This window comes from Camelus bactrianus, chromosome 2, assembly GCF_048773025.1.
Source record: "Camelus bactrianus isolate YW-2024 breed Bactrian camel chromosome 2, ASM4877302v1, whole genome shotgun sequence".
Lineage (NCBI taxonomy): Eukaryota > Metazoa > Chordata > Mammalia > Artiodactyla > Camelidae > Camelus > Camelus bactrianus.
The window spans coordinates 89,898,340-89,962,481 of NC_133540.1; the positions used below are offsets into that span (position 1 = coordinate 89,898,340).

Genomic DNA, 64,142 nt, shown 5'->3' on the forward strand with positions numbered 1-64,142 from the left:
AAATTGTCATTATCACTATTAATTAATAAATAATATCAGCCAAGAAGACTTATTTCTTGCTCATTAAATGCCCAGCCCTGTACCAGATATTACCCATATTTAAAGAAACATTTTGTTTTAAGAAATGGCTTATTAAAGTATTCCAATTGAGGTAAAAAAATATTAAATTCATAGAAGTTAAATCTGGCATAAGTTCATAAAACTAGTTAAGTACTGAACTTAAGATTGTGAGTCACAGTGATGCTGCATTTCAGTTAAATTGCTAGGGATCTATTCATTGATTTAGGTAAGGCTATTTAATAAGACTTTAGCAGACAGAAAACTGAGAGGAGAGGGTACAATCAAATGCCCATTTCTCGATCATTAGTTTCACCTCTGTTTCCTTATTCCATACTTCCTTCTCAAGAAATACCATACATATTAACAAGTTCACTGTCTCCATTATTTGCAAATTAATTGATAGGTGGGGTAAAGATCTGAAGTCACAAAAATGGATTTGTTTATGATCTTTGAAGAGCATCTATTTTGTAGTGTAAAGTTACTTTATAACTCTCATCCAGGATACTTTAATACTTGTTGGAGTTTACCCTCATTTGCTATTTAAGGAGCTCACAGTTTAGAAAGGTATTTCACTATTGCATTTTTGCTATGTTTCTCGTATATTTAATCTCTAGTTTATACACGTAGATCCAATACTGCCTCTTTAAATATATGGCTACACTTCACTTAGAAGTGCTTATCTGTTTATGACGGTGTTTATCTGTCAGTCAGTCAGCTAGTATTTATTGAGGGCCCACAGAGTATGTGCGTGTTTGTGAATACCAAGCTTGTAGATTATTTAATTTTGAAAAATGGTACTTGTAAATCCTGGCAGACTAACACTATAATGAGGATAATATTGTTTCCCAAAACCTATTCTGTGTAAATGCTATTGTAACTGAGTCTTTTGGCCTCCAATACATTAATCACATGCACTTGGTATGTCTCCCATGAGAGTGACCTAATGCACAATTGAATTTTTGTTGTTAATACTCCTAATGTTTGGTCTGTAACGGGATCACTCCCCTGGCTAGATTTGTGCTGTGAGCTCATGAATTGCTCACTGTAGACATACTCACACTCTGGATATCAGAATGAGAATGAAATCTAGCCTAGAAGCATCTATCTGTGATTCTTTATAGCTGTGTCATTGGAGTAATCTTAGGAAACTTAGCCTCACCAGGCTTCAGTCTCCTGCTGACAGAAATGTTGATAGTAATCATTACAGTCATATTAACATGAACAGCAGATACCTGTTAAATATTTACTATGTTCCATTCGTTGCTAAGAGTTTTAGGTAGATTATTTTAAAAGAATTCTTATAAAAAACCTCTTTTACCTCTCCACCAGCATCATACCACCCACACCTAACTTACAGCATTTCAGTGGCTTCTCAATGCTTTAGGATAAACACTAAAATTCTTTTATACAGCCTGTGTGTTTCCATACCTCTGATGGTTTTTCGCTCCTGCTCCCCTTGGCTCTGTGATTGCATCAGCCACACCAGGCTTGCTTGCTTTTTTCTCATCAATTCCTTGAATATACCATATTCCCCATCTTCCTACTGAAGATAAGCTAAGGAGGAATATTTGCAACATATACGACCAAAAGCTCCATATAATTAGACCAGAAGCAGCTACTTAAATCAGTTGGGGAGAGAATATTATCTAAGTAGAAAAAAATAAGCAAATCACTATGAAGAGGCATTTCATAAACTGGGAAACACAAATTGAGATAAATATTCATGCTCAATTTCACTAGTTTTTAAAGAAATGCAAATTGAAGCAATGAGATGGGCTATTTGCCTTTGGGGGTTCCTAGCGTTGACAGAGACAGGCAGAAAAAGAGAATTCTAATATTTTTCTCATCCACTTTTTTATGTATATACTAAGATGCCAGTGATGTGTATCACGGCATAATTTATGTAGTATTAATGGGAAGATCTACACCATTCACCTAAGTGTAATATATGGGAACACAAGAAAGAATCAGTGAGTAACAGAATATTGATAAATTGTTTCACAGTATATTTGATATCACAGAGAAACCTATAAAATCAGTACAACGCCAGTATTTCACATTTTTTATTGTACTGATGAAATGTATAAAACCATATTTGCAATAAAGGTAGCAACCAGCAAGTGTCACAACAGTGTTTGGACCTAAACACTTGAGATATTCTGTCTTCTAAAGAAAAGTATCAGATTGAATGCCATGTGTTTATCACTTAACAGCAAGAGTACACGATGCAGTCGATGAGTTGATAAGCCACCTGCAACTGCTTGTCAAAAGCCTAAGTATGTACAGCTTGTAAATAGCACCAGTCAAAATAAAATTACAGAAGAGTTAAAATGTAAGCAGTGAGGAAAACAGTGCACAACTATTGTACTAAGTTGAGATTAACTCTGCCCAATTACTTTTATACTTTTATTTTGAAATAATTATCAATGCACAAGACATTACATATAGTGGAGTGGTTCTGTGTTCCATTCACTGAGTTCCTCCCTGTGATTACATCTTATGTAACAATAGAAAAATATTAAGTCCAGAAAATTGCTATTGATGCAATGTGTCTGCACCATTTTATTACATGCGCCACACAAAACACGTGTATGACATGTAGATTTTTACAACCACCACTACGATCATGGCACAGAGTCAGTCCATTGCCACAAAGATCTCCTTCATGCTTCCCTTTATAGTCACACCCTTCTCCCTCTTCTCTCTCACCTCTAACCCCTAGTAACCTCTAATCTCTTCTCCATCTCTACAATTTTATCATTTTGATCTTTCATATTTAGTTTTGTGAGCATTTGTCAACATGAATTTTAAAAGCAATAACACTTTGAGAAATATTTCAGAAATAAGCATCACGGCTCTTAAAATTTGATAAGGTGACAACATTAGGTGAATTTGCATGTGGCTTAACTAATTTTGATAATTCTAAACCAATGAGCTCATTCAAAAGATCAGAAACTGCTGACAGTGGCAACTACAGTACCAACTAGAATACATTGTCTTATTCTGTAAGCAAACCCTTTTTTAATCAACTGATATAACTTTTATAATGAATAGATTCTATTTTACCTCATCTACTAATCTATTTCCTCCAAAGACTAACCATTCATACATACAAATAAAGCATGCATTTAGCAACTACCACGCACCTAATGCTGCATTACTATTGTATGAAAAAAACATATAGCCTTGAAGAGCCTAAAATACAATGAAGTTATTTTTAAATCTTCTCTCATTACGCTTTATTTTTCTAGTCTCATTTATTAAGCACAAAGTGACTTCGGCATAATTGTTATATAACTGTTCGTTTTAAATATTGTGATGCCACGTTTTTTGAAAGAGTTGATACAATCAAAGGATGCTATGAATGTAAACAGAAGTCTCCATTTGCCTCTGTTCATTAACTAAAGCTTAGACTATTTGTGTCCTGTTTTGGACCAGAGTTCTATTCCAATTATCTTTGGATTTGTAGTTCAATTAAACCTTGATAGCCTGATCCAAGGATGCATTCAATCATCCAGCACAGAAAGCTAAACTCGTTTTTGCACATTCAGTACCAGATAATCCAGATTTTCTCTATGTTAATAGATATTTGGGCATGGAGAGAAAACTGCATCAATCTGTATTGGCTATATTAGTGCAAAGTAACCAGTGCCAGAGCTTCATTTCCTGTGTAGATTTGATGTATAAGGAAGCAAATAACTATGAAACAAATAGGCTACTCAGAGTAGAAGCAATATGTTACTTTGGAAGTGATAATTTGTATATAATAATGACCATGACATATGTGTGTTTTATTCTATGAGTACATTTACAAGATAAGTTGACATATATTGCAGGGATGTTATTGGAAATAGAATACTCAGTAAAGAAAATGGTATAATAAAATACAGAGGTGTGTTTTGTTGCCATTGTTGTTTCTTTTGTATTTATTTCCTTGGTTTTGTGTCTTTTCTTCCAAAGGTAACAATTGAAAATATGTAATTTAGATTGATAGACAAGCATTTGATATCCAGCTCTAATATTTATCACTTGTGTGGCCTTGACCAAGTATTCTCATTTATAAAATCTAATACTATTATTTCCACTTGGAATTTGTAGCAAATTAAGAAAGGTTTCTGAGAGGACAGTAACACCTACCAGTCTTTTACATCGTGCAATCTCCCTGGAATCAGCCAGACCAGAAGGGCTCAATCAACGACTCTGCTGGCAATAAGAATGAAGAGAATGAAAAAGCGTGAGACTCATCATAGCCCTCTTCACACTAGAGAAGCAGAGAAAAGGCAGAATGAGGAATCAAGGAACCAAGGCAGCCTTAGCAGAAGCAGATGCCTGTGTGGGAGGAGAGGCTATCTGTTGACTGCCAGGCACCTGCAGATAAATAAATGCTGTTATGCATTGAATTCATATGTTGAGTTTCTAATCCTCCGTTTGACTACATATGGAGATAGGATTTTTAAAGAGTTAATTAAGATTAAACGAGATGATAAGGGTGGGGTCCTAGAACTGCTATCCTTATAGGAAGAGAGACACAAGGGATGTATGTGCACAGACAAAAGGCCATCTAAGGACACAGTGAGCAGACAGCCATCTGCGTGCCTAGGAGAGAGGTCCTAGGAGAAATCAAACCTGCCTACACTTTAGTGTTGGACTTCCAGCCTCCAGAATTGTGAGAAATCGACGTTAAGCCACCCAGTCTTTGGTATTTTGTTATTCTCCCAGTAACCAAATTTGGAACAATTAGAGCAACAAAATAAATAATGATAGTATTTCATTATAACCTATTAGCATAAAATAAACATCCATGAGTCCATATTGATATAAACAAGTAATTTAGTAAATAAATAAATGAAGTAGAAGCTCCTTTTTTACATGTGTTTAGGAGGACTGAGGGAAATATAGAATTATCATTAGGTAAACACGATCGTTGTTAATTGCTGCGAGATCCACCAACAGATGAAAACGGCAGTGGGTGATAGTTTGAGGAGAAGTAGAATATTTGCAGAGCTTCAAAATATCTGTCCCAAGATATTTATCAGCTGCCAAGGGAAAATAGTAAATTTACATTAGAGAGAACAAGCAAATACCATGTTAGTTATGCGATTTCAAGTTTCCACTATTGATTATAACGCATATGAAAATCATTTTCCTCTTGTTGTAATGTAGTGAAAAGAACACGTCACTTCTGTAGTTTTCTTGCTGAAATGTAGAACCTCATTCTAATCACGAGACAATATCAGACAATAAAAAATAACTGACCATGAGTATGAAAAATATCAAGTCGTGGAAGATAGGAAAAGGCTCAGGAACTGTCACAGCTTGGAGAAGAATGAGGGGACACAACTGTGGAGCTGGAAAGGGTTGTAAGGGGAAATTGAAATTTGAATAGGTCTGTGGTTCAGCTGAGAGTAACATGCCAAAGTTAATTTCCTGGTCTTGATCATTGTACTGTGGTTTTGAAAATTATTAACATGACGGGAATCAGAGTGAAGTGTATGCGTGTACTATCTGTGCTATATTTTCAACTTTTCTGTGAGTTTTAAGTTATTTCAAAATTTTAAAAAAATTTTATTATAGAAGAATAAGTGGGTGCATTTCTGGACATTTATCTTTGAAGTTCAATAAAAGCAAATGAGGCACTTCCTTAACAACTAATCTCTCACAATTCTACTGTAAAATCATGCTATTATTTCCAATGTGAAAAAGCTATATACTCACTTGCTAGGTTTAAAGATACTAACCAAAGGCAATAATGAAAATTTCACTAGTTTTTTTAAAATTGAAAGAAAATTGAATCTCAGGCACAACATACTTATTTCGTGCTTTTTCCCATCAAAGAGAAGATTTCAATGAAACTCAAAAAAAGTAATTGTGTTACATCATTTTAGAACAAAATAATAATTATCTTTTAAAAAGAGCAAAATTCTTGCTCAGAAATTAAAAAAAATTGACACAATAAATCATTTTTGAAAAATTTATCCTACACACATTCTCATACACACATATAAACCTGTATCAATCAGAATTTTTCCAGTGGAATACTCTGCAACTTCATTAGAAGTTGATCTGTACCTTTTCATAGGGAAATGAAATAGAGACTCTGTTGTAAAGTAAAAGTAAATTTTATTTTACATTCCAACCTGTACTTAAAAATCTGTATAATTTATATTTATATCAATAGATATATGTGTTTTTAGGTGAGAGTTTTCTCAAAGAATCCCCAAGAAATTTTTGATCATAGCTACTTCTGGAGAGTGGGGCAAGGGGGTGGAGTGAGAACAGGCATATTCAGATGCCATGAGCATTTCATCTCGCACAGGAAGGAGACAGTTAAGACAACTTGAAAGTGAACAGCGAGTCACATTTTTTGACTCAGTGATATCAATGCTCTTTTCCTAGCAAATGATTAAAGTTTAGGTGCATCCCTCAAACTCAGATACAGGGCTTAGTGGAAGGACAAGTGGGAGATTTAGGCTTTTGAAATAAAAGAAGCCACCTTCTATTTACCTGAAAAGCAGAGCACAAATTAAATAAGGGTGGTCATCACGACTTAATGTGATTAGTTTTAGATCCTAGCTTAAAACAAAAGGTGTTGGAATCAAACTTCAGTAAAGCTTAAAAGAAAGCTGAAATCTGACTGGCAAAATTACTCATTCATACATCTATTCAACAAGTACTTGTTGGTACCTACTATATTGCAAGCCTTTTCTACAAACAGGGAGATAGTGAAAAATCCAAATCCCTGCTATCATGTAGTTTACATTCTTGTGGAATATGTTTTTGCTGAAAAAACAAATAAAAAACTGTGTATCATGTTAAGTGCCCCGAAGGAATAAAACAGGGCACTAGATTAAACAGTAATGGTCAGAAAAGACCTCTTGAAGGAGTGACATTTAAATTGAGAGTTAGTCATATTAAAATATGGAGAATGAGTGTTCCAAGGAGAGGAATCAGCTGGGGATAAAGGCCCTGAAAACTAGGCAGAAGGATCTCACTCGGCATGCTCAGGGAACAAGAAGGCCAGCTGCCGGGACTAGAATTTCAGTAGAGGAAAGCAAGGTGAGGAAGAGGAACAATTGAAATCCCTGCATCCTGTTCACATCCGTGACTTAATTGTAATTATATTTGAATAAAAATGCTGTATTGCTATTGAATCTTTCCTATGAATCTTTATGCTCTTTGAAAAGCATAAAGCTGAAATTACTGTGAGTATTCTATTATGCTTTGGGGATATTTTTTCCCTGTTAATCAATAATTAAGATGGTTTTGAATAATTGCAGCTCATCTCTATTCAGGTATGAAGAAAGCCTATATATAGGTATGGTTGGATATAAAGAAAGTAGTTAAAACAACCTATTATAGAATGTGGGAAACTTTGATGGAACTGGGAGGTCTGTGGCAAGATGAACTGCCAACCAAGTAGGGTGCGTTCGGCTTTGATTATAGTTCTCTTCTTGAAGGAGTGTTTTCTTATAAATTGAAATTTAGAAGAAATGTGTGTGTTGGCAAGGCTCTGGATTCATCCATCTAAAAGCTGAATACTTGAAAGATAGCCTAGGAGTAGTATCAATGTGAGTGTAGCATTTGCCAACTTAAATCTCACCATTGAATAAACAGATGGAGAGAAAAATTACTGAACGGTATAAATGTCACCTTCACTTTTTAGATACAAGCAGAGAAATGTGTGCCTGCTTGCTTAGAAGAGTCTTACTGGACAGATGTCTGCTCAGATCCAGCCTATTTATTGGAGGGCAGTCTCGGCTCTCATTTTGTATTTTAATCACTGTGTCAATTTTAAAAGGGCAGTTCTCATTATATAAACATTTGGAAGTTATAAAGCTGAAAGGTCAGGGTGTAGACAAGACAAAGATAACATGCCACTGGCTGGCATACACTTCCATGAGCAAAACTTTCCTCCCAGGAAGTTCAGTGCTCAGATGTGAAGGTTCTAGAACGTAGGAATCATTGTTTACCATTTTTCTGTTTCTCCCGCAAAATGATTTAACTTGTATGTGGAGAGTTACATCTATCTTTCTACCCAAGGATTAGGGAAGCTAGAATTTTGCAATAAAACTTTATAACAATATCACTTTGATTCAATCAGACATCTTCATGTAGAATAATAATCATAATTGCCACTGTTTATTTACCAATAATTATGTAGCAATCGTTCTCTCTGTGCTACATCATTAATTCCTACCACATCCTTGTGAGGTGGGTATTTTCATCACCAACATACAGAAATAGAAATAAGGATTTAGAGAAATTGAGCAATTTTCTCTATTATTGTAATAGATCTAACACTTGAACCCAGGCCTGTGTAACTTCAAAACTAGGATATTAAACTATATATTACACTCTCTCCTTTATAAGGATTGCTTGAGCTGAGGATTTTATTAAAGATGCAGTAAAATTTATACTGCAGGATTCAAGAAAAAACACCTGAAGCACAAAGGAAGTATCACACACCTTTGACATCACTTTATCACTTTTATCTAAAAGGAGCAATATAAACTGAAAACTTTAAAAAGTATTGACTGGCCTCTTAGTTACATATAGCATAATAAAGTTTTTTTCCTCATTCCTTTTTTTAAAAATTTAAGGAAAATAATAAATATTTAAAATACAGAAAATCTGAAACTCAAAGCATACTTGCAAAATACTATAAAATCTGGACCAAAATGCAGAAGAAAGATGAGACTTGGCCTATTTTTCTCATACTTTTCTTAAAATTAAGAAACGTTATGTCAAGTGGCCTGTACAAATACCTCTTGCGGAGAGAAACAAGAACTAGGGGTACATGTGTATCACAGTGGATAAGACCATGTTAGAGACCTTGTGTGAGACTGCAGAATGTGAAGGGAATTGGAACTGGAGGAGAAAGTGTGTTGTTCTGTCAGTAATTAATAGAACAAGTGGTCAAAAAAATTAAGCAGTATAGAGAATATTTAAATAATAATATCAACTATCTTACTTTACTTGACATTAATAAACATATATGTTCCTTTTCCAGTGTACAAAGGATGTTATCAAGATAGAACATATGCTGGGCCAAGAAAAAAATCCTCAATAAATATCAAGAAAACAAGTTTTTCAAAGTAAGTTTTCTTATCACAGCAGAATAAATTAGAAGTGGCTAACAACAGTATTCCTAGAAAAGCTGCAAACACCTGTAAATAACACACTCTTAAATAAGCTTTAGGTCAAAAAAGAAATAAGAAAGAAATTGGATAATTAGAAAAGATTTGAATTAGAAAATATCAGAATTTCGGGCTATAACTAGTCATGAAGATTTATTAGAAAGGAAGAAAGCACTAAGTCAATGGCCTAATATTTCACCTTAAGGCTCTAGAAAAAGAATAGCAAATAAAACCCAATTGAAGTAGAAGGAAAAATAAAATAAAATCAGAAAGGCAGAAATGAATGAACTAGAGAAAATAATTACAATAGAGAAAAATCAACAAAGTCATGGGTCAGTTATTAGAATTCTAAGATTAATTAAATTGATAGACTCCAAGAAAGAATGCCCCCTCAAAGGGAATGAACACAAATTGCCAGTAATAGTGATGAAAGAATAGACAAGAGTCAGATCTTGGATATAATTAAAAAAAAAAATTAAGGATGAACTGTAAGGAAACAACTTTACACAAACTTGACACTATAGTTGAGATAAACAAATTCCTTGGAAAAGCAAATTACCAGTGTTGACAGAAAAAGATATAGATAATTTAATGATCCCTAAGTCTATTAAATAAATTAAATCCATTGTTATAAATGTCCCCACAAGGAAAGCACCAGATCCAGATGGTTTTGCCAGTGCATTTTTCCACAGTTTCAAGCAAAAATAATTTACCAAAATTATTTCAGGAATTATAAGAAAGGAGCACTCATGTATGGATCCAAGGCCATCTTTACACAAAAACTGATAAGGATATTAAAAGAAAAAAAAATCACAGACTATTTTTTTTCATAATTATAGGTGAAAAAACTCAAAGCAAAACATTAGAAAATTGAATACAACAATATAGGAAAAAGAGTTTACTCAGAATATAAAGTTGACTTACTATTAGAAAATAAATAAGCAAAAAGATAAAATGTGTAGTATAATCTCAATAGATGCAAAAAAGCACTTACAAAATTCAACATTTACATACAACAATAAATAACTCCCTCAATCTTTGAAAGATTATGGAGATGTACCAAGTACCCTACTTAATAATAAATTACTGAAAGTTTTTCTCCTAAGGTTGAGAATGAGAATGGATGTTTGTTATCACCATTTTAGTGCTGCTAAAGTAGTATTGCTAGTCCTAGGTGTTGAAAAAAAGGACAAAAAAGAAATACAAGTTATACGTATTGGAATGGAAGAGTTAAAGCTGTAGTTATTCAGAGACAGCTTGGTTGGTTATATAGAAAGTCTGAAAGAATCTACAGAAAAATTTTTTGAATTAATAAATCTCTAGAAATAAATACAGTAAATATGTATAAGACCTCCACACACACACACACCCCACCAAAAAATCACAAGAATACTAGGTGAATTAAAGAAGATTTAATATATGCAAGGCTATACCATGTTCATAGTTTAGAAGATTAAGTATTGTAAAACTATCAATTGTCATTCAGTTGAGTCATAGTTGATTCAGTTTATTGAACTGAGTGAAAACTGATGAGATGATAATAAATTTTATATGGAAATGAAAAGGCCCAAGAATGGCCAAGGAGTTCTTGGAGAAGAACAAAGCTGGAAGTTGCAATGCTAGATGTCAAGATATAGTACAAAGCGTTAATAATAAGGAAAATATGGTAATGATGCAAGGAAAATGAAATAGACCAGTGAAACAGAATTGAGAGAAAAGAAAGCAGCATTTCTTTTATCATCTAGATGGCTACTTATTGCATTGCTGAAAAGATGCCTTTTCAATAAATGGTGCTGGGTAAATTGAATATTCCTATTAAAAAATGAATCATAACCACTACCTCACTTCATATGCAAAAATATAGTCAAAAGCTAAATGTTAAAGTTAAAACCATAAAGCTTTTCAGAGGAAATCACAGGACAATATCCTCATGAATTTGGAGAAATTTTTATGTCATTATTTCCTAGTGTAGGCAAATAAAAACAAAAAATATTAACCATAAAGAAAATTAGATGACATTATAATTAAGAAATTCTTTTTTATGAAAAGACATCATTAGAAGAGTAAAAACAGTAGAATATATTTGAACTATATATAGTTAACAAAATATTACTATACAGAATATATAAAGAGCATCAACAAATCAATATGAAAAATGCATACAATGGAACACAACAGAAGGGAAAATGTGCAAAATACTTGGAGATACTTTACAAAAGAGAACATCCAAATGGCCAATAAACAGACAAACTGCATTCATTTTTCAATAGCATTCAAATTACAACTATAACGTAATTTATCTTTACACCCACCAGAATGGCTAAATTAAAAGAGACTTTTTTTTTTTTAATGGAGCAACTGGAACTATCATACACTGATAGTGGAAGTATAAATTCATAAAAGAACTTTGGAAATTTGTTCGACAAAATTGACTAAAATTGAGCATGTGCATACCTTATGACTTAGCAGTTGCACTCCTAGGTACAAATCTAAGCGAAAATACATGAATCAAATGTTCACCAAAGGACACAGGCAACAATGCTTATAGCGACTTTTTTATAATGACCTCAAACTCGAAACAACCTAATGTCCATCTATCATAGGATGGATAAATAAATCGAGATATACTCATACAATGGGAAACTAAAGAACAAAAATGAACAATTTACCATTGTAAGAATAAGAAAGATGAATCTCACAAACAATATTGAACAAAATAAGCCAGTTGCAAAAGACTATGTAGTATATGATTCCATTGATACTCAGTTCAATCCAGTAAGCTACCTGGGGTCTCAGAAGTTAGGGCCATGGTTATGCTGATAGGATGGAGGAGCAGATGGAAGGGGACAGGCGTCAGCCTCAGTCCTCCAGGAAGCAGATGCTGAGATGGATTAGGACAGCAGTAGGTTTAATGAGAGGTAACACTTGAAAAACGTAAGTGAGAGGAAAGCATAGTCGAGAAGTGAAAGTCTCTACACCCGCTGCCCCCCTGACAGGCGCGAGAAAACAGAATCGAGCCAAAAAAGCCTCAGAGGGTAAAGCAGAGCTGAAGGTGTCTCAGCCAATCCGATGGAAAGCTCCGCAAAAGGCCTGCCAAACAGAGGAGCTCTATGTTGACCAGAAATGATCAGGCCCTAAAGACCCCACTGTGTTCCGCGGCCGGCTGGGCTTGCCCCGGGAGGAACGAAGGAGCTGCGGGTCCGGGAAGTGAGCTCTTGGCGCTCCACGCAGCAGAGAGCGGCTCTTTCCTCACAGACGGATGCGGGCAACACCTCCGCGGCTGCCCGGCCGGAAGGGCAGCTTCTGAGTTGCTAGCAATGTGACTTTTCTTGGCTCCACTTCAGTTTATTCTTCAAGTGAATTCACTTTGTGAAAATGATTTAAGCTGTATGCTCCCAGTTTGTGTATTTTCTGTAGTTTATTATGCTTTAATAAAAGAATTTACTAAAAGATTAGTCTAATCTCTTCATGTTTGTCATAATATTTTATTCTTACTTGGGCTATTTGTTCAGCCCTGAAAATAAGACTGGTTTTTAAAACTGTCAAGGGTTGTAAATACATCCCCTACCCCCTTCCCCTAAACACACACACGAGGAATATGTGACAGAAACCATGTGTGGCCCACAGACTAAAATACTTAACTCTCTGGTCCTCTAAGGAAAAAGTTTGCCCATTTCTGCTTCAGAGGGTTCTTCTAGAACTAATATGTCATGTGGTAAGGAAGTTAATTATCTAAAGTTCAGCATACTTTTCATTTCTTTTCTCTCAAGTATTTTATTTTATTTATTTTAAAATATGACTATAGTATATTAATTTTTGTTCTACCTATCCTTTTATCTGCAAATAAATATTCTATGTCTAGAATAAAATTCATTTTTAAAAGCCAGTCAACTTCGATATATTGGGATTATGAGTAACTTGGGAAGAAATCTTCTTAGGACTTTTCCTAGTTACATGATTTATATAAAATATGACCAGTACATGTCATGGGTTTAGAAGTCAAAATGATATCACACACTCACCCCCCACCCCCCCACACACAATGTGTTATATAGAGCTTACCTGATGATCTTGCTATATGCTGCTTTTCTACCTGGAGATTTACAAGAAACATAGCAACATGGGATGAAACAGCATAATGTGATTTATAAGAAAAATAGTTCATCATATGTTGAGCTTGGTGTGCTGTTTTCTCAGCAAAAAAGAAACAAATAAGGAGGAATAACTTGAACTCTGAAAGTTGCCACAAACCACAGGCATATCTCTCACTTTAGAAAGACATTTAAGCTCACCTGACACCATGTGATTCTTTCTTGCCAAATATCTTTCAATCATACTCAAATTGAGTTCACAGAGAATCTTTATGTTCCTAATTAAAACACCCAGAAAGATAAAAGGCTTAATAGAGCCACAATTAAGGGACCTTCCTTATGACTTTTTTGTGATCTCTTGTCTACATGAGAGTTTATCATGGACTTGACAGAACTCTAATTCTCGCTTCTTCTTCCAAACCTCTTTTCTTTACAAAGGGACATTAGAAAAAAATATTAACTACATAATCAAAAGTCATATGTTAAAATATTTTCTATTTGTCCCTGAGAAAATTAGGCATTAATACTGAGTCTCCATTCCTCTTTTGGAAAATGAAATGAAAGTTCTGAGAGGCTTTGTGTTCATTCTCTGTTCATAGGAACTTCCACACAACACAAACTTAATATCTCTCACTTCCTATAGATCACACATGACAGTTCTCTGCACGGTCTCACCAGGAAAAACCCAGGTGTCAGCTGTCTCTGCAGTTTTCATCTGTGGTTCAGGATCCTCTTTAAAGGACATGGGCTGTTGGCAGAATTTATGTCCTTGCTGTTGGTGAGTTGAGTCCTTTGTTTTCCTACTACTGTAAATGTAGGATCACTCCAGACCTAGAAGCTGCCCACATTCCCTGCCACATGGTCCCTTCATCTGCAAAGCCTGCAGTGGAAGACTCTCCCTCATATCAAATCCCTCTCTTGCTTCAAATCTCTGACTTTCTCTGTGTCTGATCTGTAGACCCATAATATTTGAAGGGTTCATGTGATTAGGTCTGGCCCACCAGATAATCTCCCTTTCTTTAAATGATGCTACATTACATAATCTAATGATGTAAGTAAAATCTATGAGATTTGCAGTCTCAGGGATAATGTACAAAAATGTACACCAGGAGTGGGGATCTTGGAGGCTGTTTTAGAATTCTGCCTACTAGGGTTGTTTTAAGGATTAAACAAGATAACATGGAAAAACTTTTATCTGAATATCTGGCCCTTAATAGGGATCTAATAAACTGATTTATTCTGAATATAATATTTAGGGGGGAGGAAAGACAAGTGAACTACTAATCAGTCATCTACTCAGTTGAACTGTAAGAAATCACCCTTTTATAAATCAGTAATATTAATAAATCAGCAATTTCACATGGTTCTATTTACTGTATCTGCTCAATAAGATATTTCACAAAACATTGAAGAAACACCTCTACACTGATTTTTAGTCAATAATCCATTCACTCACTTCTTTCATTCATTTGTTGAGCAATTTAGAGCATAAGGAAAGGAACAAGACAACCATCAGCCATCTCTCACCCTTAAGACTTTAGGATCTAGTGGGATCTGAGTCCTCATAGATTTTAACAGTGCAGTTGATATTAAACAAAGCTGCTTCTGAGAGAGCGAAAGAAGCAACACATATAGCAGTTTCATGTGTCTAACCTCACGTTGTTTATAATTCTATGACAAAAACAAATGGAAATGATAAATTTAGAAGAAGCTCTGTACTACACAGGCTCTGTGACAAATGGAGTTTACAGTCTTGGCAAGCAGCCCCCAAGGTTTTCCAGCGTTAGCTGGCATCTCACTTTGGAAATACCTTTCTTAGTTTCTCAGCAGCAGTTAAGATATGACAAACAATCCTAGTGTCTCCTTTTTTGGCTTCAAATACAATAGCATAAGCATATTTAAACATCTATTTTCTGGCTTCTAAAATCCTTTTTCACCTGAGCACTTAATTCATGGCCCTGTGCACCTTACAAGAGTCTCCCAGTGGAGAGTTTTCCAAACTTTCCTGGAAACTGAAAAGCTTCCTTTGTAACATGATTCAGAATTCTGTCCTTTCCCAATTTGTTTTGCATTATTTCCCTGGTCAGAAGGTGAGCAACTTTTGCTGCAGGTACAGCCTTCTTTCTGCCTTGTTGATGGCACCTTGGTTGAGGTATATTATGATGGAAAGACAGCTCCCAAATTATTATTAACTTCCTTGTGTTGATATAATTATAATAATAAAACATATGATAAAAGAGAGCTTAGACACAACCTCATACTTTGAATTCTTTTTTATTGTTATAATTAACATACACTATTATATTAGTTTCAGGTGTCAAACTTCTAATTCTCATTGCAATATCCTTAAGCAGTTGCCACTCAGTCTCTTCCTGAACACTGATAGAGAATTCACTAGCAGAGAAGTATTGCTCATACTTTTTATTCTTAATTTTCAAGCTGAAAAAATAGTACATTACAATTTCATCATTGCTGAACTTAAGGTCTTTTGTGTTGGTTGTGGTTTAGCAAGAAGAGACTCCCTACCCTCCCCAGATACACACAGATTAGATTAAATTCCGAATTTAATTAGCCAAGGACACAAATAATTAACAGAAGCAAGATGGACAGAACAAGTTAGAAACAGATGTAATTTATCTTTTCTGGTGACTCCAGTTCCCAAAAAAAGACAGAAACTGATAACACTTTAAACAGAGTAGAATAATGCGTGCTCTGAGAAAACAGTCTGATTTTTCTTACCACAAGACTTTTTTCATACTCAGGGTTTAACATCTGCTGTAGGTGGAATAATGACAAGCCCCCTACATCCAGAACGTGAGACTATGTTAAGTTTCCCAGACAAATGGGAATTAAGATCACAAATGCAATTAAGTTTGCTAATGAGCTGAAGTTAACATGAAGAGATTATTGTGGATCATCCGAGTGAGCCCAGTATAATCACAGGTGTCCTTTAAAGCAGAAGAGGGAGCAGAAGAGGAAGTTGGGGTGATGTGATATGAGAAGAAATCAATTAGCCTTTGCTGGATTTGAAGATGGAGACAGTGTCAACAGCCAAGGGATGTGGGTGGCCTTTGAAATCAGAAAAAGGCAAGGAAACAGATTTTCCCCTGGAACCTTGAAAGAGGAATGCAGCCCTGCAGCACCTTGGTTTTAGTCCAGTGACTGGTTTTAACAGTGACTTGGTTTTAACTCCTGTTGGACCTCTAGCCTACAGAACTATAAGATAATAAATTCATGTTATGGTAAGCCACTGAGTTTGTGGTCATTTATTACAGCAGCAAATAGAAAACCAATACACCTTAGTTAGGTTGGTTTTAGGCTCCAAAATGAGGATTTATATAAAAGTGTCTTTTTAGGAAGTGTTCCAGGAAAAATTTAGATAATTAGGGAAGAGGGATCTGGAAGGAAAGGAGACCACACAGGGAGTCATAGCAACATAAGTCCCAGGAAGACTTTGGCTCAGTTCCACAGGGGAGCTCTGGAGACAGTGTGGGTCATTTCTCAACATCATCCTCAATCAGATGGCAACAGGACTGAGTTCTCAGTTCCCCTCTGACAAGACACTGCTTACACACCGCCCATGGTGGTGAGGCTGGAGGAGTAAGCTCCCAGGAGTTCTGAGATCTCTGTGCAGGTCAGAAAGTGGAATCTAAAAGTTCGTGAGCATCTGCCTGCCAAGAAACACAGGTACTGGCTATTCAGAATAAAAGCATGACTGAGACCTCGTGTGTATAAACGCATGACTGAGACCTCGTGTATGTAAAATGGCAGAGACCTGAGGGCAGATGGGTGGAGCGCTAGCAGTGTCCTCTACAGGTGCCTGTGCCAGAATAGTTTTCTAAAAATCAGTGCGTTTCGCCCTAAATAGTATTAAGACAAATTAGACTTTTCCCTGCTTTTGTATCACATTCAGTGTCTGCAAGGCTACATACAATCCAGGACAAGAAAGCAGAATCAGCACTTCAATGATCCTGAGTGGTATCTTTGCCTTCTCAGGGATCTGCATAATTCTAATTAACCATCATTAAGTAGTCTGAGTACCTACTGCATTCTGCGAACAATCTCTGGGACCCTAAGCTATATAACACGCTTCTCAGACTCAGCTGTTATAAACAGTTTTAAATGTATATGGATTATCATATGTGTGAGAACAATCCCACTGTATATTCTGTCATCGCCTTAAAAGCATGATATTACAAAACTCCAAATTTCTAAGAATATACCCTTGCACCCCAATTTCTCTCTATTAGTTATTTATAAATAAAATCGATCACATCAGGAGAATTGGCTGCATCACTTTTCTAATGGACATCATCTTTAAAATTATGTGTTCAAAACTGATTGCTTTCCCCTGTAAATCTGCTTCTTTCCCCAACATCTCTTTCTTTACTAATGACATCATGATTATTCTGGCCTCCCAAATGATACTTATCAACTTTGACTTCTTCTTAAACCCTGAATCAAGTTTGCCATTAAGTGTTGGCTAGTTTGCTTTCTCTCTGTCCACAACTGCTGACAGTCTAAATTCAATTTTTGTTCATGTTGCTATCATAGCCTCGTATATCGAGTCCAGTCTGACGATCAAAAAATGCAAAAACTGTCATTTCCTCCCATACAACTTCCTTGGTTAAGAATCTGCAACGAGTAGTTTTCCACTGTACCAGGAAATATGCCCCAAATATTGTTTAATGTTTTCTGCATGAGGGGTCAAAAGCCCCAATCTGTCTCTTATTACTGAATATTTTTCTGCTTGATGTCACCCTGTTTGTTTCCTTTATAGCCTTTTCACACACAATTTAAAATTACATTTTTGTTTGTTTAATGATTTATTGGCTATTTCTTTAATTAAACAGTAATGAGACAGGAAGGGGGCAGGGCATAGCCATTCAAGGAATGATACAGCAATTAACATCAAAATGGTGGAAGATTAACCTTCAGTAGGCCCTGAGGCTCAAGATGGTGGGAGATTTGACTTCTAGCAGATCTTGAGCATCATTGTAATGTATTAACATGGTAAATAACATGCCCACAGGCACCATGGCAGTCCCAGAGCTAGCCACAAAAGGTCAAAGAGTGGGAAATGGCCAACTTCCTGGGAATCCCAGCCCCTTCCCCAGGCTAGTTAGACTGGTCCTTCCACTTAGTAGCATATGAAGCCACCAAGCCGATAAAAACCAGCAACACGGCTCGCTGCCACCACCCTCTATGTCTCCCCCTTCTGAGACGGCCCACACTCTGTCTATGGAGTGTGTACCTACTTTTACTCTAATCTGAGCACCCAACCCCCACACCTCGTGGCCTTTCTCTTGTCTTTTGATGTATCTCTGTAAATAAATCTACCTTTACTCAACTGTGGCTCGCTCTTGAATTCTTTCCTTCGCGAAGCCAAGGACCCACACTTGGCAGGGCACGTCCCAGGGCTCAACCAAAGCCTGGAACGTGGCCCTCCTCACGCCCTACATCCATTTTTTCTGCATCAGTAAGGTCCCCAAAGGCAAGAGTGAGGCCTTTTTATTCAGTGCATATCCTGTACCTACTATAGGCTACTGTATGTGCAAATAAAAAGTACTCAGTAAACATCTGTTGATTTAATGGGAAAGGGAAGTAAGGATAAAAGAGAGGGAAAGAAGAGGAAGGAATTATTCTCCTGGTCTCCTCACTTGACTGCCATGCCCACCTCCTTCCTTCTCCACCCCTACCTCGCGCACATACTTCAGAATAATTCTTATCTCTGTCTTTTTTTAACGCTGCATCTCTACCGTTGATACCTCCCTGCTTTCTTTCTAAATCAAATCTGTGGAGCTGGCTAGAGCTTCCTGAAGCCGCTCTAAAGTTCATAAAATCCCCATTCCAGGGCTCTCTGTGTGCCTTGAGCCTGGTGACACCTTAACCCCACTCCCCACTGCAGGACCCTTGCATACCTGCATTTCTGCAAGATAAAAGCATTTTCTCTGGATGTGTGTTTACCCTAATAAAACTAACCGCCCCAGGAAACTGCGCCTCACAATGCCCCAGGCAGATGTCCAGTCCTTATCAGAGTTGTAAATCTGGTATTCAGAGTAGTACCTGACAGATCTTACAACCAATCAGGTACCTATGCACAAATCAATCATGCAGCCCCCTACCCCTTGTGTTTACAGCCCCTTCCCCTCAATAAAAAACCCTACGTTCACCTGGTTGCTCACACAGGCACCTCTTGTCTGCGTGGCCCACTGTCGCCTGTAACAGCGTGTCTATAAAACTTTCCCTTTGTTCTAAACCCTCTAAATCCTCTTCTTTCACCACCTGTGCTCTGGCCTGCCATTTCCCCCAACAAAATCTGGTCACAGCCCACGTCCCAGCATAACTTAATTTTCCTGATTCCTGCACACTTTTCCTTTCCAACCGGAGACATTTCTCATATTTGATGTCTCTTGTAGTCATCTGGATAATTTTGAGTACTTGGTTATATCTTTTCTTATGTTGCCATCTAATCGTTTGAGTGTTTGATATTGTTTCTGCAAAGAAATAATTCCTCTACTTTTAGAGCAGGCAGAGAGCTAGATATGAGCAGAGAAAGGGGGACACAGGCCAGATGGCAGGGATTGGGCAGAAAGGAGGGGCACAAGCCAAATACAGGAAACCCCATTATGTAAGCACCAGGGGTCCCTGGGCAGAGAAAGAAAAGCAGGATCCTCTGGGCTGATAAGTGGTTACACTTTCTGGGGTGATGAGAAGCCTGGAGGCCAACAAAGAAATGTAGGAAAAGGCAGGAATCTCCAGTGTCTGAATGCAACCTTCTGCTTATTATGCACTCATTTCAATAAAATTAGCCTTGCAGATTAGAAGTACCCATCATGCACCAATGCCATGGCACTTCTGATCTGGACTAAATAAGAAAAATCTCTCCTCCCTTTGGAAAGGTGGAGTTGGGATGAAAATCAGGGAATATGACCCCAAACCTTTCCCTTCCCAATGAATATTCTACCCATTCATTTTTACACCCTATGTAACCAACTTGCCAAAAAACTCAGGGCAGCCGCTCACCTGGGACTGTTTGCTCTCCCCTCGAGAGTGTACTGTCCATCCCTTAGTAAGTCTTCCCTTAACTTTCTTAACCTCTTTGTCTTGTCTCTGAATTCTTTCTGGGATGGGGCAAGAACCTGGACACCGGCTACATCTACCAATAACACTGCCTGTCTGTTATCAGAGTCCTTCTCCACTGTTTCCCTGCTCTGCTCTGCATTGTATTAATCTGCATTTCCCGGGCTCCCTACTCTCAACTTCCCAGCAAGTTTAGCAATGGGAGAAACTCACTGAAGATTAGAAAGTGCGGACGAGAAGCCTGGATGTTTCTGTTTCCAGTAGCTATTTTTACAGGTACTGAAACTCATCCCCAGCTCCAACTCCCGCCAAGTAGCCTGGTTCCACCACTCTTCAGATACCCTGGCTTCTGGATTCTAACAAAATCATTTCCTCCTTTGTTTCTCTCTCCCTCAGGAAACTAAGACCTTCTTGCTGTGGCTAATCTCTGAGTTGCCCCAACCAAAACCAGATTAGCTTTCAGTTCTTCTATTCATGCACCAGAAACTCCCTATGTTGACTTTCTTATGTTCAAGGACTTCAAATGGATTTATTTTTTCAGAGAGGACCCTGACCTATATGCCTTCTTCAAGCGTTTTCTAGGATATAAAATTTTCCTATATCCTTCCACAGGTGGTCATATAAATGTTGCTTATGTATGTTGACTGTTCTTTTACAAGCTCTACGTGCTTGTATCAGAAACAGTCCCCTGGAAAATACTCCATTGTTCTCGATAAACAAGATTCAAACAGTGTATTTCCCCAACTCCTTGGAGAAATGTGGTTTAGTGTTCTGTGGGGGTAAATAAAGGTCCTCAAACTTTGAGGTGATTTTGACCAAGCCACAGATACCAAGGAAAGTAAGTGTGTTCTCTGTGTTTAATATTACACATAGAATATGCTTTCCACTTTCTATCCTTATTTTGTGCACTGAGTCACATCCCAATCCTCCATAGACAAAGTGTTGGCTAAGACTCTGAAGATAAGAATTAAATTGTGAGTAAAATTTATCTCTGCTTTCAAGCACAAAAAGTGTAATCTATGCATCAATTAAAAAATAAGATTCATTTAAATTATTTTACCCATTTCACCAGAAATGAAACAAAGCTATACCAGCACAAACATTTGTAAATAAATCTTTTTTTCTTGCTTCATCCCACTACTGACTGAATCACATTATCATATTTTCACTTTCTTCTACTTTTTCCAATGGACAGTAGAGTTTATGAATCTGAATACAAAACAGGGCTGTAAAACCTCAGCAGAGTAAACCTAGGCTGCAAAAGGACTGGAGAGAGGAGTGGAAAGGCACTGACCCCAGGGCTGTTCAGGACTAGAAGTGTCATCTTCGCTAAATCAGCAGAGTGCAGGGTTTCCTTCAGTCTCCTCATCTTCAACCTTCGGGGCTGGGTTGAATGACCTATTAAGATGCTTCTGCTAAAAAGAAAAAAAGAGAAAGAGACGTAAAGAAACAAAAACAGAATGGAGACTTATCTTTTGATCCCAATACAAGAGCAGTCACACATCCCTTGTGAATTGAAGGAGTCATAGAAGCAGAAATTTATAGTAGGAGACTCCAACACCATGTTCGTAATGTTTTAATCCATTCTTTTGTTATTTCCATAGACAACCGAACACTGAATAAATTGAGAAACAATCACATTTTACATGGCAAGAAGTAAGCAAATTTTGACTGGAAAATGTGATGTTCAGTTAATGCCATTGTATAATTTTAAAGCTATAAGGTATCTTGGGAAAATTGTGTATAGAATTTCTGGGTGTTCTTAAACCTACTGAAGTCTATTCACGGGACCCTTGACCAAGTTATGCCCATCATTCAATAGGTTAGAGACTTGATACTCAAAAAGAATTTAAATGGATAGTCCAAAGACACCAGGATATGTATGATGGAAACTATACTGAAACAGATCTATCAATTACTCCTTCTATTTCAAACTGCCTCTTATTTGGCTAGGAAATGTTAATAATTAGTATTATTGATATAGTAATAAAATGATTATTACCATTATTGATGTAAAAATAAATAAAAAGTACCATTTGCATCAAGTGGTAAAATGTCCAAGATACAGGATGAAAACATCGCTAATGAAAGACTTGAAGCAAATATGGGGAAGGCTAGAGAGGTGGTGGTGGGTGCTTTTCTCCTAAGGATCACGTAGATCAGGTAGCTTTCTGTCAAAGGTGCAGATCAGTAAATAGAAGTTAATTTCAAAATAAATTCTCTTTTTTGCTTAAACTGATTGAATATCATGATGGGATTCCACAACCAGCCTTCTTTAATTCCTCTTTCCTCACACACATCTCTTAACTCTCCTGGCTTCAACTCCCCTGGGAAATGCAGCAGAGAGACCCCTTGCTGATCCTTGGCTCCCACCTCTTGTCCCTTCTCCAGCATCACAAAAGCATGCCAGCCTAGGGACCCCCTAGGTTCTTGGGAGAGGGTGAAAAACAGAGTAAGTTAAGTCAGTATCTCAGTTAGCAAAGACAGATTTGGGGAAAGACCAAGAGTATTCATCATTTACCACTTCTGGATGTATTGATTTATTTCTGTGGATTCGAGTTAACCTCCGGAGTCATTTCCTTAGCCCTGCTGAGCTGTGTTCCCACCCACCTCCTTTGAGCTCTTAATGGCAAATATATTACATTTCTGTGTGTTATAGGCTCAAAAAGTCATTATATACATATTGTTTTGTTTTATACAATTGATTTTTAAATTACTTAAGAGAAGAAAAGATAAGAAATATACATTCATACTCTCTTTCACAATTAACATTTTTGCCTTTATAAGTGTTCTTTGTTTCCTTCTGTGGATTTGAAAAATATGAGATCATTTGCTTTTAGCCTGAAAAACTTCCTTTAGTGTTTCTCAAAGATGGGTCTATGAATAATACACTATTTTACTTTTGGTTTATCTTTCAAAGTCTTTTTTCTCCTTTCTGTTTTGAGTGATAGCTTTGCTGCCTGTAGGATTCTTGGTTGACAGTCTTCACTCTGAGCACATTGGGCATGTTATCCCACCGCTGTCTGACCACCACTGTTCCTGAGGAGAATTCACCTGGTAATTTTGGGGGGTTCTCTGTGTGGGATGAGTCGTTTTTCTCTTGCTGCTTTCAAGGTTTTCTCCTGGCCTTTGGCGTTCACCATGTGTACCACGACTTGCCTGTCTGTGGATCTCTGCACTTGGCCTACGAGTTTGTGAGCTTCATGGATGTGTAATGTTTTGCAACATATTTGGCAGGTTTTCAACTATTTCTTTTTTTCTCTTTTCTCTCTCTTCACATTGTGTGTATGTTGGTGTGCTCAGTACTGTCTCATATTTCTCTGAATATATATATATTTTAATTCTTTTCTTCTCTCTGTCCTTCAGATTGCATTATCTCTATCAGTCTATTTTCACTTTGCTAATTACTACTCTGACTTGTTCCAAGCTACTCTTGAGTTCTGCCAAAGAATTTTTCATTTAAGTTACTGAAAATTTCAACTGTAGTTCTTATTTCCTTTTAGTTCTTACTTTTATAATGTGTATCTCCTTATTGATACTCTATTTGTTGCAACATTGCTATTATTACCTTTCTGTATGTCTTTCATCATAGTCTCATTTTAGTTTCTTAAATATATTTATAATGCCACTCTGAAGTCTTCATCTATTAACCCTGACATCGAGTCACTCACAGACTGCTTTTTTCCCAGTGTGTGGGTCATATGTTCTCGTTTCTTTGCATGTGTCATAATTTTTTTTGTTGGAAGTGACATTAGAGATAACATATTCTGGCAATTCTGGTGCTGGCCTCTCCCTGCCAGGGTCTGTTATTGTTATGGACTGGACCATTTTTGTGAAGTAGATCACCCACCCCACCCCGACCCACCACTCTGTGAAGCCTCTGATGCGGTTTGCTGAGGCACACAGCCTTGGATAGCCCACATCAACCTCAAACGACAGTGTTTGGCAGGACTTCCTTTGACTGTCTTTTCCCCTGCCTGCACCAAGTTAGTTGCACTACTGTGATTGCCAGCTACTTGCTGTATTGTTTTCAACAATATCCTAGGGTATGAATTGTTCAGCCGACCTATCCAATGAAATTAGACCCCATGAAATTACATCCAGTGAAATTAGGCTGCTTTGAAGGGGTAGCTCCTGTCTGAGATTTGTTCTGGCCCAGGAAGTGTTCCTCCCCCTGCCTCTTTCCCCACCTCTCTGGCAAACAGCTAGCCAACACTTTTGCCTATATCCCCAATGAATCTACCAACCTCCTATCATATGTTTGTTGCCATAATCCTGCTAGTTTTGAGGACACCTTGAAGTTTAAATTTCTCTACACCCTATTGCAAATGAAATCAGTTCTTTTGGGAAAGGAGTCAGAGCTTTCTAATATGCAACCTGATTCTCCTTCCAGGCAAAACGTATTAGCCATAGCTCCGGAGCTAGGCGTGGGGTCAACAGAAAGACACACTTGCCTTGGTGCTGAGTGCTGAGTGGAAGGGGGCAAACTGTAGCCTCGGGTTTTGTCTGCTTGCCTCTCTCAACATGGAACCTCCACCCACCTGACAAGCAAGGCAAAGGACAGGCTTCGGCATTCTCAGTGAGGCTCCACCCAAGATAGCCTCTGCCCGCGAGTGGGGGCTGAGTGGGAGACAGGAGCCCCTGCCTGTCAGTCACACTTGCTCAGAACCTAGGTTCAGCAACAGACAGTCGGGATCAGGATGAGAAATGCTGTTGTGCTGCCTCTCCTAGGAAAATAGCCCTCTGACTTGGAGCTAGAAATGAGAGTGAGTCCTGCATCCTTGGTTACACAACTCTGGAGTGGAGTTTCTGTCTTGCTGAGATGGGAGAGCAAAGGAGAGAGTTGGGTCTTGGTTCAAATACCATCAACTCTTGCTGTTCTTGCCAAGTTGTAGTAGATATTCCTGAATGAATATTTTTTCATTTGCTGTGTGCTCTTAGATCCATTTCCAGAGACTTTAAATAGTTGCTTTTTATAAAAATATTTTTTATCAGTTTTGCTGGAAGCAAGTCCATAGAATTCCTTGCACTGTTATACTGGAGGCAGAGCCCCCACATTATCTTATTTATTTTTGAAAATTTTGAAATGCTTAAAAAAAATTCTGTGAATTGAATATTATTATCCTTATTTTATGAATAAAAAATTTATTCTTATTCCACATCACAATTCGTTGGTGACAGAGGATTTGAATAGCATCTTTGCAAATGAAAACTTCAAAGCACCCTCTCTTAATGTATTACACACTAATTTAACAGCAAAGAAAGGATATAGGAGAGAAATGATTACTTCTGGGAAACACAGATTTTGAAGTACAGAGACCTATTATAATAGGCATCTTAGTGAGCAGTTGTCTTGTGTTATTTTATATTCTGAATACCGAGGGATTGTCTGGTAATAGAGATTACTTAGTAAGGTTTGTTGCTGAATTAATACAAAGATGAATTGTGGGGAGAGGAATTTTCCTGGCTTTGTCCTTTCCATTTTCATTTCAGTTGATGATCATTTTAAGATAAGATACGACAATTTTATAGATTATGAGGAAAAATTCTATGTAGAAACACTGGAGGTAAATAGTCTGAAAGACAAGAGTATATGCAGAAAGATCCGCCTGCAAACAGAGTCTTAGACTCCTCCTTACAACTGTAGATCCCTCAGCCCAGCTCTGCACCCTTCAGATCAGGATCTCTGGCAATGTGGTCCAGGAATCGACTGTTCTTATCATGCATTCCCCAGATGATGCTTACACATACGAATAATCAAAAAGCATGGATCAAACAAGCCAAATACTAATAAATATAGGATTTTAAACATCCAACCTATTCCCCGAATGTCAAATATCACGCAGAATAAAGGAAGACACCTCTGAAGGAGAGTGAGGGAGATGAAGGGGTCGTCACTGATGAAGCGTTTCTTTGCCTGGATTGAGAGTTAATATGTAAAAAACTGTGTAAGTGAAACAGAATAGAAATGGAAAATAGTTTTTATTCGGGATAAATAAATTACAAACCACTTACATAATCAGAACAAATAAAAAATATGTTTAGTGTGTGAACAAGAATAATTATAGTTCCTCAATCAGTCTTGGCATATGAGACAGTAGTTTAAGTCTGATATTTTTGTTTTGATAGATGATATAAAGGGGATGAAAGGCAAAAAAAGAAAAGAAAAGAAACCTGATTTCTCCTTTTTAAATGTCAGGTAAAATGGGTAATGGTTTATTGAAGAACGTGAATTTCATCAAAGGTCATTCAAAGCAAAGCACTATAATGATTCACTTTTTACAGATACTAATTATATTTTCACTCATGCTTTTCATTATTTCAAAATAAAATTGTTCTTCATTTTTATGCCAGAACATCTTTACAAAAGTTGTTACAGATTATTTCCAATACCTTTTGCTCAGCCATTTGGCACCATCACTATCCAGGCAACAATGTTCATATGGTAATAGTTAAATTTGTTTTTCACTAGGGCTCTCTCATCCAGATTTTTCATTTCCAGGCTACACATGCTGAACCCGAGAAAATCTTTTAATTATTTTATTTGAATATGGATATTTCTAATTCAATTAGTATCAGATATGTTGCTTTTTTCTTTTTTCTTTTTCTTTTTCTTTTTCTTTTTCTTTTTCTTTTTCTTTTTTTTTTTTTTTTTTTTTTTTTTTTTTTTTTTGCTTAAAGAGTGGTCTTTACTCTACAAATACAAGATTCTTTAGATCTTATTGTTCAGGTTACGGTTAGTCAGGCAAACTTAGGCTTGAGTTTCAGCTCTGCCTCTCCTTAGCTGCGTGCCGTGAAGAGAAGGTTAACCTCTTTGAAGCTCACTTTCGTCATCTTGGCTTGGAACCACTGGATTTCCCCCGGTGAAATTTGAAACTGGCCCCCATCTGTGGAGGACAGAGAGAAACCCAAGGAAGAGGCAGAGCACTCTGGATTGGTAGGTGGTAGGTTTAATAAGCAAGGGGACTTACATGCAAAACTCATCCCTGGCACCCACAAGAAGAGTCAGTTTCCACACCCACCTGCCAGAATCTTGAAAATTTATATAGAGGCCTGAAAGGGCTTCAGTCACATACCCTGTCCAGATGGTCTTAACAACACATCACTCTCTCAAGGGTCCATCCTCGAAAACGGCTCCCACCATGGGAATGATGGGCAGAACACACATTCTGAGGATAGGGGAGGGGGTGAGGAGCCCCTGATTGCCCAGGTGCAACTTGTGGGTCAACCAGCAATCACGTCTTCTCAATGTCCACTTCCAACCCCTCATCTCTAAAATGAAATGACACTTAACTTTGCATCAGTGTCAGTATTAAAGGAGTCGATTGAAATAATGCACAGAGCAGAGAACTTGGCACACACTAATCGGTTATTATCATTGTCTAACAATTAACCCCAAAATTCTAGAAACAAACATTTCACTTTGCTTCTTATTTTATAGATTAGAAATTTGAGGAATGCTTGGCTCTGATATGGATGCACTCAGACATTGGCTGGGATACAGTCATAGGAAAGTCTGAATGGGCTGGCTGTCGAAGACGGCTCTCAAGTGCTGACCCTTGGAGTCGATTATAGGCTGATGGCTCAGCTGGGCTGTTGACTAGGGCATCTGCTTTTGTCTTCTCCAGCATACTGGTTGCAGGATAATCAGACTTATTGCATGGTTTCTGACTTCCGTCAGAGTGAGCTTTCCAAGACAGCCAGGTGGAAGCTTCGTGGTCTCTTCTGATCCAGCCTTGGAGTTATACAGCTCCCATCTACTATGTTCGGTTAATAATAAGAGTCACTAAAGCTGGTCCAGGTTCAAAAGGAAGAAGCTTTAGACCTCAGATCTTGATGGGGAGAGTTCAGTTTCTCTTCAAAACACCACGTAATCCTGCAGATTTGAGATAGGCATAGTCCATGTAATTTAGGTTAATTTTCTCTCAAGTTTTCATATTTATATTCTAAAAGTATTATATTGGACATATATATATATACACACACACACACACACACACACACACACACTTTACTTATTATACATATTTATATATAAATTCCCCCAATAGCTACATCCATTGGTAAATCCACTTACAGGTGTCAAGTATCAAAATAAATTATTAAAAGATTGGTGTATATTCTAGAGGATTAATCTTTTTAAATATAGTTGCTTAATTATAGACAAAGGCACTAACCAGAAGATGTTAAGATCTGCAGATGTTAAGATGCTAAGGGTGGTAGTAACCCAAGGGTTCTATAAAACTATATTCTGAGAAGAAAACATTATAAACAAAGAAATTTCAATTATGACTATATTCATATATTAGACTCCAAAAGAGTGAATTGAAGATACTTTGTAAGGATTCCTATCACATATCATGGATGTTCTTTTTGCTCAGCTGTTTCATAGTGTTCCCGCCATGAAATATCTCTGTTTAAAAGAGCGACTTCATATGTTAACTTTCAACTTTGATTTGTACCCTAGTGTTTCAATACGCTAATTCTCCATGGAGTTGCTATTGTTATCAGTAAACCATGGCTATTGATAACAGAGCTGGATGTTTCCTGAGGGCAAGGTCTTCACCAATGTGATAGATTTCTAGATAGTCATTTAGCTTGCTTATCTCCTATGAATTGAAAATATGAGAATGCAGATCTGGAACCTTACCTGGGATACCAAATGACTTTGTGGGCAGAACGGCTCACAGGAGCTAGGTATTATTGATCAGCCAAGCCCTAAGGTCCAGTGTACAGCAGCAACCCCAAGTATCAGTGGGGACAATGTTTTATTCAGGTTCAGAAAGAACAAGCAAACCACATAAGCAGACTCCCATGAAAACCATCTCTGCTGTACCAATGCCTTTCCTTCAAATTATACCTTCTAGAGGTTGACTGCTCTGGTATATGCTGACATTCACTTCCCAAATTTCCCTTCAGGAATAAAAGACTCATTATCCCACACACTGTAATAGCCCTCGCTGTCAGCCCTTTGGAGGTTGCCTTAGTTGAAAAGAGCCTCCTTTCCTGAGATCACCCCCCATCTTGAGTAGCCTACATTCGGTGATCACTGAAAAAGGCATACAAAGATCTGATTCTCTCGCCCGAGCTCAGGACAGATCTCAGGAGTCTTCTGGTCTTCAGTCTTGTTTGCAGGGCAAGCAGAGGTGCTCCACGGATACTGCATCACAGCTCGCATCTCTGCCCAGTCCTGCCTCACCCTTTTTCCTTCCACAGATACGTTCTCAAGAGCACACTCTGATACACCTCTTGCATGTTAAATCCTTTGAACAGACTCTGCTTCCTGGGAAACCCAATCTGAAACAATTATGATCAACTGACAGAGGAGGAAAAACTCAGATCTGGTCCACAGACGGGAATATGTAAAACCTTAGGACCAGCCAGAAAAGTACTGCTACCACCATGCTCCAGCCTTCCTCAAAGATGGCCCCAGATTGGGGTGAAGGAAATTCTCTCAGTGTTCAAAATTATGAGCAGTGCAGTCTACAGTTTACCAGGCAGAGAGGACAGTGGTTTGAGTTATGACTGTACGTTGACCCCTGTGCATGAAGGAGCAACAACCAATGATCAGAGGCAAAGAAGTCTGGAGAAGAGGCCAGTAGGTGGAACACTGGAAGTGGCCACAGAATATGCAAATATTTATGTCTCACATGAATGCCCACTGAGATGTATTCACTACAAAAGAGGCACTCAGCAACCAACTGGACAAGATGATCCATCTTGCAAGTGTCAACCACCGTATTTACTCAGCCCAGTGGTGCTGACACAGTGAGTTATGAATGATGTGTCAGGGATAGAGGCGCTAAATGGACTACCTCACATCAAGAATGAACTCGCTACTGCTGCTCTAGAGTGCCCTCACACACGCAGCAATGTGGCGTCATCCCTGAAGAGAAGAGCCAACTGTCTGATTCCAATGTCATTACACTGGAGCTCTTCCACCTTGTGCCATCTTTACTGGAATTGACACCTGGGCTTTCCTTTTAGCCTTACAGAACCTCCTCCATCACTACAATAAGAGTATTTACCTAATGCTTGATCTATTCACATGGTATCACATCCAACATTGACTTATGCTAACAGATTGTTTTTACATGTTAAGATGTCATATCTGTCTGTTGCAATTCAGGTAGGATGAAGCACGTGCTCTGTGGCGTTGAGTTCTAGTGAGTGGGCATGAGCTATGGACAGCTTTTCCTTCTCATGGGCCCAGTGTTGAGGCAGCCCCATCTTCTGAGAAGTCTGCAGAAGAAGCCTCTCTGTGGTTTGGGAACTTAGTGACATATTTTCTCTTCTAGCTCTAATGTCATATTTCCCTCATTTTCAGTTTCAGTGATGTCATTGAAACTTTCAGCTTTGATCATCTCATTCTGCCAGGGGATGGAGACACACCCTATAAGAAATTGATCATAAAAAGTGCTATCTGTGGTGTCCAGGGAGTCTGCTTTTACCAGGGAGAACTGCTTAAAATCCAGGACACCCTTACAACAAACCATAGGAGGATCAGGACAGAGAGGAGGAGCTATTTGCTTTCAGCCTCCTGAAGCTAGTGTCCTTAAACACAGGGCATTATTTTATTCCAGCTACTGCATGGCCCTCATCGCCCAGCTGTTGCCTCAGACTCTTGGTGAATATTTACAGTGCTCACCGTCTGAGCTCCAGCAGCTGCGCAGACCCACTTCCTAGACGTGCTGTGCCGTGCCTGCCCCAGGGCCTGTACGCACACCTTGTGCTCACTTTCTCTCTGTCTCTCGTTCTCACTCTTGTTCTTGCTCTCTCTTAAAATTCAAGTAGTCTTTATTCAGAGTTGAAAAATGTACCATACTGCATTATTGCAAATTTTTTTCTGGTACAAAACAGTTTGCAGCTGGTGAGAAGGCGATACAAATTTGATTTTTAAATTCATTACTCTAAATTATTCTTACAGGACTTTGCAAATTCAGAATTTGCAAACTGCATTTACTTTTTCTAAATTGCCCATAGTCCTTGCTGTTCCTAAAGCTAAAGCAGCTGTGCCAGGGAGAAGGAAAGGGAGGAGAAGGTAGCAAACGTCAAGGGACTTTCAGTTCTCATCCAGTGCCCGCAAACTTCAGAGCATCAGCCTGGCTCTTTCCGTAATCAAAACCCAGCTCCTCACAGGTCTGGATGGCTCTCTTACCAAAAATCCCTGTCTTGTGATCACCATTAACCATCAAAACATTTGCAGAGCAGTTTGGTTTTACTGAATGATTTGCAAAAGGAATTTTGTTACCCTTGTGGGTTGCATCCACCACAAAACCATTATTTAGGTTAAACATAAAGCAACACATGTATTTATTGTATACTTTCTTCTGTCTGCTTCATCTTGACAAGAACAGACTAATTTTACAGCAAAAGAAATAGAAGAATGGATACGTATCCACGGAGTCCATTACACTTATTACACACCTCATCACCCAGAAGTAGTTTGCCTGAGCAGAGTGGCTGGCTGTAGAACAGGATAGGAGAAAGGCTTGGCAAAGGCACCAGCTCAGGTACAGCACCCTGTAAGGTTGGCACGTAGTCTTCCACAATGCGGATTTTATTCTGAACCCTGAGGATAAAGTCTAGGGTCAGTCCACCAGGCACACAACCATTACTAGCCACTTATAAGGGAAATTCAAAATGGGTCTTGGGGGAGAGAAGATACTGATGATGGCTTTAGGACTAGCTACAGCAGTGAAGACTGAAGTTCATTGAACTCACCCTCTTTTATTAAGTCCTTGCAAGTTTGGCTAGTACCTTGAAAGGGACACTGGGAAGGGAATGAAAGAGACCGAATGGTGACAGGGATGAATGGCAGCAGATACTGAGCTCTACTTCACGTTCTCTCCACGTCCCACCCCAGAACTGCTGTGCTGAATGGTTCTTTGACGGCGTCAGCCAGCTTCCCACAGGTGCAACCTGACAGTGCTCAACTCAGGCCTGTGTTACTATCTTTCAGTTCCTACTGTTGGTTTTTTGGTTTTTTGGGGTTTTTTTTGCTGTATGTTTGGTTTTGGCTTTGATGCACCTGCACCGGCAGTCTGTAAATACGAATGCACCATTCCAAAGTGCAGGGGAGGATCGGTGAGGCCTCTCTTGACGAGGCAGAAGTGAAGGAATAAGTGTCCCCTCTTTTGATACCTTTTGGTCTTATCTGAAACACAGACCAGATGGCTCTTTAGAAGGAACCACAGTGTCGGCCGACGCCGTCCCTTGGGTTGCTTCTCCTCCTTCCTGTTCTAACCCTCGACCGCTTCTTCTTGCTCCTGGAATCACTTGCTTCTTGTTTTACAGCGATCCATGAATCAACTACTGATTACAAAAACCTTTGTCTTAGAATCTGCCTTCAGAGAATATCTCAGACACAATACCCTTAGGGAAGCGAAGGCCATGGAAGAACTTCTGAAAGTGTGAACCACTTTGAGACATATTTCTACACAGGACCCTGGGAAAATTGACTTGTTTATTATAGCAGGACTTACCCGAATTCAATTACGTTTGAAGCTTTTAGAAAACTTAATTTATGGAGGTATTTCATCCTTATTACGTCTGATTCTAAGCCTGGAAACTATTTTTATATCTAGGTCTAAAAAATTCAGCACATGATGTATCCAAGTCTGGAAGGATTTCAACCTGACACTCCCATTTATGTCATTGGGTTACATAGCTAAGCTCCAAAGACAACGCTTGGCTGGCCTTTAAACCGAGGGAGGTCTCCATGCCGTGGCAGATAAGCACTGACGCACGTCTTCTTCTGATTTCAAAACACTTTCCATTCCCTCTCTGAACATTTCTCAGTAAAGCTGGAGAATCTGCTGCCCTAAAATGTAGCAAACAAGATGAATTTGAGGTTCTCAATCATTGTTTCCAATTTGCTCGGAGTGGCACATTTCTTAAGCATTCCACATTGGTATACAAACGTTCCATGTTTTTTTTTTTTGAATAAGCAAAAATTAAAAACATCAATGACTCTATTTTGGCATAGTAAAGATTAGATTAAATGCTTAATGCAAAATGATTATCAATAAATTTTAATCATTGAGATTTTTTTGATTTTTCATAAATTAAACATTATTGTGCCTGAAAATTAAACTGAGCTATTTTTAAAAATTTGAAATAATTAAAAAAAAATTCCCCTTATGTATATGTGACTCCCTTACCAAGCAAATTTGGAGGATGTTGAAATTTTTGTACATTTTCAAGTTAGACAGTAGTGATAATTATATAAAGTTAAAAATCAGAAGTTATAAGCTATCTTCAAACATAAAACTTATCATTTAAAAATGAGAATATTTTTGACTAACCTGAGTTTAAATGAATAATGATGGTGATGATAAAGATTATTACTGCTAACACTTACTGAGCACTTTCTATGTCCCAGCATTTTGCTAAGCACTACATATATTATTCTATTTAATTCTCAAACAACTGTAGCAGGTAGATTCTGATGATATCGCCATTTTGTAGCTGCAATTACATAGGCTCAGAATGAATAAAAAGTTCCACATAATACCTAGCTCGTAAATCATAAAACAGCAATGGAATGTATTCACATAACCAAAATAGAGGGGGGATATTGCTTCATATCTCTCCAAGAGGTGCTTTAGGAATAGTGGCTTTCAATTTAGAGGAATGAGCTAAGATTAAATAAAAACTATATTCTCTTGAAATAACTTCAGTTCATGTTATGATCTACAGACAGTCTACTAAGAGTCATTGTGGAAACTGAGAGTCTTTTTAAAATGAGTCATAATGTGTGCAGTGACACTGAATAACTGAAAGGGTCTTTAAAATATGTATTTCAATTATGAAAATAGAGTGGGACTTTATGTATTTGCTGTGGGACTTAATGCCCTGTTGTTGAATCAAGAGCAGCTGTTCCTAGGATTTAGTCAACGTGTCTGCGGTCATATTAACAAATACTACGAAATAGACAGGACTTTTAGCCTGGTTACAAAAGTCTGCCCTGCACCGTGGTCACACCAATCAACTCGCATTTTGTGTCTCTCTTCTCACACTACCGTTGTGTCTGGCGAAAGTGCCCTCGGGCTCCTTAAGTTTACTTCATGAAGGGGGTTTCTGGACCCTCTGTAGAATCCTGGGGGCTTTTTACAATCATCCCTTCCCAGCTGTTCTCTCTCCCCCTGGCCGGGTTCCGAGGAGATGATGCAAGCTGTGAAGTGGCACCGAGCTTGGGATCCAGCGCAGGGGAAGGCCTGTGGGAAAGGTCACAGAAACTTCCACAGAAAATGACTTGACTGGGTTAACGGGTTTAGAGGTTGTTCTTCTGGTGGGGACACACAGACAAACAGTGCTCAACGTATCCTGTTCCAAATATGTTTCCCTGTCATTTATGCAACACTGGGTGGGGCCTTTGACACTGTTTTTTCCCTTTCTTGTGGCTGTGATTCAATGTCTCATTACACATTATTTCACCAAGTGATGGATCTTATTGTATTGTATTCAGAGCCGACCCTCAGCACAACTACGAAAAAAGCCAGGTTAATCTACTGAAGCCTCCTTGCTTTGACATCTTCAACCACTATCATCTTTCCTTTTTCTGTTGGATGTTGAGTATCCTAGAACTGGGCTCGTCTGATGTCCGAGTGCCACACCCAAGTCTGGTCTCCCTGAATCTTACTACGACCAGGATCGACTTGGGCACTGTCCCTTCCTTCTCAGCCTGTCATCTCAGAATCTGTCTTTGATTGGCTTCTAAATCTCAATAGGAATTTGTGCGTTAATTGGGTTTAATTTTGGGGAAGGCTTTCTAGAAAAATCTATTATGTCAAAAAACAAAGCTAATGGAAGTCAAGCCACATTTGACACTGGACTCTACTTGTGAATACACAGAGTTTCTCCCCTCCCTCAGCCAACATTTCTCTCTCTGCTTTGTGGTTTTGTAATTAGATATTTTCACCACCCCTGAATAAGGCTGAAAACACTTTCTAAAAAACTTCTTAACATGTAATTCTCCTTATGATGTGCAGTCATTTTGTCTGTTGCTTGGAGTTTGTGTTTTGGAGGAATTCCCAGGGCTTTCTAATCCAGATCTTAGCCCTTCCAAGCCTTTCCCAGTCTGTCCAGCTTGGTCAGTTCAACCCCAGCTATAAGCCTTCCTGCAACTTTCTCTTAAACAAAATAAAAACCAAAGTCAGAGTACGTAAGTGTGAAAGATCAACTAAAAAATAGAAATAAAATCTATTCACTCCAACATTCTTGGCCTAAATAAAATTACTACATAAAATACTAAACAAAAAGTATGGTCACATTTAATAACCTGACTTACAAGCGGGTATTCTACATTAGCCAGAAATGATCAATTATCCTTCACAACAAAACTTACTTGGCTCAGTGTCTTAAGCCCAAAGGAAAAAGTATAAAACCTGAAATTAGGAAAAAGGGTGTCCAATTACCAGCTCTGCTGTGTTTAGCTCTGTGGGCTTGACCACATAAGTTACCTCTCTGGATCTGTTTTCTTGTGGGTAAAATAGGTAAAATAAAAGCTAAATAAATAATAATAAATAATAAAATAAAAATAATAAAATAAAATAATAAATAAATAATAAAAGCTAGTGCGATTGCTACAACATTTAATTAGATCCTATGATATAGTATATATAAAGATCCTTGTTCACTAACACATGCCTAAATTTAAAAAAAAAAATAAAGGAAAAAAATCAAGAAAAGAGAAAATCAGCAATAAACAACCAGGTAGAGGCAAACAAATATGTGTCCTGCGATAAACTGCATGTCCCATAGTGTGTGCCCCCCTTAGGGACATGCAGTCCTTCAAGGAAGAGTGACAGATCTACTCATACAATATACTAGGTATGACTCAGTCTTCAGTCTTTTTTCAGCCTCTTCTCCCAAGGCGTTAGTCATCTGCCCTCGGAATGTGTCCAACCAAACTGCTTTGACTTCCTGAATTCCCCTGACTTACCATGTCTCATTTCTTTTGCATAAGCCATTCCTCCCACCTAGAAAATATTTTTCCATCTTAAGATCCTTAAGAAACTAAGACACTTGCATGTGTGTGTGAGCGCACACACACATGCACACGCGCACACACACCAGCTCTCTCTCTCTCAGTTGTGCCCGTGCTCTGTACCACAAGGATTTTAAAAAGGGAGTAAGCTCCCACACAGACTTTCATAAATGACCTTCAGGAAATATAATGTCTCTTGAAATTACATGTAAAATTCTGTTTAGATGTGCCTTTGCACATCTGTTTTTCTAAAAATAAGGTTTGTCGTTTTGATCACAATCTCATAAAGGTCTGTGAGCCAAAACCATGTAAGAACAATCATTGCAGTTCTGGGTGCAAATCACCACTGCACTGCAACATTGTTGGTGGGAATCGGGTCTTATTAATCTGTTTCCCCAGCCTCTAATGTCTACTAAGTGCTCAAAGGCATTTGATGGATGATTAATTGCATTTGCAGGAAAGCATTCCCAGGGTACTGGAGATTATGGTCACAGTACTATATGGGAGAGAGTGACATTCATGAAACAGAGAAGTCCATCCTTGCCCAGCTGCCATGAGATAGAGCTCTGTTGGTGTGGTCAACAATTAACTAATAATTAGTGCTTTTCTACATACAAAATTAATTATAGCCTAATAAAATCCAATAGCATTTGTTCTTAATTCTCCTCTGATCTGCATTCTGTTGTTTATTCTCATTTGTTCTGATAAGGTCCATTGTCTCTAATGTTGCCTCATAAAGGGTAAGAAATAAATCAATAGTACTTAGCTTTTCTAACCATCTGGTCTGGCAAACATCCCAAAATTAATGCTTAAATCTGGGTGCAGTTCATGTGTTGTGTCTCGTCTTAGGGACCATCTCTGGAGTTAGGAAATGAGGGGTAAGAAAGGCCCTGTAATCTCCCTGAGGAATCTGATCCCTTGGTAGGTACTGCTCTATAAGTACTGGAGGTTTGCATGACAAGGTTCAGTTACTCAACAAAGCCCAAGACTGATCAGTTTGAAAGCTCCCACTTAGGGTATTCTTTTGAGTTTTAGATTAGAGTTTAGCAAACTTTCCCCCCTAAAGGGCCAGACAGTAACTATTTTAGGTTTTGCAGGGTATACAGTTTCTACCCAACCATTCAACTCTGCTGTCAAAATGCAAAAACAGCCACAGACTACATGTAAAAACATGGATGTAACTGTGTCCCAGTGCAAGTTATTTACAAAAACAGGTTATTGTTCAACTCAGATTTCTGAGGTTAGGTCAGGAAAGAACATGCTGCTTCCTCCTGGTTCTCCTGGATGGAGAATTTATTAAGAACAGTATTCTTTAGCTCAGATTTCTAGAGCCTCCATATTCTGACACTAGACTGATTTCCCCCCTTACCCTGCTCCCTCCCTTCCATGCATGAGGAGCAAGGATCATGCTCTGGGGTTCCACAGTTGGATGAATGAGAGGTGGTAGCTTCAGTAGAAAAGTTAAAGTCAGATGAGGGAATTGATTCAAACGAAAACATAAATCTACAATATAAAACTATTGGTATCCCTTGGGTACACCCTCCGTTCCCTGCATGTCTTTCATTTTATCATATTAGACTGGCCAAACCCCCATCCTGGCTAAATTCAGCTCTCCGATGATTCTACTCCTCCACCCAGCTGAACAGGGCTAGGAAAAAAAGCAAACAACTTTAAATGCACATGCCCCGCTTTCAAATGGGTCCCTGCAGCTCAGGGGCCATGCAGGTTTCCCTGATCCACTCACTCTCCCACGCTTCCAGAGGACTGTTTCAAACCCCGCTGTCCTCATTCACCAGTGCCTCCTCCCTGTCTTCACTTCAGCTGTTGACCTTCCTTCCTATGGAACAGGGAAATAGAAACAGTGAAAACACAACTCTCACAAGCCTGGAAGCTTGAATCATCACCTCTACCCACCTTTTGGCATCCGGGCCCACAGATCCTTCCTTGTTTGCCCCCTGTCATCCTGTCATTTTGCACAACCTGTGCTCCTACTAAAGGTCCTTTGTGCATGAAGTCACACGCTCTCTTGCCTACTCAAGGCCATAGCTCTGGTGATTCTTTCTTTTCTCTTGCATCACCAAATTTCCCTCTCTACCCAATAGTTTCTAACAGCCCATGTGTGTGCTATTATTCCTCCAGTATTAACAGAAGAACCCTTCTCTTAACCTCGCAGGTCCCCTCCAGCCACAACTCCACTCTGGTCTTCCCTTTAGAAGTTGTCTATTACCCTCACCGTCAATGTCCACTCCTTCTCTGGTCCTTTGCAAGATTCTCCTGGGCTCCCCAACCTCAACACACTGGAGTGACCCAGAGTTCAGTCCACAGACCCCTTCTCTTTTCTCCCCATACACACTATCTCTGTGATTCATCCAGTTTGGTGGCAAAATGCCATCTGGATGATAACTCCCAAATTTACGTCTCATCCCGGGCATTCTCCTGAATTCCAGACACATATACACAGCCTATTGATTAATTTATATTTCCATTTCAATGTCTAATAGGTATCTCAAACTTATTGTATCTAGAATTTAATCCTTTTCCCAAACCCACCAACCAAGTCAAAGTCTTCTCAGTTTCAGTTAATAGTGATTCTTCCTCCTGTTTCTCAGTTAGAATCTTGAAATGATCCTTGCTCCTCATGTCTCACATCTTACCTGTGAGCAAATTCTACCAGTTCTACCATCAAAGTACGTCTGGAATCTCACTTCCCACCTCCTCCTGCATCTGTTGCTCCCAGCTTCTGCAAAAGCTGCTATTATCTCTCGACGTAATTGTCGTAGTAGATTCCTACCTGATGTCTCTGCTTCCACACCTGGCCCCACCCTCTCCAGCCCAGTCTCAACACCCACCACAACATGTCAGTTCTTCTCTCAAAACTTTCCATTGAGTTCCCATCTCATCACAGTCCAAGCCAGCATCTTTAGAGAGGCCTGTGAGGCTCTCCACTTCCTGGCACCATCACCTCATCTCCTGCTTCCCTGCCTCTCTGGCTCGTTCTCTTCCAGGGATGCTGGTTTCTTGAGTTACTCAGGAACCTTCCAGGCATATTGCCGCCTTCGAGTTTCTGCACTGTTTCCTGTGTCCACAAGGCTCCTCCCCAGAGAGACTCACTATCTTCCCAGTGAGGTCTTTGCTGACTGCCTTATGAAAAATCGCAACTGCCCCATCTCCATGCCCTGGCACCTGTTTCTACCCCTGTGTTCTACTTTTCTCCATAGCACTTAGCACCAGCTGGCATCACCTCTATCTCACCCTCCTCCACTGAGACACCAGTATGGCTGTGCAGCTGAGGCCAAGTCCTGTCATGTTAAGGCTGCAACAATGGCTGGAGTAAAAAGTGGCCCAAGAAGATGTGAGGCAGGGCATTCGATGCACTCAGTACAGATGCCAACTGGCATAATCCCACCAAAAAGTCAGCCTGGATTTTCCAACCTGTCTTCTTTAAGTGATTCCATCTCCTTCTTTAAGTGATTGTGTGGAAACAGATTTGAAACAGATTTCCATATCTTTATCTGCTTAACTCTCTCATCCAGCCCTTTGATCTTTCACTCTCCATTTCTCACTTTATAAAGTTTTTTTTTTTAATTAATGCTCACTTTACTGTGCCTTCAGTACACAAGTGAAAAATGTACTTGACTTGATTGATGTTTCTCTATTTCCCAACGCACCAGTTTGTTACGCTCTGGAAAGGTGACCTTTTCAGCGAAGGAGCCAGGACGTGCATACTTCTGGTAGTATGTTTTGTTATGCTTTTGTTGGCATATCTTAACAAATGGATTTGTTAACTCCTGTTTTAACGATTTGGTGTAACTTAGTAAATATGAAAAAATACATCCCTCAATATGTGTATTTGTATATTAACATGTTTTCAAAAATAAAGAGGAAATACATAATATTTGGGAATATGATATGAAAATCATGTTCACAAGTTACAGATGTCCTGATAACTCATAAAAGGTGAGACTATGTAAGGTCGTCCCTAATGAGTGAAAACAGTTTTGATTCCACACTTCCCACATCTTGTACTCTGTTTATCAGAACTACTTAAGATGTTTGACGATTTTAAGAATTTTTAAATGGTAATTTAACTATCAAAACCAAATAAATACCTCTTTATACAGTTTGATATTTGACAAAAAGGGACTTTGAAATCTTTTTAAGTTAATAGCTTAAAGACATTTCTCATAACTCAAGGCCCTCATCTTAAATTCTGTTGTTTTATTTTCTAATCACTGTAAATAAATCCACTTTACGTCTTCTCTACATGACAGAGTTTTTGTGGGTTTAATGCTAGAACTGATCTTAGAACAAAAAAAGATGTTTCAGATATGTATTCACTTTTTGAGACCATTTTATGGGCGGAATTCGGTAGTAGAAGCATAAATTTTGAAAAATGTTTTCCAGCTTTAAAAATACCAAAAATCACTGGGAAAGTTCAAATCCTAAGGTCACGGCATTCACATTAAACCATATCACCTTGCTTTCCATATGAGTATAGAAGAGAGATGGAGAGGCCAGGTAAGAACCCAGTTACAGGAACCTGGGTACAAAGTGGGGCATGTGACTCTGGCCTGACCAACCACGAAAGATCAGGTGACATTTGGGAAGAGTGAGAAAACTGAACTCCCTCCATCCCGCACAAACTGGATTACAGCCCAAGCTGGACGTGCTGGGGACCAAGCTGCACACAGATGCGTGGCAAGCAGATAGACTCAGGTCCCAGAGGGCAACCTAGAGGGGTTTTGAACTCACCTTCTCCCATGGACACACCAAATCTTCAGCCACATATGAAAGAAACTTTGAAACTAGCCAAGCAACTCCCACGCATTGGATGAACAAGAAGAAAAACATATGAAAATGGGTGAGAGAGACCAAGACACAATCTCATCCTGAACCCCACCCTTGGCACAGCGACTCACAGTCAAGAGGTGACTTACAACCCCCAGCTTCTCCTGAGGAGCCAAGGTGTGAACCCTGAATCTGGCAGCTCAACTTCTGAGACCAGCACCTGAGAGAAGGCTCCCAAAGCGTCTAGCTTTGAATGTCAGCAGGGCTTCTGTTCACAAGACCCACAAGGCTATAGTGACCTGAGAACCAGTTCTTAAATGTCACATGAGGACTCACTGTGGCTACACCCCAGGTGCAGAAACAGCTGACTGAAACACCCAGTCTTTCTGTAAAAGTGGTCTATTAACTCATCTTCATAGCGGCCGACCGAGGGGCAGGGTTTCAATTAAACACAGGTCTAAGTGGCCACTGTAATCCTCCCCTGAGACTTCCAGAAGGAGGTGCTTTCTTTACACTTTCCGTGTGAAGATGTACATTTTGGTCTCTGCCTCTCGTTCCTGCTAATATTTGATCTGTGACTTTGGTTCCTCACACAGAACTCCTAAAAGCCCTGTAATTTCCTGAGTGCTAAGAGCATCTCTTGTTTTAATGAGGTGATTCTTGGTGGGCTTCTGGATGGCTGGCAATCACCAGAAAGACCAAGCCATAATTAGAAATTTGGAACTATCAGCCCCATCTCCCCAGTCTCCAGAGAGGGAGAGAGCCTGAAAAATGAGTTCATAATCAATCATGCCTACATGATTAAAGCTGCTGTAAAATTTTCTAAAGAATTTTGGGAAACACATCTATGTTCCAGGAGGGCAATGCATCCCAACTCCATGGGGATAGGAGTTTCTGTGCTGAGGTCCCTTCTGGCCATCACCCTTTGTATCTCTTCATCTGGCTGTTCATCTTTATCCCTTTGATCGTATCCTTTATTACACAATAAGTTGGTAACTGTAAGTAGATGATTCCTTGAATTCTGTGAGTTGTTCTAGCAAATTATCAAACCCAAGGAAACGGTCCTGGAAACACTGAGAGCTAGTCAGTCAGAAGTACAGGTGACAACCTGGGGCTTGCAATTGGCACCTGAAGTGGAGGCAGTCTTGTGAGCCTGAGCCCTTAACTTGTGGGTTCTGGTACTAACTCCTGGTAGATAGCGTCAGAACTGAACTGATGCTAGAACACCCAGCAGGTGCTGGAGAACTGGTCATTGTGGAAACAAACCCACACATCTGGTGCCAGAAGCATTCTAAGTGTGGCAGTAGTGTGAAAATAAACAACACAGTGCATTTTCCCCCACATGGCAAGAGATCAAGAGAAAGGAAGGCTTGGTTACATTGCTGGAATTCTGAATCTTATACCTGAATTTTGCTTGTGCAATTATAACAAAAATAGTAACAATCCTTTGTTCCTAATGAGAGTTGGAGTTATGTTCGTGTCGTTGTCAACTGAAAGAAACCTGACTAAGAGACAATGTTTGAAGTTAGTGAATTAATAAATTAATATGTGATTAAGAAAGAACTCACCACCACAAGTAATATGAAAGCTACCTAAGTTGCTTGTTATAGTATGATGCCAGATCTTCTAAATAAGCTGTACTTTAATGTTCGTCAAAAAAGAGTAAGGAGGAGTTCGAGGAGAGCATGATCCCTTTCTGACTGCCAAAAAAAGACAGTTAAGATGGGTGTGATTCATTCTGAGCACATATATTAGTTGGCTGGTTGTAATATTGAATAATGCTTTTGGAACATTGGTCCCTGTATGTAAGAAGTGGGATCTCTAGTGAAAGACAAATTCTTTTGTAAAGGTTCCCATTATTACTGTCACATTCCTAGGGGTAGGATTGTGTCTCTCAGACAAGTATTGGATGGGTGATCATAGAGAAAAACAAAATTAAATTATTCTACTGAGCTCTCAAAGGTAGAACTATAAATAATAGTTACAGGGTGTAAGATTCAAATTCAATAGAAAGAATGGCTCTGTAGCATTCCTCATCATTGTAAGTGTTCAAATAAGATTTTCCAGGAATATTTAGAGAAGATTCTTGAATTGAGCAAAGGAAGATGCAGGTGATTCCTGCATTGGATGAGTTCTACTGCTTCCAACTCTAAACTTCAAGTATTCAACCCTCCAAAATCCACACAGAACTGTTCAGTATGCACATTATTTAACAGTAACACAGAAATCTGAATAATAAGCATTTTCTTACCATTTATATTTGTATAAAGCATTGTCAGCCATGTAAATAACTAGTATGCTTCAAATCAATGTTTTATCTCTTTATCTTTAAAGACACCATGTCAGATGTTTAAAACAAGTGGCTGCTGTCAAGAAAATGGATCTGAAGACACACAAAAATAAATCACAATGACCTCCTCATTTGGGGAAAGTTTCACTTGCAATAGAAAGGAAAAACTGGAGTGGGAGAAAGTGTCCTCCAGAAAATTATATTTTGCCAAAGGTCATTTTAACTTTTAATAATTTAATCAACCATCTGATTCTGATTTTAAGTCAAGAGTCATAGAAGTTCATTTTATTATAAACAGAAGAGCTTGTAGTCATTCAAACATTGATGACAGAGAATTCACTGTGCTGGACAGAACTCGGGAGCCAAGTAAAGGAGAAAGATGTCATTTATGTCCCTCATCAACTTAAGAGTGTTATCTCCCCCAGGACCATCCTAAAGACACAATTGGGGAAATATTTCCTACTTTCACACATAATGATCTCTGTCCCATCCCTTGCATGATCTGTGTGTCTCTGAAGCTTGGTTTCAGTGAAAGTGTCTAAAGAAAGACCTTATTAGGGTGAAATACATTTTTGCAGGCATTGATATGATCTCTGGGTTTTGGGTTGAAGAGACCGTAGGTAATGTCCAGAGAAGGAGAGAGAGGAGAGCGTGGAGCTGCCCTACTGCCGTTGCTCTGTTCGCAGTGAGGATTGAGCCATTCTAATCCCCTTGGAATTTTTATCTACCAAAACAGCTTGGGCCCATCAGCAAATTGCAGTGGCATATGGTCCAGGTTTACGAGTAATCTGGCACATGATTAAGGCAAGGGGGGATGTTATCCTTCAGCAAATACTGAAAATATTGTAGGAGAATTTGGTGGGGTTTTAAAAGTCAGACTGATAAAATTATAATTATTAAATACTCCCAGAAAATCATCAATTTCGATTTTTGTCAAATTAAAATTTTCTTTAGATATAAGAATTTATTCTGGAAAAAAAAAACCAATGCCCAAGTGTTAAGCAGTAGTTATTTCTCTGCTGTAGCTTGTATGCTGATCTTCAGGATCTCCGGGGCCACACACGAGGTCTGGGTTTCCATGAGGGTCAGGTTTCCACTTCCCTGCGATCAATTCACCATTGTATTTACAGCTGTTCTAAGGCCCAGGGATGAGGGAAAATTTCAAAGAGAGGTGTGATGTGAAGACAGGTATAATGATAGATGGCATCTAATGTGATCTCATCCATGTTTCTCAAACTGGCCACGTCTCCAGGTCCAGCAGTGGTTCTCCCCTCTGGACATACACTGTATTCATCTGGGGAGATTAGAAACATCTTTAACAGAGATTCAGATTTAATGGGACTTCAGTAAAGCCTACAAATGGCATTTTCAAAAAGGAACCCTAATGTTTCTACCATTCAGCCAGAGCTACAATCCACTGAATTAGAACAACACTCCAGTGTGCCCAGTGGTACACCAAAGTGTAGGATTAAAAACTGAACACATCTTTCTGGAAAACCCATCTTGCACAGATATTTGGGGAAGAAAACCTATCATTATGTTTTTGTTCCTCTTAAAAGGTTATATAAATAATGCCATTTGCTGCAACATGGATGGACCTGGAGATCGTCACACTAAGTGAAGTAAGCCAGAAAGAGAAAGAAAAATACCATATGTTATCACTTATATATGGAATCTAAAAAAAAAAAAAATGACACAAATGAACTTCTTTACAAAACAGAAACAAACTCACAGACATAGAAAACAAACTTATGGTTACCAGTGGGGAAAGGGAGAGGCGAAGGGATAAACTGGGAGTTCAGGATTTGCAGATACTAACTGCTATATATAATCGTAAACTGACTATACGTCAATAAAAAATAAAGTTTATTATAAGACGTTACACTTATAATTCTAAGACAGATATGAATACATACTAAAATACAAAATTTACCTGAGGTTTTCAGGTAAAACTGTGCCCCAATACCTTAAGAAGATTAAGTTTCTTCATTCATCAGACGTTTTTGAAGAGGTAACTTACATCAGATGTTATGCTTTCATTCAGACTACTTCAGTGCCTTAAATTTCTCCCATTTGTTTGCTCATACACAGCAATCTAATAACTGCATACCTAAATACTCATCTAATCATCAACTTAGGAATATAGGTGTCTGGACGTGTGTATGAGTTTATCTCTTATACAGTAAAAAGTAATTTTTTAAGGATCCCTCCTGCTAGATTGCATCTATGTCCAAACAAGTTTAGCAGTTACAGGGACAGTTATATAAGCCTGATTTAGATTCCAGTTCCCTCACAGGTTATTTAACATTTCTGACTGTGAGGACACGAAGTAACAAATTAAGCAGCAGAAGGAAAACAGGTAAAATTCCCATCTCTTTCTGCTTAACGTTGTAGTACTCTTTTGAGCCACAACACAGTATGACAAAATTTTCAGGTTCTCTGGTTGTTCTGGGCATTATATTCTTACTCTATCAAGTGATTTCTCATTGGTTTAAAGCTAATTAGTACTGCAGAAATTCATGACCACTTAATTCAATCTGTATATAAAAGGGATTAAACTTCCCTGAGCTTCAACTGTCAGCACATATGGGAAACAAGCCAAGTTTAACTTCCATCTTCCAATCTTTGACCTTAAGAAATTGTATCAGCACTTGCTTCAGTAGAGTTCCAGAAAATTCCCTCACTGACGACCTTCCTTACTTTTCTCCCATTTTTCTCTTCAGCGCTAATTAATAAAAAATATATTGATTCATCTTTACTACAATTCTCAGGGGAAAAAAATAGTTTTCTTTTACTCTCATCAAAGTAATTTTTGCAAAACTTCCACTGTGTAAACCAACCAGTGACCACTTGGCCAACTGCAGAAAAACCACTGGAACATAGTCACCTCATCATGTCAAGACTCCTGCGCTGTCTGGACATCCAGGAGGGCTTCGTATCCAGAAGTACAAAATGAGACAGAAGATCAGCCATGAGAGATACATGGCTTTGGCTCTATCTAAAACAAAATCCCAAGTTTTCGTTTAAAATATTCCTCCTGAATACTTACATTATTTGAAAAACCTCAAAACCATAAATCAAAGAAATGTCACGGGCAGGTTGGACTCCCTCAGGATTGGAGCAAAATCTTGAGAAGGCTCCCAAGTGCACTGAGGGACTAGGGGGGGAAGGAGAGAACTGGTGACACCAAAGTGGTTTCCAACATTGAAAGGAATCAAGTTTCCTCCCGTGTTTGGGAACATCAGAGTGAATTTTGATGACTTGCACGGAAAGTTGTTTAGATGGGTGAGAGCTATTTTACAGTCTGTCGATTTTTAAAGCAAGAAAGCAAAAGGATCCCAGCACGAGGAAACTGGAGGCTTGGCCAGAATCAGTATAAGAGAGTTGGAAGTGGTTTTCCTGGCTTCCCCGTGAGTCATGTACAATCTAAGGGTATTAGAGTAAGATGTGGAGAAGGAGTGAGCTACTTATCCTCAACAAAGATGTTTCCAGGGCTGGTAGAGAAGGAATTAGAGTCAAAGTACAGAGTCAAGAGAGCCAAGATGCAAGGCAAGGAATACAGCGTCAGATTTGGGTAAGACAAATGGGTTTGCTGTTGTAGATCACATCCAAGTTTTCCACATGCACATTTGATGCAGTATAATATTTTCTATTAATTAAATTACTTAAGTAATTTTGTGTTAAGATTTCTTATTCATGACTCAGGTATTCCCAGGATTTCTGGGAAAAACTACTATAGACAATGATTGTCGTTGGAATTCAAGAGTTTACAAAATCAAAGAAAATCCAGGAAAGGCACAAACTAACTAGAAACAGTCACATCCTTCTTCAAAATTTTACCTTCTTCCAGGGTAAGAGTAGTTTGGAAACGGGAGAAATAATGGCACCATTCACAGAGTTAAAAAGCATCCTTGTCATTCTGCCCAGGGAATCCCAGCTTTACCAGGGAATTGGCATCCCAAAAAGAGCTTGTTCAGAGTAACTGGGTAGAAATTTTGTAGTTGTTATAAAAATACAAGGAAGGAATTCTCCCTAAGGGTTTAACTAATCTTGAACCTGGCACACTTATTCTAGGATTTTTTACCAACACTCTGCTTGGGAACCTAATTTTTTTAAATCAGAGCTCTGGCTTCAAATTATGGTCATCCCCTAATTCTTCCCAACAAATAAAGCAGCTAAAAGTAGTAGTGGCAGCGATGTTGCCATTCATTGCATGCTAATTAAGTGCCAGGTACTTCCAGAAACTCAGAAGCATAGTTACTAATCTAACCTGTAAGTTACAGATGAGGAAGTTGAAACCTAAAGAAGTTAATCAACTTACCCAGGATTGCCCGGCCAGGATCCCAACTCAGGCTCATGGTCTTATCTATTGCTCTATATTGTCCACCTTCCAGGATGCATGCATTCCTTTCTCCCACAGATATTGGTGGCACACTGACTGTGAGCTAGGGACAGTGTTTTAGACACAGCAGGAAACATAGAATATCACAAGTCCCCGCTCTCTTAGAGCTTACGTCCCACATTCTACACATATATGTCAGGTGCTCTTAAGTGCACCTTGAATGAAGAGGAGAACAGGGCAGAAGGTTAGATAGACGGACCCCTCGTCATCTTTGCCCACCTAAAAAATGCAGGCACACCTCTCAGTTACACTATTTTCTTCCATATTGTTATGTCCAAGCTGGTCTTTTTTCCTTTTTTTCTTAACCAGTCCTCTTACTCTTGTCAACCCTTCCACTCTCCTCTTCACAGAATGTTTCCTAGATTTCAGTGTCTTTGTGAAAATCTGACTCTGATGGTACCAGGCCCCCTGGAGCCCTCTTGAGAGTTAGGTTGAAGGGCAGCATTTGTAGCTTTAACGCCACATGGCCACACCAAACTTTTGCTTCTCTAAATCCTTGTAAAAATACATCTGGATATCCCCTCCATCATCCCCACATTTTTGTCACTTCAGTCATCTAATTCAGTATTTGGTTTAAAGTTTCCCTTTCCGCTCTAAGTTTCATCATGATAACTAGTGATTTCCGCATCCATGTGGAAACACGATTCACACAATTTCTTCCCCACTGCAGACACTCACCATGGCCACCACTGAGACTTTACCACCACTCACCACCCAGAGCTGACACACCCCTGAAATCCTGAAGTTCTGTGTCCACTCCCTACACACAGTTTCCTATTCTTCTAGCTATTTTATTTGTGCTATTATCATCTTTGTTTCACATGCTTGACTACACTTGAAATGTATTGATGGTTCCATTCTTACCCATCAGTCGGCCTTCTCCTGTCCCCAGTTCCCATGTGGACAGTAATGCAGCATTTGAATCGCTCCTTTGTTGCTCAATCCTTTGTCCCCTGCTGCTGCATCCGCCTACCATAACCTCAGTCTGGTCGATGCCACAGTCCCCGCTACCTAAAATAGATGGGGATGGGGGAATAAAACATAAAACTGTGTAGATCCATGTCACTGTAAGTTAATGGTGTCCAGTTGGCCCTTAATATTGCCTAAAATCCTGGAGTGTGTTTCAAATCAGCTTCTCTCTCATTACCCAGGAAAACCATTCCAGCCTTACCTGCTTTTCATAAGCTCCCTATACTGTAATTTCGTCTTTCACTCTCAGCACAAGGCCTCCTCTCAGATTTTGCAGAAAAAATACAATCAGGTTAAAACTTGTCCAACTTCACACTTACCCACCTACACATTTGCTATATTTGTTTTCTATTTATTTTTTTTCCCTCCTGTGTCTCTAGAAAAGATGTTCTATCCTCTTTTCTGAAGCTAATTCTGTCATCCCCTCCAACTTCCAAACAGGAGTTGTTCAATCATTTATTCTCTCTTATGATAAATTCCCTGACCTCTCTCACTGTTGACATGTTCTCTCTTGCAAACAAGGTTGTTCAAGCCTCTACCATGCAAAACACTCTCCTGTAACCCTCTGTCTGCCACTAACTCCTATTCAGTCTTTCTGCTTTAAATACAAGCTAGAGCAAAAAAAAAAAAAAAAAAAAAAAAAAAAAAAAAAGTGTGTACACTCATACTTTAATTTCTTATAATTCACCTCACTCCTTAACTCTTGCTTTCTGCAGCCTTCACTCCTACCATGGCATTGAAATAATTCTTCCAAATGTAGGATGACCATGCATCCCGGCTTTCCAAAAAAATGTCTAGTTTATACTTGTCCTGTTGTAATTTTTAACAACAATCCCTGTATTAGTCAGGTTTTTTTTCCAGAGAAACAGAACCAACAGATTGTGTAGATAGATAGATAGACAGACAGATAGATAGATAGATAATGCAGCTAGAGATATAGAAAGAGATTCATTATAAGGATTTAGCTCACATGATTACAGAGGCTGAGAAAATCTGCCATCTGTAAGCTGGAGACCCACGAAAGCTGGTGGTGTCATTTCAGTCCAAATCCAAAGGCCTGAGAACCAGGAGAACTGATGGTCTAAATTTCAATCCAAATCTGAAGGCCTGAGAATGGTTTCAGGAATGCCAATGATGTGAGTCCCAGTCTGAGAGCTGGAGAAAGCCATGTTGCAGCTCAAGTAGTCAGGCAGAGAGTGAATTCTCCCTTCTTTGGCTTTTTTGGTGTATTCAGGCCTTTAACTGATTGGATGATGCCCACACCCCTCACTGGTGAGAACAATCTTCTTTAATCAGTCTACTGATTCAAATGCTAATATTATCTAGGAATACCTTCATAGACACATCCAGAAATAATGTTTATGAAAAAACTGGGCACCACATGTTCCAGTCAAGTTGATACATAAAATCAACTACCAGAATCTTTTTCATTCTCAAATTTATTTTATATTGATTGATAATTTATACCATCACTCTTTCCACTTTGTAACTCTTAACTGGCTCAACGGTGCTGTGGTAATTGCCTCTGTACTGCAGGCTGTTTCTTTGAACTCCTTTGACTCTGGGGGACTATTCTTACATGGTTATAGTCTGACCTCATCAGCTATTGCTTTTCAGCCTCTTCTATAATCTGCTCTTTCTCTACCTGCTCCTTAAGAATCAGTATTTCTCTAGGTTTATCCCTTGGCCAATCCTTCTGGGCAATACATTCGTACTAACAGCGTCAACCATTATTATAGTACAGTAACGCCCAACTGTACATCTTTAAGCCCAGATCTCCCTCCTGACTTCTAGGCTTTCATAAACAATCATTCATGGGTATTTCCACTTGGATGCCTAAAAAGACATCGTAAACAGAACCCGTCTCAAACTGAACCCCTTAGTTTCCCTCCCTACCTGCTTCTCTTCCCAGACACCCCACTACTACCCCATCTATGTGAATGGCAGGACTCATACCCTTTGTTCAAATCAGAGACCTGAACGTCATCTTTGACCCAGCACCTCTCACTCCTCTATCCTATATCAAATTTGTCATGATTTTCAGTTGATTCTACTTTTTAGAACATTTCTTAAATCTTGACATCTGTGCATGTCAACTGTGATTACCCTGGTACAGAACTTTATTAGTTCTCATTGTGGTTTACAATAATAGCCTTTTGTCTCCCTACCTTCACTTGTAATCCCTTTAATTTACATGTCATGCTGCCACCAGTTTGATCTTTCTAAATCCTATAATGACACTTATCTAAGTTTACCTGCCCAGTCCTTGCACCCTCTATACCAGTGTACTCAACTCAAAATTACTGATTTGACTCAAGTCTTTCATGCTTCCGTACATGCTTCCTTCTCTCCCTAGAAGGAGCTACTTAAGCATTATTCTTCTTCTAAATTAGTCTCACTTGGCCTTAATATCAGCTCCTTCTGAGAGTCTTCTAGGCTGGGTTAGGTGGCCCTTCTTACACAGCATCCTTTGCTTCCTTCATCAGCAAACTCATTATCATGTAGTATAATTGTACAGTTGCTATTCACCTCTACTGCTAGACTATGAACTTTGAGATGTCTTTGCATCTATTGTGCCTCACATAAAGCCTGACACAGAATAGGCTCTCAGTTAAGGTTTATTAAGTAAATTATTAAATGCATGATTATCAGCCAATTAGAAATAATTTCTACCATAGTAGATTACATAGGATTAAAATAATATTTATTTTCTTTAAAAGACTTTAGTTTAATCCAGAGATCTTTAAATCCTGCCGAAGTGTCAAAATTACTCGGCTAAGTTCTCCTCCATGGTTCAGAGCTTCCATTTCATGCATCACCATGTAACACCTGTAGCTTAATTTTTTTCTTTGCTATTTATTACTTGCTCATTAAGTCACACCCTGCTGTCTGTTATGGTTATCTTAAGGCTGTGCTTGTGCAGTATTTCAAGATTCCAGAAATGCAGACAAGCCATTATGGAGATTCTTTTCTTGTGCAGCCACCTGCTTGCTGAGACATATGTTTCTCTCTCTCCCAACATTTGTGTTTCTGAAATAATTTAAAGCTAGACACTATAGTAAAGAGTCTCAGTATTAGATTATTACTCTTACCCTCAAAGGATGAGGAATAATTGATTTTTTTCTTGGCCCATTTGTGAGATAAACTATTTTAAAATTTGTTTAAAAGCAAAATATTAAAAAAGAAATTTAATAGGGATCTATGATTCCAGTGGGAAAAAGAAAAGCTTCCTGATTTAGCCGTGGCATCCCAATTGGAATTATAAAGTGATGAGTTACTAAGAAAGTTCTGAACAAGCACCAAAGAGATTTGAAATAACATTAGATAAAGAAGTATCTCACGATTGTTACCCTACAACAACAACAAAATCCATATTAAAACTTGACACATTCAAGTTAGAAAATGAGAGAAGCTACAACTTAAATGGAAAATCTGACTTAGTTTACCCCTAAGAAAAGTTTTGGGTGGAAGGAAAGTAACAGAAATATTTCTTAGTCCACTCTATTTCTGTTGGTAAGGAGTAGAGTTTTCCCTAGCTCCCAGTAGACCAATAAGAGTCTCTGAAACACCACCCACCAAGAATTCTGCTGATACTTGCACTTTTTCCATAGCCTTTACTCCATCCATACACAATGCCATAATTTTTGGGATGAATCTTTTGTACACAAATGAAGTTAAATTCAAGACAATGAGAAATGACACAGATATTCTTAAAGTTGTATCCAAAGAGTGGGAAGGCTGGGATCACTACTCCAGCCTCCCATCCAATCTAGTGATCTCACTAGTCTCTCTCCCTCGCTTTAGACTCTCTCAGGCTAGAGGCATGCTTGGGTGTGTCTTACCTTCAAGGTGTTCTTCTTCATTTTGTTTTCGGTCTCTGTAGACTCTTTTCTGAAGATCCAAAATGAATTCAACTAAAATTTTATATAAATTTTATCCAGAATTTTATTTTAAGAGGAATATTTAGAATATCCAATCTTTCATACTTCCAGAAACAGATGCATGTATTATCTCTTTAATATAAAGAGAAACCTGACATTTGAGAAAAGAATCCAACATAAAAGGTAGAGGCCAAAAAATAAAGGATGAAAAGAAAACTTTATAATTAACATTCTCATAGAAGTAAGTATGGAGTTTGTAGCCATGCAATAATAGTAAAATGGAAAATGCTCAAATAATGGGAAAGTGTTTTGGGAACTTAAAAATCTGAGAGAAGAAATATAAATAGCTAATAGGGATGTTGTAAAATAAGGCTGAAGACTTGGCTCAGAAAGTAGAACCAAAAAACAAACAAATGGGAAAAAAATAAGAAAAAGGATCAATCCTAGAGGGTAACATCCAACTCACAGGTGTTCTAGAAAAATAATTATTTTAAAAAGTCAGAGGAAATTATTGAAGGTAGAATACAAGAATGTTTCATGTTTTCTAGAACTTAGGAACATGTGTTTGTGATTTCAAATTGAGAGATCTCAGCAAGAATACTGGAGGTGGGGGAATGGAATTAAGAAAAGATTGAAAAGCTTTCAGACTTTCAGAGAGACAAAAAACAAATCATACACCAAGGATCAGCAATCAGAACAGTATCAGATTTATCAACAGCAGCCTTAAGAAATAAAATAGAAAGGTGTAAAAAAAAAAAAGTACAACCTAGAATTCTATAGCAAGCCAAAGTATCAATGTTTGAAAAAAAATGGAATAGAGATATTTTCAGATATGCAATGCTTCAAAACATCAATTTCTCAGGCAGCTTTTCTGAGAAAGCTACAAAGGATGCACTCCAACAGAATGAGAGTAATTTAGTAATGCAGAGAATATGAAAGGGACAGCAATGTGGGATCCAAGACAGAAAAGGACAAGAAGGCTGTAAAGAAATCCCAGAGGGTCTAGTGGTTGGCAATCAAGATTGGAACAAGAAAATTGAAAACTCCAGGAGAAATATGGAAGAGTCAAAGAAAAAAAATAATTGAACTGATAGTTTATTTGATAATTTGGCCAGTTCTTTCACAATTTCCATGAATTAATAATTTACAAGTAAATAAATTTAAAAAGACAATTATTAACTCTAGAAGCAATGAAAATTCCACATGAATGGAAAACCACTTTATTTTATCAAGGGCTCAGCAGTAAACCTATCTATGTAGTAATAGCAATGTAAATGACTGAATATTGACCTAAATGAAAGTGATAAAACAACTACATTAGAAATGATAGAAGAAGGAAACATGTAAGCCTGTAGTCTGGGTGCCTGAGAGGGTGAGGGGGGCTGAATACTGTCTGTCTATAGTAAGAAATCAAGTAATAATCTCTAAAAATTTTTAATTAAGTAGTAACAATTACTATTACAGTTACAGTTGCTATTTATTTTATTTATGTATCTATTTTATTGATGTATAGTCAGTTTACAATGTTGTGTCAACTTCTGGTGTACACCATACTGTTTCAGTCATACATATACATGTATGTGTACAATTATTATTTAGACAAATGGAGAGAAATATCAGAAACAGCTATTCATATTGGGAAGTGGAACTCAAGAATGGAGAATGGCTGTGAAAGGTGAACAGTTTTGTTTTAATTAAAATCTCTGTACATAGTTTAATTCAAATAAAATTAGGATGAATAGCTTAATATATCAGAAGGAATATAAAAACTAAAAATCTATTTACCATCAAAGACTTCTGACCTCTTTATGCAATAGGGGCTTTTCCACCAATGGCATAATTTCTGCCAACTCTGTTAGAGAGAGAAAGAGTCTTGTTTGGCCCTTTACCTGGAACCCCACCTGCCATTCTCCTACTTAACCATTGATTTGACTTCTGAAAAAAACAGGTAATTTGTTTACAGAGTGACACACTGCATTGCTTTGGTCACTAATTTGACCAGCAGAGGCAATCCTCCTGATGCTCATTTTCTGTTTGCCATTTCAAATATTCACGGTGCCTCTTACCCTTGTTCTCCTTAGTGTCCATCAGCTCAGAGTCACAGATGTAAATCCAGGTCATTAACACTAGGTGCTGTCATCTGCAAATACTGGCTTACACCAACCAGAGGAAGCACGAGTCAAAGATTTTACTCTCAGTAGGAGAATCTTGGGAGTTTACCCTCTCACTAATAAGGAAGGATTCCAACTAGCAAGTTGCAAAACGCATCAATAAACTTTACTATCCCTTTCAAAAGTCATGTAGTTATCACTATACCCACAGCATTCCACAGTGGCCAGGAAGAATAAAACCCAGAAGTCCAAAAGCCACTGCTGCACAAAAATCCTGTGATTACAAGATCAGTTTGATAATTCTTTGAAATGATCATGCCATAGTACTCACAAGAATGTGTGACAAAAATACATTTCACAATATTGCAATGAACTATTTTTAATTTTTTTCTAAACTCAGTGAGCTTTTGAGAGGTTTCTGCACCTGCAGTAATTTGCCTCTTTGTGAACGTGTCTAGATGGCAGCGCGTCTTGGCTTCTACTTAGATCATTTTCTCTTAGAGTAGGTGACCCAACCAGAACAAAAAATGCCTTAAAAATCTCTCAATAAGTTTATTTTCAGGGGGTTTCAAAGTGAATTGCAATTGTATAAACAGCTTTTAAGAACCTCAGGGAGAGCAAGATGAAAACTTTCCCCAAATGCGACCCCAAATATAATCCTAACAATGGGTCTAGGGCCCCAAACCCATTAAGTACCCTTTTTAGGCCTTGCAGAGGCCTAAGCCATATAGCACAGTCCTCTCTATTACAAACATCAGCCATCCATTCATGGGAGTGCAATTTATGTCGGCCAACACAGAAGCCACAAAGAGGTCAAAGTCAACTTGTTTTCTAAAGTCTGTTACCATCTGGTGAATTTCCAGCAATTCTCAGGAACATTCTGTCTCTACTCAAGAAGGTTAGACCACAGTACCAATTCATAGGGTTTCAAATAGGAGTTTGGGATTGATAGCTACACATTACTATATAAAAGGTAGATAAACAACAAGGACCTACTGCATAGCACAGGGAACTATATTCAGTTTCTTGTAATGAGCTCCAATGGGAAAGAATCTGAATATATATGTGTATATGTGTATATATATCTGAGCCGGTTTGCTATACACCTGAAACAAACATTGTAAATTGACTACACTTCAATAAAAAAAAAAAATAAGAATTAAAAAAAAAAAAGGAAGCAAATCTATGTTAAAGTGGGGGAAATGCCAGAAATCAAACAGCCTACTCTTCCCAAGGCAAGCTATTCTTATGCCTGAGAAGAGGTTCCAAGCTCATTATCTATTTAAAAGATTCAAATAATTTAGCTTGATATAAAAGTGAATTGTTACCCAATTAGCTGTCCCAGCGGATTGCTTTCCTTATCAAGTTCTCAGTGCCGCTGATACGAATGGATGACATTGTAACTACATCATAACTAAGAAAGCACACAGACCTGTAGAGAGATGGCTCATCTCACCAATCAGAAAGTGGGTACAAAGAAGAGAACAAGAAGAAAAGCAAAGAGCTAGAATCCAATTAATTTGTTGATGTTTTGCAAAGGAATCTTCATATGAATCAGTGACCAGAAGAAAATTCTCAAACTTTCCATGAATTGTGGCAAAAGAAATTGGAAGCACAGCTAACCAAGAAGTTGAACATTTTCCCACAAGATATCAAGAAAAACATGACTGATCACTTGACTTTTAATCCCACTTTTGTATTGATTTATACTTTTTGAGTTTAAGACATGGCAAGGTACTTTGCTCAAAATAGTCTCCAAAAAGATTCCAAGGATGATATCACGTCAAGTTACATTTTGATGTTTGAAGCCCCTATGTAACGATGACAACAAGAAAGGAATATTAGGTGTCTAATGAGTCATGTTATAAGGAAGCTGAGCTCACAAGTTTCTCTAGTTATTTCTCAGATTCTAGCCTAATATCTAGGAGTGCTTATTAAATGAGTGAGTGAATAGTTGTCTATCATGGTGTCTGTACATTAGCAAGAAGAAACAACATTAAGACTCTGCTGTCTTAATCTCAACTTTTCCACCCCAGCTGGTTAGATTTAGGCTAAAGATGGCAGACAGCAATCTTAGTAATGCTAGACCAAGGGCAATTCTAAGCACTTTCTCACTCTGCTCTGCCTCTAGAAAAGAATGGACCTAAGCTCAAAGGAAATTTGGTATGGTGGGAGGGGTAAGGTAACTAATTTCCTGAAATCTATAAGAGATTTCTCATCCTGATTTATAAACTCACTGGCACCTGTGACTAACAGTTTGCTATAAAGCAAAATTCAGCATAAGGCAGGTCCATCTTGAACTCTATCCAAAGGGGTTTAATTACTGAATCACACACGAAAAATCTTGTTATAAAATGGATTTACCCAAAAGGCAGCCAGATGGCCTAGTTCCAATGCATTAGTGAGGATAAAAAGAGTGACAAACATGTTGTTCCCCCCACCGCCCCAAGATGTTTGTTGTGTTACTGAGACGAGTCAAAACCCAGGTAAAAAGAAGTCGATGCCTGGGAAAGGAAATGGAATCGGATTTATGACATCCCCACAGCAACTGAACAGGATCTCTTGACTGGGGTCTCAGCAGATATTAGGGGAATATGGTTCCTATAGACCACAATCACTGTTTCCCAAAAATGTGGGTGCCACTTGCCTCCGTAAGCAACTGTATCTTAGGAACAGAAACTGTAATTGACTGAAATCCACTGTGTGAAACTTAGAATGGAAATTGGGTTCTCCACCTCCGCAGCACCTTTATTTTGGGCAATGAAGCTTTGGAAGGACAGCAGGGAGTATAAACTGGCTATTGGTTGTCTCCTGTATTATTCATTTATGTACCAAAAAAAAGCAGCAGAAGAAATAAAAGCCCTACTGGTTCTGAGAAAGTTGCACAAAAGGTGGAAGTGCAATTAGAATGACATGTGCCTTCTGGTTTATGAAGTAAATGGACCTTTTGTATGTTTTTATGATGAAAGGAAAAGCAGTTGTCATCTGTCATCTCTGGGAAGTGTGTCACTGTGAGAATTTCATTAGCCTTCTGTATTGTTTTATCCAATTCTAGGCATAGATCTCTTTGGGGGCAGGAGCTGTGTCTTGTTTACCTTTACTGCACCCAAGTCAACACAGTGCCTGGCACGTATAGGTTCTCAATAAATTTTGGGAAGTGAGCAAACAATTTAATAATGAAAGAATGATGAATACATGAATAATAGTTTACATATATATTTTTTAAAAATCAAAAATACATAGGCAGAACATATTACAGTATAGAGAAGGTATAATATTTTATAGAAAAAGATCTTAAAACTCAACAATTTCAATGTCTTGACTTTAAAGATAAGGAAAATAAGATGTGGAGAAACTTAACATATTAATTGACTAGAAGAGTAACAAGGTTCCAAGATTTTGAAAAATACTTAAACACTATGTGCGAATGCCACCCTGTTTCAGTTATTTCCACACTGCCTGGTTCTCTCTTGACCTCCAACTCACTACTGGGTTCATTTCATGTAATGTTGTCCAAAGAATGCAAACTATTTTAAAATTAGCTTAAGTAAAATCGAATTAGGTCAACCATATACTGAGATGGATTCCAAAGATATGTTGAAAATCTTTTCTCTAGCACTTCCTGAAGCCTGATCACACTGTAGTTAACAAGCCACCTTGTTTGAACTGTCCAGATCAGATGGAAGGAAGAGTCAGATTTAGAGGATTCCAAACGGACTGAGTGCTAATGTTATGAAGTGAAAGGTCAAATGCCAAGGTTAGACAGTAACACCAGAAGCCAAGTGGACACTGACTACCCAGCAGTGCATTTGGGAGAGATGGAGGTGGCCCCCTAGTCCCCACTGCTTCGCTTCCACGCGCTCGGCACCAGCCTGACAAGAAAGGGGACACGTAGCCACTACATGGTGTCACTTACGGAGCCTTCACCCCACACCATCTTCCCAAATAACTTCCGCAGGTGCCTGAAACTTCACAGTTTGTGAACTAGCAACTTATCTAAACACAAATGGGCCTGGGGAGAAATTCTAATTTAAAAGTGTGTCTCTTAGGTAGAAAGACTCACAGCTCTGAAGGTAGATAAGTGTTCAAACTCAGCTATCATCAACACTTCCTAGCCATGCAAACTTTATCAACCTTTCAAAACCCAAAAAGTGTTTTGGGTTTTTTTTTTTTAATCTGTAAAGATTTTTAAGTCCTACCTCTCAAAGTCATTGCAAAGATTAAATTAAATAGTGTATGTAAAAGCACAAAGTTATTACTAGAGGAAGAGGGAGAAAAGATCAAGGGGCAAGGAGGAGATGATAGATTAGCTTGATGGTTAAAAATCCCATCTCTATTAGGTTGTCTGAGTTAAAATCTCCACTCTTAGAGGCTGTGTAATTTGGAGCCAGTTACTTATCTCCTCTGTGCCTTCGTTTTTTTCATCTGTAAATAAGGAAGAATAATAGCACACCTCATAGGTTTATAGATTTAATATATTAAATGTAGATTTAATGATATCATACAGACAATAAGTTAGTATTGGGCTCTTAGCCCAATAAATTGAGCTCTTAGCAGAAATACAGCAGCTGTGAGTATTGAGATGATGCATAAAGGGGCAGCAAGTCAGGGAAACAGGTAGATGTAAAAGGGTCTTTAAAGGAAATGTAAGTGGGTATCAAGAAGAAAGTGCTTATTCAAATATTTATCTGGGTCTGTGCAAAGTTCATCTTTCTTTATTTTTCTGTATATCTCTAAAAAAGCTGTAAATCTTTTAGTCTGATGTCTTGAACTTATTAATTTTAATTTGTCTCATTTTGACTTTGATCTTAAAGCTACTGTTCAACCACTGCATGTAATTCTGCATGTACTTAAAATTAACAAGTAAGAGCATAAAACATTAACATCCCCGCCCTTCCCAGAGAGACTAAAGCTGGAACGCCCTTCCCTTAATAAGGAGGCTAAACAGATGAGGCTTGCCCTGTGCCCTGGGGGCTAGCGCTCTTCAGGCCACAACAGAATAACAACAGAAACAAGTTCCAAAGTGGAAGATTCTCCAGCCTTCCAGCAGAGTTCAAACTCGGGCAGAGCCAGTGTATCTACTAACGGGAGGAGTCGTATCTCATCATAAATTTCAATCTACCTTCTTTAGGTCAGGATCTCCTGGTAGTTATTGGCATATTTGTTTGTCCTTATATGTACAAAAGAAAGGAAGAAGTACCCAGCCATGGAGCTTAGTGCATGTGCCTGGTAGAGTGAAATACTATTGTCAAGTGAGTCCAGTCCTCTGAGTCTGGACCCAACATGGGCTCCCCAATAAGTCAGGCTGAATCACAGACTTCACTCCTCACCCCTTTACATTTAGTCAGACTCTGAGGCATAATTATTCCCTTCTTTGCATTTCCCTCTTATTACTCACAATTTACTAGTAAATCTATTTTTCTTTTAGTTTGATTTATTTTATTTTATTTTTAATTTAATTTTTTTATGGAAGTATAATCAGTTACAATGTGTCAATTTCTGGTGTACAGCATAATTCGTTTTTATTTTACATATAGTAGAACATGCAGAGCTTACGTGAGCAGAGTTGGATGACTTTTGACAAATGACACACCTTTGTAACCATCATCCAATTAAGATATAGAAGATTTTCTTTACCCTTTGAAAGTTCCCTTTCCATCAATACTGACCACACATTCTCACCCTTCCCTGGAACATTTTTTGTTTTTAAGTTCTTATCACTAAAGACTAGTTTTGCTTGCACCTGAACTTCCTATAAATACAATCACACTGTATGTATTTTTTTGTGTTGTTGCCTCCTGCTCAGCATAATATTTTTGTGATTCATTCATAATGTTGACTGTATCATCATTTTTATTACTGTGTTTCCATCAGATGAATATAGCACAAGTTGATACCTATTTTCCCCTTAATGGATGTTTGATTGTTTCTAGTTATTGGTTGTTATGAATAAAGTTACTATGGGCATGCAAGTACAAGTTTTTATTGGATACATGTTATCATATATCTTGGGTAAATACAAAGGAATGGAATTGCTGAATTATATGTTTAACTTTATTAGGATGTACTAAACTGTTTTTCTAAATGGTTATACCACTTTGCAATTCTACTAGAAATGTGAGAGTTGACTTTCTCCACTTCATTACCAACATTTGGCATCGCCTGTCTTCCTGTTTAGCAATGCTAGTGAGTGCAGTGCTATCTCTTTTTGGTTTTAAACTGCATTTCGCTGGTGACTAATGATGGTGAACATCTTCTCATGTGCTTATTGATCATTTATATACCTTTTATTTTAGGAAGCTTCTGTTTCCCCATGTGTTATGGTTTGTCTTTTTGACATTCAAATGTAAGACTTAGTTTATATATGCTGGCTATACAAATCCTTTATCAGATTAATGAATGTATTGTGAATCTTTTCTCTGAGTTTGTCACTTGCCTTTTCATTTTCTGTCTTTTCATAAGCAAAAGTTTTTAAATTAATTTTGATGAAGTCCAAGTTCCAATTATTGTATTACATTGTATATATTGTATTTTAATTATATGGTATTATATTATAATTATAATACACATTGCATTATATTGTTTATTAAAATTGATTAACAAGTAATATATTATATATGTTTATATATATATGTCTAAAAACTCTTTGCCTATCCCAGGATTATGAAATATTCTTCTATGTTTACTTCTATAAGCTTTGTAGCTTTAACTTTTACACTAAGGTCTATATGATCTAGTGCCAATTAATTTTTGCATATGCTGAGAAATAGGAGTCAAAGTTGTTTCCAAGCTATTTGTTGAAAAGATTCTCCTTCTCCATGAGTTTATTTTTCCCCTGTGTGCTTCTTCAGTTGTGAGCTCCTCAGAGGTCATCTATGATTGATTGATCTTTGCAATCTTAGAGCTTGGCATAGTGTCTCTCTGATACAGGGGCTTAATAAGTTTCCACTAGATGAATACATTTTCTAGAAGCTGAAAGAAAGCTGAGTTAGTACTTAAGGTTTTCCTATTTTTATATATTTTTTCTTTGCTTTCTAAATGAATCCAAATTTTTTACCAGGTAGTGCATGATATAGACCACTTTTCTTTCCATCCTTATTTATAATATGCTCCTGCTATGGATTGTATTGGATAGCCACAAAATTGATATATTGAAGTCCCAGCCCCCAGTGTGACCATATTTGAAGATAGGACTGTGAAGAGATAATTAAGGTTAAATGAGGTCATCAGGGTGCGGTCCTAACCCAATAAGACTGGTGCCCTTATAAGATGAGGAAGAGAGGGAGATCCTCTTGCTCTCTTTCTATGCACATCCCAAGGAAAAGCAACATGTAGACATAGAAAAAAGATGGCCGTCTGCAAACCAGGAAGAGAGCTCTCACCAGAACTTGACCGTGCTGGTTCCCTGACCTCAGACTTCCAGCCTCCAAATAAGTTTTTGCAATTTAAGCCACCCAGTCTGTATATTGTTATGGCCCCCTACCTTATTCACCACACTCCAACCACACTAACCTCCTTTTTTTCCCTCAAGCTCATAAAATCCCTCCCAGCCTCAGAACTTGGTGTTCCCTCTTCCCAGAATTCTCTTCAGCTCTCTGCATCTTTTAGATTTCAGTTCGCTTATTGCCTCCTCTGAGAACACTCCTCTGGTCATCTTATCTGAAAGAGACTCACCAGTTACTCTCTCCTTTACCACCCAGTTTATATTCTCCACAGTACTTTTTACCATCTGTAGACATTTGCTTATTTGCCTGCTTATTTATTTATTTATTTAATTTATCTACTTACTTATTTGCTTGCTTAATGTCTGTTACTCACCACCTACCATCCCCCAACACACACCCAGTTAGCCTCTTCAGAGCAAGGATTCATATATTCATTATGTTATTGCTAGTTCTGAGCATGCCTGGCTTGTTACTTGGGTTCAAGAAATATTTTTTAAATGAATAAGTAAATGACCAGTTAATGAAGATTCTGTCATCTAAATAAGATTATTACTTTAAGAATCAGTTTATTGATAGACTTTATTAAGTGTTAACGTAACATTTAAAAGGAAGAATAATAGCATAAGGCTTAGGACACTTTTTAGAAGTGCAGATGTTAATCTGCCAGTGGTTTCCATATGACCTTAAAAGCTCAATCAGCCTCCTGGTTACCATGTTTCAAAAAGGGTATACTTAACATAAAAAAGCCATATATGGCAAAGCCACAGCTAACACCATACTAAACAGTGAGAAACTGAAAACGTTTCCCCGAAGAGCAGGAACAAGATAAGGACACCCACTCTCTTGCCACTTTTATTCAACATAGTATTGAAAGTCCTAGACACAGCAATCACATAAGAAAAAGAAAGAAAAGGAATCAAAATTGGAAAGGAAGAAGCAAACCTGTCACTGTTTGCAAATGGCAAATGCTATATATAGAAAACTCTAAATAAACAACTAAAAATTGTTAGAACTAATGAAAGAATTCAATAAAGTTGCAGGATATAAAATTAATATACAGACATCTGAGTGTCTATACACTAATAACAAACTACCAGAAAGAGAAATTAAGAAAATAATCCCCTTTACAATTACATCAAAAATAATAAAATATCAAGGAATAAGTCAAATCAAGGTGAAAAATCAAAGACGTTGATGAAAGAAATTGAAGATGACACAAACAAATGGAAAGATATGCCATGCCAATGAATTGGAAGAAAGTGTCTTCTGAGGAAGAGAAGAAGACTGGCAAAAAGGTGTTTAACATACAAGGCCTGTTACATGTTACACAACTGTTACAAAAGCTCTGAAGAGTTTTGCACTGTGTAACCAGGAAAGTGTGCATGGATAGGGTGCTAAAAGAGCTGGACTTTGAGGAACAAGGAAGATTTGGGTAATGAGGGTGATTTCAAGGGGAAGTAATGGAGAGAGAAACGATGGTGCAGACATGTTCATCAAGTTATGGATGGTTCTGCTGGATGGAGCCAAAAGGCATAGATGGGAAACTGGGAGAAATCTAGAAAATATAGGCCTGGGGATACAATGGTTACAAAAACACAATTCCTACCTTCCAAGTAGCCAGGAATCTCAACACAGTAGGTAGATCCTCTAGAGAGGAAGGCAAGGTGATTTGGGAGCATACCAGATGGGGTATCTAGCCAAGCCTTTGAGGGTAGTGAAGTCTACGTTTTGAAAGTGACCTGAGGGATGATAATGAAAAGATAAGTAGAGATTAGCCACGCAAAGGGTAGGAACATAATTTTCGAGCAAAGTCCAAAATGGGAAGAGATCCAAGAAGAGAGGAGCATGTTATATTGAAGTACAGTGTTTCAGTTAGTTTAGAACTTTGAGTTTA

General features: G+C 38.2%; 1 long non-coding RNA gene across 1 annotated transcript; it reads right to left on the bottom strand.

Annotated features, from left to right (window-relative positions):
* Positions 1 to 26,293: 26,293 nt before the first annotated feature.
* Positions 26,294 to 48,689, bottom strand: LOC105080338 (uncharacterized). Its single transcript, XR_012500287.1, has 3 exons — positions 41,115 to 48,689; positions 31,799 to 38,199; positions 26,294 to 28,247 (listed from the first exon to the last, which is right to left on the bottom strand). It is a non-coding gene; the product is annotated as an uncharacterized LOC105080338 (long non-coding RNA).
* Between the last annotated feature and the right edge of the window lie 15,453 nt (positions 48,690 to 64,142).